Below are 71,063 nucleotides of genomic sequence, written 5' to 3' on the forward strand. Positions count from 1 at the left end.
GAGAAATAAATCCTTATTTATTTTATTCTTAACTTAAATTCATAAGGATTTCCTCCTTAGCTTTATAGTATTAAAGAAATAACTAATTAATTACTTAATATAAAAAACTAAAAAATATAGACTATAAGGTCTAAATAAGGTATAGGGTAGGTAATAGAGATAGGAGGTAAATAAGTAGTAAAATTAGTCCTTATAAAAAGCTAATTAGCTAGGTAAGAAATTATAAAGTAATAAAAGTAAATTAAATAAATAATAAGGTTAAAATAAAATAAACTAGCTTTTTATTAGTATTTTTATTATTTAAATTAGTTAAAGATCTAAGGAGTTATCTTAAAGAGAGAATTTATAGCTTATATATCTAATTGCTCGGAATTTATTAGCCCGATTTAGATAAACGCCTATAATAACTATTCCGCTCTAAATTAGGCCTATTATAAAGCTAGTCTTATTAAAGTTATAAATATTACCTAGGGTAATATTATATTTCATGATTATATTCTCTATAAGCCTAAATTAATTATAAATAATAGCTAGATCTTTGCATTTAGCTCTCTAATAATTATATTTATAAAAAAAATATATCTTAAGCTCTTAGTATTACTTAATAAACTTAAAAGCTTAGCGCTTACTAATAAGTAGCGCATTATAATTAGCGAGTAATTAATTAATTATTTCTTTAATACTATATAATCGCTGGGGAAATCCTCGTAAATCTAGGTTAAGAATAAATTAAATAATAATTTATTCCTCTAGATTAGATAGTTTTTATAACTTTAATATAATATTATATAAAAAAAAATACCTTATTACTAGCGCTATAGCATTATAAGACTAACTTTATAGATCTTTGCGGTATATTAAAGAGATAATTTTAAGTTATTTTAAAGGGCTTAAAAAGTAAAAAGGATATTAGCTTTTTTATTTAATTATAATATACTAAGTAGTTAGGAATTAATTAATTAAATAAAGATAATATATATAATAAGTAAGCGCTATAAACAAGTAAGCGCCGCACTTTTCTTAACCCTCTTTAATAAAATTATAATAAAAATATAATAAATTAATTAATTAATTAAAACTACTTACTATACTCTTCCCTAGAGGTCTTAATTATTACTTAATATATTTTAGTATTATAACTAGGCTTATTATATACTCTATAGTACTAAACTCCTAGTCACACTAACCTTCCTTAATTACCACTTCTTAATAATTTAATTACTACCTATATATTAATATCTATTTAATTAATTACTTACCTTCTTTTTTTTATTATTATTACCCCTCTCTTTTATAGCTAGGTTCTTTTTACCCTCTAGCGCTAGCTTAATATCTTATTTGCCTATTAAAGATCCTATATCTTAGCCCTTAATAATATTATCTTATATATAATTACTTTTATTCCCTTAAAAAGATACTTTAATACCTTAAGAATTAACTCTAGGGAGCTACTTTAATATCTTCTAATTTATCTTTTAAGGTATTTAAACTAAGATTCAGCCTTAAGTACTATCCTTAGGGTCTTTAAAGCCTAAGGGGTTAAGGGCCTAGCCTCCTCTTTAACCAGCGTTAGAGTCTATAGCTATATATTAAGCTTTAAGACTATACTTTCCGGGTTAAGAGGGATAAGTCTAGCCCCTCTAAAAGCAGACCTAATATTTTATTTTATTATAGTAGCTTAATAAGCGGCATAAAAGGCTAGGAAGAACTTAGTCTTAGAAATATAAGTAATAAAGTATTTAATTAGATACTTTATTTCTTAATTATAAGCCTTTTTAAGTAGGCTAAAGTACTTAATATTAAGAGGCTAAAGTAAATAAAATAAATAAGGCAATATATAAAGCATAATAATCTTATTCTCTTTATAATATCTCTTAAAGTTAATAAAGTAATAACTTTTATAGCTATTAAGGACTAAAAGATAATAGCGATTATTTAATTACTTAATTATATACCGGTTAAAGTGCTTTAGCTACTTAAGACCGGTCTTGTTATTAGTCTAGCTATTTTAGGAGGTTATAATAGTCTAATCGCCCGGGAGGTTGCTTTCTTTATACTAGTTAGCGAGGTAATATTAGCCCGCACTTATAATAAACAGCTAAATCGCTTAGCCCTCCGCATTAATTGCCTAAATTACTATAATCTATTCCTAGCTTCTAGGCTATATTAATTTTAATTAACTACGCCTTTCTGCGCTAATAATAACTATTCTGCTTATAATTATACCTATAAGGAAGCTAATCTTATTAAAGTTTTAGATATTATTTAATTAAATGCTATACTTCGCGATTATATTCGCCACGAGCTAAAACTACTTCTAGATTTCCTTTAGATCTTTGCACTTAGCCCTCTAGTAGTTATATTTATAAAAAAAACATATCTTTAGCTTTTTTTATTACCTAATAAAGTTAAAAGCTTAGCGCTTATTAATAGGTAGCGCATCGCAGTCGGCAAGTAATTAATTAGCTATTACTTTAATAGCATATAGTCATAGGGGAAAACCTCGCGCATCTAGGTTAAGAATAAATTAAACTATGATTTATTCCTCTAGATTAGATAATTAATATAAATTTAAGATAGTATTATATCGGGATTAAATGCCCTACTAGCAGCGATGTAGCCGCCGCTTATTAATCTTATATATCTCTATAGCGCTTTAGATACTTAGTTTTAAGTTATTTTAAAGGGCTTAAAGGGCAAGAAGCATTCTAGCCTTAGTATTTAGGTCTAATATATTTAGTAGTTAATAATTAATTAATTAAATAAAAAGTTAGGTATAAGAGGGAAAAGTATAACGCTCGCTTATCTATAGCGCTCACTTATTATATATATTAATATAAGTTAAAGGATTTTTATTTTACTTATTTATTTATTTTACTTACTTATTATATATATTATAATATATTATTTTATATATTTTTTAGAAAAATCTTATAATACTTCTTATAAGGTAGTATAAAAAATATATTTATATTATAATATATATAATAAGTAAGTATATTAAATAAGTAAGTATATTAAAAATCTCTACCTTAAAAATAAAAATCACTATAAAAATACTATAAATTATTTAATTAATTAAAATTACTCATTATATTTTTCCTCTAATATCTTAATTACTACCTAATAGGTCCTTATATTATAGCTAGGCTTACCGTAGATACTATAACGCTAAATACCTAGTCGCGCTAACCTCCCTTAACCACTACTTCTCGATAATTCGGCCACTACCTACGCATTAATATCTATCTAATTAATTACTTACCTTCTTTCCTCTACTATTATTACCTCTCTTTTTTATAATTAGGTTCTTTTTGCCCTCTGGCGCTAGCTTAGTATCTTATTTGCCTCTCGAAGGTCTTTATTCTTAGCGGTTAATAAGGCTACCCGATGCATAATTGCCTTTATCCCCTTTATAAGAGACTATAGAGCTTCTAAAATTGACTCTAAGGAGCTACTTTAATGCCTTCTAATTTATCTTTTAAGGTATTTAGACTAAGATCTAGCCTTAAGCACGGTCTTTAGGGTCCTTAAGGCCCAAGGGGTTGACGGTTTAGTTGCCTCCTTAACCAGCGTTAGTATATATAGCTATATATTAAGCTTTAAGATTATATTTTCCGTATTAAGAGGAATAAGCCTAGCTCCTCTAAAAGCCCCCTTAATATTTTATTTTATTATAATAGCTTAAAATATAATATAAAAGGCTAAAAAGAACTTAGTCTTTAAAATATAAGTTATAAAGTATCTAATTAGATGCTTTATTTCTTAACTATAAGTACTCTTAAGCACGCTAAAGCACCTAACATTAAGGGGCTAAAGTAAATAAGAGGAATAAGGTAATATATAAAGCCTAATAATTTTATTCTCCTTATAATATCTCTTAAATTTAATAAAATAGTAACTTTCATAGCTATTAAGGATTAAGAGATAATAAATACTAATTAATTAATTAGTTATATACTAGTTAAAGTGCTTAAGCTACTTAAGACTAGTCTTATTATTAGTCTAGCTATTTTAAGTCATCGCAATAGCCTAATCGCCCGGGAGGTTACTTTCTCGGTACTAATTAGCGAGATAATATTAGCCCGCACTAATAATAAACGGCGGGATTAGCTAGCCTTCCGCATTAATCGCCTAAATAACTATAATCCATTCTTGGTTTCTAGGCTATACTGCTTTTAGCTTTTTACGCCTTTCTATGCCTATAATAACTATTCTGCTTATAATTATGCCTATAAGAAAGCTAGTCTTATTAACATTATAGATATTATCTAATTAAATACTATACTTCGCGATTATATTCGCTATAAGCTAAAACTAATCGCAGATAATAGTTAGATCTTTATATTTAGCTCTCTAGTAGTTATATTTATAAAAAAAATATATCTTAAGGTCTAGGTATTACTTAATAAAGTTTAAAGCCTAGCGCATATTAACTAGTAATATATCGCGGTTAATAAGTAATTAATTAGCTATTTCTTTTATATTATATAGCTAGGGGGGAAATCCTCGCGAATCTAAGTTAAGAATAAACTAAATAATAATCTATTCCTCTAGATTAGATAGTTTATATAATTTAGGAATCTAATCGCGTCGAGATTATATGCCTTTCTAGCGGCGACCTAGCTTTTTAGGGTAGATATTATAAATTAATATAGCGCGTCGGATATATAATTTTAGGTTATTTTAAAGCGCTTAAAGGGCAAGAAGTATATTACCCTCGCTATTAAATTTAGATATATTTAGTGGTTAAGAATTAATTAATTAAATAAAAGAGAGAGAGATTAAGGGATTTTTGGGATATATACTTGTCTGGGATATAAGCTTATTATATATGTTATATTTAATTATTTTTCTATAAAGGGCTTTTTTAAAAAATTTAAAAAAATTATTATAAGGATTCTTAAAAGATTAGGTTTATAAAAATACTTTTTTTAGGTTTCTAGCTATTTTATAGAAAAAGTTAAGAGGTCTAGGGTAAGTGGGATTTTAGTAATATAGTATATTATTATATATACTTGTTTGTCACGCAAGCTATGTATATATGTTATATTTTTTAATTTTAAAAAATAAATTATTATTTAATTTATTATTTAGTTAGATTTATAAGGGTTTTTTTTATAATTAAATAATTATTCTATGACTTTGTGCCACCCAGAATGGGGACTAAAGTATCGCAATTAATATCTTAATAATTTCAACAATAAAGGCTCTATACCCAAAGCCTAAGGTCTCAATGGGCTCAAATCAATAAGGTTTATCCACACAATCATCGATAGCTTGCATGACGCGCTGAAACCAGCTCTGTTCATAATGAACAGCTTGCATCTTGACCAGCTGAAGAGGTTAAAATCCCTTCACGGAGCAGCTCTCCCCTCCAACGTCAACCTTCCGATCATCCTTGCAATTCTCGACCACTTAAAGAGGCCAAAAAAACTTTAATTATAAGACTTTAAACTTGAGTCTTAGTCCTAGTCCTAAAGCTTAGGGGGAACTCTCAGTTCTTCTAATACCTGCCGGGAGCCTTAACACATCTAAAGGGATAATAAATAGCGAGGAGGCAAAGCTAAAGCTATGTACGCATCTTCCGATTCCAAAAGTGAAAATTTATTCCGAAAGGCGCTCTTATTGCGCTTTGAACCAAATAATCGAAGCCGGCTCATCGCATACAGCGTTAAACCATAAATATCTCTCCCATCGGGGATGAATCACTTCCCATGCTGTGTCTCGTGCAACCTTTTCAATGAGTTTGATATATGAGACTTGAAGCTTTGTGAACCTTGCGGCGATTCCGCCTATAACCATGGCCCAAGTTAAAAAATCAACGACACGGAGGTCTTCTATAGGGTCTTTTCGCTGTATAACTTGGATCAAGCATAAAACTCTGCTCGAGTGGCGTAACTTGGTTCCTGTATGTGGGGGAGTTGGAAGAAGGACCATATCGTGGTAGAGAAGGGTGCAAAGTCGGCATATCTCATGAAGGATAGTAGTAGTATCAATATCCGGCTGCTGATCTAGGTCGCTTCGAGACATGGCCAACGGAATGTAGGGAGGCAGAGACAGAATGGCATGTGATGCCCAATCGCAGTTATTAGCCAACACATCAAGGGAATCCGGTGCTCCAGGTCCGCGGCGGCAATAATGGTCAAGGGCCACGGTTACTTCTGCCATGACTTCGAGGAGCTTGACCATCTTGGGTTCCAGATAGGGAGCCGTGGGCAAAGATGCATCAGGGCTTGTCCGGAAGCACTCGCCTAAGGTCTTGAGCTTTTGATAAGCTTCCAAATCCGGGGCCCATAGACCTTCTTGAACCATTGGCTTCAGCTGGCGCAAACATGGGTACCTAGGTGGAGTGTCAAGCCGCGCATTATAAAGCATATCGAGGCTAACAAAATGGAGGTTAGCAGACAGCATTCCGCCGAGATGGGATTTTCGATGTACCGTAGGAATTCATGGACTTACATGGGCAAAACGAAGCCAAAGGCATGCTGGTCGATATTTGATATTCCACCTTTCTGGTCGACGATGTAATAAATGGCATTCATATGCTCCTTGCCAGGCTGCAACCGGCCGTAGACATGCATGTGGCGGTATGTAGCAAAGGGCGACAACGGGTGCGGCTCCGGTTCGTCTGAAAAATTGATGCTACCATGGATAGCAAGGACAAAGATGGCGAGAAGATCGCTATTCGTGAATTCTCTAGGAGAACCGGATTGGTGCTGCTCGATAAGAGATCGAACAGCTCTAATAGCCTGGATCTTCCACTTCAGTCCCATCGTAAGGATGCGATTTTGTATACTCGCAGTCGGGCAAAAAATGGTGTAATGTGTGGCAGACCCCATGAGCCCGGCATAAAATGCCGCAGGGGACTCCAGAGTACGCCATAACCACGATTGCGCGAAGTTACGCCTTCCGCTCTCAAATTCTCCAAATTGGGGCCAAGTCGTGGTGAACGCTTGAAGAATCTCGTCAGGGTGGCTGGTTTCAGTGCATGAATGACAAATTGCTGCGAATCAGACATGACTCACCGTAATAGAGCATCAGATGCTCGTCTCGTCCCATTCCAGACATTGTGAAAGAGTGGAATGGGTCCCAACCAGCAGGCCTGAGTGGACAGGATGACATGCGCCGACTCGCCGGATCAGTTACCGCACGATCTCTGTCGGCGTTGGTTGATGCTTGGTGCTCTTCGCCATAGGTATCGTTGGGCCTGGTGGAAGGACCAGAGCCATCACCATGACGCATTGTCTCCGGAGTGTAAGATACGAACTTGAGGTTTCTTGGCCGCGCGGACCTGTTCTTCAGAGCTTGCCGCGCTACATGAGCTCGTGCTGCAGCATTTAGCTGCCTATCGCCCGGTGGACTTCCAGTGGGGTTATGGTTCACAAAGAACAATGAGAATCCCTTGTTTGACGCCATTGTCACCCGTGAGGTTGGAAGAGACGTGAAAAATCGAGGAGGAGGTGGAGGGGAAAGGCGGGTCAAGGCACGCCAACCCCGCCTTGGAAGGTGGTCGTGCTCCATTTTGAGTAAGATAACGGCAATGTTAGGCCGAATGACCCCTTGTCATTACGCTCGGCCCTTCGAGTTATTTCTCAACTGCCGCCATAACACCAGCCCATCCTGGAGCTTCTGCAAGGGGCACCTGCTTCTTCCCACCATCATCTTGAGGACCGAGGTGATTGCGGTGCGTTCTGACCTTTTCTCTGGTGAATGCATTGCCGCATTGATATGTTCATGCCGTTGCTAACAGTCACCCGAATCCCAAATGCCACCCGATTCACCCACAGACCCTCCGTAAGCTTACGTGGCTCAAGAGAACTGCCTCCGGACATGCAGTGTTGCGAATAATATAAACAATAACGTACTTCATCAGTGAGTGCAATATATCAGCGAGTGCAATATATTGATTTTTACCTTAAATCGCGATTTTTAGAAAATTCTTGGGAATATTTGAGGACAGGTGGGTGGATCGGCCAAACTGGACCCAAATTGCAAAGTCCCTTGTAGAGGGCTATACCTGTCGCATTACGAGCCACAGATTGTTTCCCAGGATCGAGAACGCGGCGAGCCAGTCACAAAGAAGCGGCGAATGTATCAGAATCACTTCGACGAGTACCGCGAAGAATCCCGTCAGGCCCCGGCGTTATCACAGCCGCCCTCATCACCATGTGCCTTGTTACAAGCCAACAACGATATGGCTAACAGAGTGGCACTCATTGTTGGCCACGAATATAACGATTGGCTTCATGATGTCCATAAGTCGGATTAAAAAGTCCTAGATCCTATTAGCTACCGGCATGAAAGACGGGAGGAGTACCCACGGTTATCACAGATGGCTCTCGATCTGCTTTCTATCCTCCCAATGTCTGCTGACGTTGAGAGACTCGTCTCAGCGGCCGGCAGAATGGTCCGAGACGATCGGGCTAATCTGGATGCGAGCACGATTCGAATGACGCAGACGGTGAGGTCGTGGCTTCTTGGGGATATATCAGGAGCACAGAGACGCTACCAGTACTTGAAGAGGTCGAGCTGTCAGGCACAGACGCGTTGGCTGAATTGAGCTTTGCGGAAGCCCGGGAAGCTACGGGTGGGAGGATAACAAGTACTGGCCCTCTATAGCTTCCACGCATCCATTTCCACTTCCATCCGTTCCACGCGGCCCCTCTATCCGTCCATTCCATCCATTCCACTCAAGGCCGACCGAAATGGACGTCCATCCATTCTACCTAGAAGCCGCTACATGGATGGAAATGGAATGGATCGCCAGCCTGGACAAGGCAAAGCCTCTCATCCGTCTTACGAGTAAATGAGCAGAGTTCTATTGAGGAGATGATTGCGAAAAGTTCCTTCTCGCCCTGAAGGATGCCTTGATTACTGCGCCCGTTCTCGTTCATTTCAATGAGAATAGAGAAGCGAGGGTGGACGCCGATTCCTCAGGATATGCCATAGGAGGAGTCTTGTTACAGCTGGATGATCAGAACAGATCATGACCTGTTGCCTTCTTTTCCCAGAAGCATTCTCCAGTCGAAATGAACTACAAGATTTACGACAAGGAGCTGTTAGCGATCGTGCGATGTCTCAAAGCCTGGAGAGCGGAGCTGATAATGACCAAGTTCAAGGTCATGGCGGATCATAGAAACAAACCTCTGGTACTTGAATAAAGAACTAGAGCTGTCTGAACGGCAAATCCGATGGGCAGAGTTCTTGTCGCAATTCAATTTCACTCTCTAATGGAGGCCTGGCAAGGAACCAGAACTTCCCGACCAATTATCCAGAAGAGCACAACACATACCTAAGGAGGGAGGTGACGAACGTCTGAAGGCACGCTTCCGAAAGCTATTCCAAAATGAGAACATGCGGAGCGTAAACATTGCAATTGGAAAGACCGAAGGAGTAGAGATCGTCGACGTGGCAGCCAAGGAGAGTGATCCACTGGATTTCGAGCACGAGGTACCTACGTTCGAAGATTCAGAGATGCAGAAAGCATGGACTAATGGGAGAAAAATGGATGAAACCTACAAGGAAATTTCTCGAGCAGTGGCAGCAGGAAACAGCAGCCTGCCAGCAAAGGTTGCTGCGAACACCCCCGTGAGCATATCGGAATGCTCGCTCGACGAAAGAGGACTCTAGCACGTCAGAAATCGGCTTTGGATTCTGAGCAGTGAACCTCTGTGGACAGGTATCATACAGGAAACACACGATTCTCACCTAACGGGGCATCCGGGGAGAGACCTGACATATGCGCTAGTCGCAAGACAGTTTTTCCGGCCTGGTATCACAAACGAAGTATGGAAGTTTCTGAACAATTGCGACACGTGCAAGAGGACCACCATTTGGAGGCAGTCGAAGCAAGGCCTTCTCAAGCCCCTGCCGATACCTGAAAGAATCTAGTAGGAGACCCACATCGATTTCACCATTGAGCTCCCACCCATAGGACGGGACAATGCTACTAACCTCCATTGTGTTTAAAGATGATGTGTATTAGCCAAGGTTTGGCAATTCGCCGATATGTTGCATTCAAGCTCTAACTAATATATTTCTTCCCGTACTCCTCCTAATAGGTTAACTCACCCTAATAGCCATAACCTAAACCTTTCTATCTTTATAACTAAAACCTTCTTCCTTCTTAATAGGTTGAGTTACTTTTGTGACTTAATAACTTAAAAACTTTAATCCCCTCCCCCTAACTTTCCCGTTTTATCCACGTAGGTTTTCAGCTTCTTGCTGCTCTCGCAGCTGCTCGACTACCTCTAGTAGGCTATTGACCTAGCCGATATTCGATATAGACGCCCGGCTCGATGATTTGCTCCTTAGTAGGCTTTGACGTATTGATATCACGAAACGAGGATAATTATATGTTGCGTAGGAGGTGGTATCTCTTACGGAAGGGAGAAGTGAGAGGGTATTAGTTCTTATACTAGGCGGCGGCGGCGATATTATATGACCTAGTAACTTTGATTGGTTGATTGATTATAGTTCTAGGTATTATATTAAGAGACTGCGGTCTTAAGAAGGTAGAAAATTCACTTTTATTTCTTATACGGAGGTTAGAGTAATTAAATATACTAGAAGAGGTTTAACCTTTTATAATAATATAGCTAGGTATAACTCTTTTATTATAAGTAGTAGAAGGTTAAAAAAAAAAGCTACTATATTAGCATTAGGTTATAATGCTATGATATATTAATAATATGTTCTTTGTTATAGTTAAAGCCTAGCCCTTGATGGGTTAACTGAGCCAGAAGATCGCTACTAACCTCATGGGAATTACCGAACATCTGACGAAAGGAGGAATCTTAGAATTTATGGACTACATCTCAGTAGAAGTAGTGGCGCGAAGACTCTTCTTGTGTTGTTTCCCTTACCATGATACCCCAACAGCAATCACCAGCGATCAAGAGCCACAGTTCGTAGGCGACGTATGGACACACCTCTGCACGCGGATTGGAGTCAAACGGCGCTTATCAACGGCGTACCATTCTCAGACGGACGGGGGGCAAGAGTGGATGAATTAGGAAATTGAAAAGATGCTGAGGGTTTAGGTGACCTATGCCCAAGCCAACTAGGGAGACCTTCTGCTAGTCATCACGACCAGACTTGCCTATCCTGATATGCTATCCTGATATCATCTCTGCTATCCTGCTATATCCGATATGATATATATCGGATATCGGATAAATCTGGGCTGCCTTATCCTGATATCGGGATAATTTATCATATCGGATATGATATAAGGATAGGCAAGTCCGAGTCGCGGCCCCCTAATTCTACTTAGTGATTTAATAGACTCTATACCACAAAATAGACAAGTGGTCTATATTTCGTAATTGATATACTCATTAAAACATCAGGAGGCTTGGACTGCCGCTATTCTCGACCAAAGTCAACCTGCTTGATTATTAGACCGAAATCACAGACGATCGCTTGGACATAGGCGATTATTTAGTGCCTACCGATATATATACTCCTTTGTACCTATTCTCACTATTAAGGAGTTTACTAAATCTCTATCAAAGGCTCTCTTCAGTCCTTAACCACTCGTTAATCAAAAGTTACAATACATTCGCAAACTATACATCTCTCCAAGAATAATAATGCTGACCTGGGAATCCTGACATCCCAATATCACTTCTCTAGCCTAATATCCCTCTTCTTTTGCCCAAGCCATCAACCAGGAGGCCTTAGACCTTGAGATGGATGTAATTAAACTTGCTCTTGTGGACCTTCCGCGTCCCATAAGCCCTGTGATTGTTCCAGTTGTACTCCTCAACAGTAACCATATCCCCATCGACAGCAGAAACCCAAGCAACATGTCCGAATTGCCCGGCATTAGTCTGAGCAATACAGCCCGGCACAGGCTTATTATCAACCCTCACACCACTCGCCCTGGCAGCCTCATCCCACTGATTTCCATTTCCCCACGCCTTCCCCTTGTACTTGTTGTGGAACTTGATGCCCAGGCGCTCATTCACGCGCCATGCCACGAAGCTGGTGCATTGGCACTTGAAGTAGAGCCACTTGTCCGCTGGGCCGCAGGTGTTCTTGTAGGGATAGTCGTTGACTCTGGGACCTGGGATTTTGTTGTTCTTGGGTGGTTTGGGGACGTTGGTGCATTTGCCCTTGACGTAGCCGTCCTTTCCGGTCTTGACGTATTTATCGGCAACGTAGCAGCCGTCAGAGGTCTTATCCCAGATGGAATTTCCCTCGATGTTGTCACCCTCAGTCTGGCAGGTGATAGTGACATCCTGGCCTTTTTTGTAGGATTTCTTAATAGCGAAGGCCGTGCCTGGACCAGAGCGGCAGTTGAGGTTGTCGCTGGTCACGGGATAGGAGTGAACTCCAGTAGAAAAGAATGCGAGCGCATAGGCGCAGAAAGTTGTCAACTTCATTTTGAGAGGTATTTAAGGAGTTATCTTGACTGCTGGTGATATTGAACATGAAAGAGAACTTGATGGTTGCTTCACTTTATAGAAATTGGAACCAACACCTATCACCCCTTCAGCTGAGGCAGAGCATAACGACAAACTACTGACAATCGAAATCAAAATGAAGACGGACAGATTGAAGAGTCTCAGTCTGTCAGACGGAGGAATCCATTGTTCCATTTGATTAACGGTCATCGGAACTTTTCTGGCAGCCTGCATATTAAGATTGAAGGACCTTCTCCAAAGGGTTCCGGAACACGACGGCATCCCCGGTATTCCCCCAATCGACAGTGCTCTGGGCCTCAGAAACGGCCCTTGCTGACTCTATATTAGCTCTTCATTCAGCTCCTACGGACTTATCTCAAAAGGGTATCGGACCACTTTCCTCTTTAGTTGTTTCACGCGGAGGATCATCGCGGCATTTCATTCCAGCTGATAAAACTAAAAACAGGGGTCATGATCGTTTGCATAACCTTATCCATATTGGGAAGGGCGTCTATTAGTTAATCTGCATGTGACTAATTACCATTGGGAAGGATGTCTATTGATTGATCGGCATGTGATTAATGAGCACTGACAAGAATTGTGGTGTTCTCCAGTCAAGGGATGTCCTCGAGCATGTGGGTGATCTATTCGAAACTGTTGATACTGTCGGTGGCAAATCTTGAAGTCAATCAGTTGTCATCATTCATCCGAATTCCCCGACAGACAATGTTCTGACGATTGTGTAATCTATCCAAGCATGTATAGTTTCATATATCAATGTGACGAAAAACATCTGTTGCTCCCGATGGTTTTCGCTAAGTGAGAAGTGAAATCACATCCTCATGGCAAACACAATGTTCAGTTTCAACGGCACCCTCAGAGCTCTGCTCTTGGTGCTGCTCACGGCTTGCACTGTCTTTGCCAACGTCAATGACCCAGCCAAGAATCAAACACCCTACCACAAAGGCTTCGCCCTATTCCGCAGCTCCAACATGGGCAACGCAGACAAGCTTCCAAACGGCGTTGGTTTCCATTCATTCAGAATCCCCGCTGTAGTTACTACAACTACCGGCCGCATCCTCGCATTCGCCGAAGGTCGGCGGCACAACAATCGAGACTACGGGGACGTCAATCTTGTCTGCAAGCGCACCAAGACCACCAACAGCCACGGTGAGAGCCCCGGCGACTGGGATGCCCTCCGAGAGGTGGTCGGAAAGGGAGATGGCACTTGGGGAAATCCCACGCCTGTGGTTGACGGAAGCACGATCTACCTGTTCCTAAGCTGGAACCACGGCGCCTACAGCCAAAACGGCGGTGATACCCTCCCCAGCGGAAAGAAGACAAAGAAGATCAACAATTCTTGGGAGGGAAGGCGTCATATCTTCCTCACCCAGAGCGCCGACGACGGCAAGACTTGGTCTGAACCTGTAGATATGACGAAGCAGCTCACGCCTGACGGATGGTCATGGGATGCTGTCGGCCCCGGAATCGGCATCGCCCTCTCCTCTGGTGAGCTCGTCATTCCCGCTCAAGGAAGAAACATCATCGGCTGTGGCAAGCCCGGCAAGCGCACATGGTCCTACCAATCCCTCAAAGGTGCCGGCTCTGAAGGCACAGTCGCCCAAACCCCTGACGGAAAACTCTACCGAAACGACCGTGCCTCTGCCGATGATGAATACCGTAAAGTCGCCCGAGGCTCTCTGTCTACATTCAGCCCCTTCGTCCTCGACAAGGGTCTCCCAGACCCAGCCTGCGAAGCGTCCACTCTCCTCTACAACAAAAAGGACGCCAACGGCCCAGCGCGCACGCTCTTCATGAACTCTGCGCACAAAAGCAGCCGGAGGCACATGCGCGTACGGGTCAGCTACGACGGTGATGCGAACAAGTTCAACTACGGAAGGAAGCTCTCTGATGCTCCCATTTCAGGTGTTGGGTTTGAGGGCGGCTACTCGAGTTTGACCAAAACAGCGGATCGAAAGGTTGGTGCCTTGGTTGAGACAGACTTTTACCAGGCTGAAGGGGCGGAGAAGGATCATAGAGCGATAGTGTGGAGGAGATTCAATCTGAGTTGGATTTTGAAAGGTCCAAATAATTAGAATACGTTAGACGTAGCTGTGATGGGAAAGGATCCTTATGGGTTGAACCGCTAGGGGGATGTTTGGCTCAGCATCGACTCTTGTTCATCTCTTCTGCTGTGTATTCCAATTATCTTCTTTGGACCTAAGATTGAGCTCCTTCAGGATAGTATTACTATGTCTCGTTTATGCGCAACCTTCCGCCTGAGAGCTTTATATTCACCCCTGTCCCGGCGCTGAACAACCACATTAGCCGCAACATGCCTTGATCAATCATACCTTTAAAATTCAACTACCTGGCTTAATGTAGCATTCAGAAAGCAATTAAGAGGGTCAAACTCAAGGATCAGCCCCTTCATCATGTCATAGTACTCAGTATCGCTTGCAGATAAAAACCCCAATCAATGAATCTCTCCACGCCCACAGCCCGTCGTTTCATGTCAGACGGAAATTTCCGCAAACAACGAATGTACACGCCGTTTCGAATAGCGAACTGATCTACATTCAGGTTCGGCCCGTCGCACAGAAACAAAGTTCCCCGTCTTTCCTGCAGAATCGGGGCTAATCTCCTGGATGTTTCACCAGTCCCCACATCCACCGCGATCCCATTCAAGCAATTGAGTAGCTTCCCAATCCGGTGTATAATCGGCATTCTAGTTTCCCCGTCTTATTGTGCAAGAAGGAGTCTAGAATGCCGGCAGTTGTGTTCTTCAGCTGCTCAAAGGGGAAGGCGTCTTGAGGAGGGATGACAGATTGTTTCTCAGGGTCCAGATGGAAATGAGGGCCGAAGTTTCTTGTCCGCCTTTTGATATTGTACAGTATTGAGACTTGAGTACATAAAGGGTTTACCCTGGCCTCTTGAGTTTGAACTGATACCCATCAACCTCCTTCAACCCTCTTCAACTTCCCCTTTGCAGAACATTGCTCACCAAGAAGTTCACTCTCTTTGCCCTCTCTACCCTCACGGCCTCCCTCGCGGCCGCATACCCCATCACCGGCGACGACGTCAAGTGCCGCTCTGGTCCAGGCACCAGCTATGCGGTCAAGAAGGTATTGAAGAAGGGCACCGACGTCACAATCACCTGCCAAACCGAGGGCACCAATATCAGCGGGAATACCATCTGGGATAAGATCTCGGATGGCTGCTACGTCTCGGACTACTACGTCAAGACGGGCTCCAATGGATACGTCAAGCCCAAGTGCGGCGGAGGTTGCTCTGCGCCGTCGTCTAACCAGGCTACCGTGGACCTGATTGGCGAGTTTGAGGGTTTCGTTCCTCATATCTGTCAGTGATGTCTTGCTCTTGGGACCGTCAGGCGTACTAACCAGTTGCGATAGACAAGGACGCTGCTGGCTATCCTACCGTAGGCTACGGTCATCTCTGCTCGAACTCTAAGTGCACTGATGTTAAATACCCAATCCCCCTATCAAAGGCCAACGGCAAGAAGCTTCTCGCGGATGACATGAGAGTAAGTCCATCTTTAAGCCCGTCTTCACATCTCAAACCACCGGTTCTGATATCATGATAGAAATTCGAGAAATGCATCGCCAAAATGGTCAGCAGCAAAGTCACCCTCAACAAGAACCAATTCGGTGCCCTGGTCAGTTGGTCCTTCAACGTCGGCTGCGGTGCCGCCGAGGGATCGCAGCTCATCAAGCGTCTCAACAAGGGCGAGAAGCCCAACACTGTGATTTCTGGGGAGCTGCCTAAGTGGGTTTACGCGGGCAAGAGGAAGCTCCCAGGCCTCGTCCGTCGGCGCAATGCTGAGATTGCCTTGGCTAAGAAGGCGACGAGCGAGAAGGCTCTTCCTGTGAAGTGCTAGATGGTTTCTTACCCCGTCTGCTGCACAGTTTAAGTTTGTCAGGGACGGCACTTCTATATTTGGTAACCATGAGGAAACAGTAAGCTTTGCAACTAAGCATTCGGCCCATGCTTAGCTAGTAAAGGCTTTTTATTTAATTCAGTGTCATTCTATAAGTATATATATCCCTACTACTACTGTACTAATATTTATCTAAATCGCGCCATATTATCTACTTTTCGTCTATGAAATTCCTTAGTAGTTTCTTAAAAGAAATACCTTTAGATTTTATAATCTTCTAGCTTAATTAACCTATTAAGGGCTAGGCTTTAACTATAATAATAAATCTATTATTAATATTATATAATATTATAACTTAATATTAATATAATAATATATATAATAAGCTTATATCCTAGATAAGTATATATCCTAAAAATCTTTGCCCTTTATAATAGAAATTACTATAAAAACATAATAAACTATTTAATTAATTAAAACTACTTACTATACTCTTCCCTAGATATCTTAATTACTACCTAATAGGTCCTTATATTATATCTGGGCTTACCGTAGATACTATAATGCCGAACTCCCGGTCGCGCTGACCTTCCTTAACCACTACTTCTTAACGATTCGGCCACTACCTGCGCATTAATATCTATTTGATTAATTACTTGCCTTCCTTCCTCTATTATTATTACCCCTCTTTTCTATAGTTGGGTCCTTTTTGCCCTCTGGCGCTGACTTAGTATCTTATTTGCCTATTTAAGGTCTTTGACCCTAGCCTTAAGTAAGGCAAGCTTATATATAATTATCTTTATTCCCTTAGAAGAAGACTATATAGCTTCTAGAATTAACTCTAGAGAGCTACTTTTGTGCCTTATAACTCATATCTTAAGGTATTTAGACTAAGATTAAGTCTTAAGTATAGTCTTTAGGGTCTTTAAGACCTAAGGGGTCAAGGGTTTAGCTACCTCCTTAGCTAGTATTAAAGTCTATAGCTATATATTAAGCTTTGAGACTATACTTTCTAGGTCTAGAGGAATAAGCCTAGCTCCTCTAAAGGCTATTTTAATATTTTTTTCTATTATTATAACTTAAAATATAATATAAAAGGCTAAGAAAAACTTAGTCTTTAAAATATAAGTTATAAAGTATTTAATTAGATATTTTATTTCTTAACTATAGGTATTTTTAAGTATGCTAAAGTACTTAATATTAAGGGGCTAAAATAAATAAAATAAATAAGGTAGTATATAAAGCCTAATAATCTTATTCTCCTCGTTGTCACGGCCATGACATGGGCCAGGCGGGGAAGCATGGCAGAAAACACTCTGACTAAGCAGGACCGAGGAAACCGAACGTCGCTCCCATGGGTCCCAGGACCGAACGTTGAAAACGTCGGCCCTACCAATGGACCGAACCCAGAGAACGTCGGTCCAAGGATTGATCCCAAGTATATAGAACACGCTCATTGTACTTTCTTATGTACTAGCTACCTCAGCTATCAATACAACTTGGTTACACTCAATACCATTGAGCATATTACCAGACGTGACTTACAACCTATTGCTCAGACTACGCCCAGCACTCTCTGCCAACATAAACCCTGCACGACCGGTTTATCCCTTGGGAAACACACGATCGTCACACGTTGATAGCTCTTGTTCAGTAGTGTACTGCATACTCTGAGCAATACTGTTACCATGGCACCCAACACTGGATCTCCTTCTACCCCTCGCAGCAAGCTGCCTGTCACCCCCAACAGGGACAGCCCGCGACCAAACCAGAGGAACCTAACATCCCGATGGACACTGATGACGATGGCGAAGAACACATCGTCCCGGCCTCACACGAAGATGAAGTCCGCAAACTCAGAAATAAGTACAACCACCTGAGCATCCAGCATAACAACCTCCTGGACGGCGCACGCAACAACGCCAGGATCACTCAGGAACGATTGGCCAGCATGGAGGCATCCATGAACGACATGCAGGAACGCTTCCGCCAAGCCATGGAACAGCAACAGCAGCAATACCAGCAAACAATCAACGAACAACAGAACCGGATCGACCGACTCACCACGCTCCAAGCCCAGCAAAATGACCTGGCACAACAGCAGGTTCACGATCTCGGCAACCTGACGTTCGAGCACACCGCCGCTGGTACTACCCACAAAGACATCGGCGAGATCATCAAACCCAAGGACCCAGAACCATTCAACGGACAGGCCACCCACGTCAGGACGTTTCTTACGTCCCTCAGAGCATACCAACGGTACTTTCCCACCAGGATGGCCAGTGCCGAAAGCAAGGTCCTACACGCCAGCAGATGCCTCACGGGTAACGCACTCACTTGGTTTGAACCCAAGCTGCGCGACTTTCTCGGGAATGAACCCACCGAGGAAACACAACTCCTTTTCGCCGAATACGAAAACTTTGAAGAAGCGATCAGACGCAACTTCGGAACCATCGATGAAGAACAACAGGCCACGCAGAAACTCAAGAACCTGCGACAGACAAAGGCCGCCTCGACCTACGCAGCCGAGTTCACACAAATCACCTCATTTCTCAATTGGGGAACAAGTGCCCTTCAGATTGCTTTCTACGAAGGACTCAAGGATGAGGTGAAGGACGAACTCTGCAAAACGGAAAAACCCGACAATCTCCAGGACTACATCGACATGACTATCAAGATCGACAACCGACAGTTTGAACGACGCATGGAAAAATCCAACAAAGGACGAATTTGGGGCAATAAGAACAACGCCAACCAATCTCGAAGGCGAGAACAGACCAGGGGCAACACCTCCTACGGGACCCACGCAGGACCTATGGAACTTGGAGCAGCCCAGAAGGACAGCAAGGACATTGAATGTTACTACTGCCACAAGAAGGGACACAAGGCAAATGAATGCCGAAAGAAGCAGCGGGATACGGAGGAGGGACGCTATCAACCAAGGCCACGACAACCCCTCCCAGAAGGTAAGAAACAGGTAAGATCCACCTGGGCAGATACCGAACCCCAGACGGCCATCCGCACCGTTAGAACACTCGGAATGGCTCGACAAGGATACGACAAAACCGGCATCCAACCAGATGAGCTGGACATGCCACACAGCCAAGTATACCTCTCAGAAAAACAGGCGGAAGGCAACTATATGATCAACAACATTACGAAGGAACGACTCCACGAACCAGTCAAACCTCAAAAGAACAACCGCTCGCACATTACAGAACACGTGGGATGGAAACCACTCCCAGAGCCCAACAAGGGAAGACAGCAACCAGGCAACTTGATGTCACAACGTACCATCGCCGTGACCAGACGCGCCGAACCCAAAATCGAAGAACCCACGACACCCCCTTCAGCACAACAACCATCGAACGAACAAGCCGACTTCCAAGAAGCCGCCGCAGAAGGATTTGACCACAAGAAATGGATTGTGGGATACGAAGAGAAGGAACAACTTTTGGTGCCCGCCACAGTCCACCGAAGGGACTGCCGACAAGATGACCCCACACGGTGCAACCATACCCTATGCCCTCGACACCAGATTGAGGCATCACGGGAATACGATGAAATCTGCGAACGACAAAAAACAGACCAACACAGCAGACTGCCACGCAATGATTGGATTGCCAAGACAAGCAGTAGCAACATCAATCGAACCAAGTTCGAGCACAAGGCTCGACAACTACAGAGAGAACTACGCCAGGAGCGCTCTAGGAAGCCCCGGAAAAGCGACAAAGAACTATGGGAGGAGGAAGACTACCCCCAACTGTACGACGAAAACAATAACAGGTACTGGAACAGCCTAAGGGAAAGGTACATCCAGACCGCACGAGAACATGTGGAAACGTCAGATGAGCAAGAAATTTGCATTCGAGCCTACCATCGGGAATTGGCCGAAAACCCTCGACATCCGGAAGCACCTTTCAATCCACGAGACGACGTAAGGACATACCCGACACACCAGGAGCATGCTAGCATCTCTTGGATGTCGTGCCAACACCATTGGTGCGAAACCCACCGAGAGGAGAAGCAAGAGCAAGATTGCTTCCCCGTCCCACTACCACATCAACCAAACCATAAACCCTACCTATGGTACGAAACGGAAGGGTACAAAGTGGTACACTGGTATGAATCCATCGGCGTCGCGAACGCGCGATATTCTTCAAAACTCTACCACGCCACTCAGGAGAAGAAACGGATCACTCACAAGATCGAGGACTGGCAAAAGACGATCAGCCAGGAAAACGAAGAAGACCCCGGAGCCGAACAAGAACGGCAGTACCAGGACTGGCTGCACAAAAGGACGACACGCACGACTACGACGCCTGCGCAAACAGCGAGTGTGAATTTGATCACACAAACTACGCTCTGGCAATGTCAAAAAACTAGACACCCCATCCGACACAGGGCGACGGGTGGATGAACAAGGGAATACATTACCCCAGAAGGCCCTCTACTCCACCACCGGAGTACACAGGCGACGATGCCTAGAACTGAAAGTACGAGTCAGAGGAGAATGGTTGAACGCTTTAGTGGACAGCGGAGCTGAGCAGAACTACTTCGACCCGACAACGGCGAATAGGCTCAGGCTACCATGGAGGTACAAACAGACGCCTTACTCGGTTGTCAACCTAGAAGGAACCCCTTTCGACTACAACAACGGTATCATCGACAGCGAGATTGATCACCTCAAAGTTTTCGTTGAAGGAAAGAACCAGGGCATTTCATTCGACGTTGTACCGAACAAGCAACATGATCTTGTACTCGGGTACCCATGGTTACAACGATTCAACCCACATTTTGACTGGAAGACTGGCCAAGTGCTCTCTTTCAACGATGAGACACCTTCCACAGCAAATGACGACTCAGAATACGACACGAGATCTCAAACTTCTACCGAAGGAACCGGAGAAGCCAGGCAGAGGCCAACACGAGACACCTCTCCACCCACAGGACAAGACACAAACATCAAAAAGGACGAAAACGACAGCGACAAAGGATGATCGCACGAGTCATGCAACAGTTTCATGAACTCGAAAAGGACCTAGCTCCACAAAAGAAACCACAGGATAACCCGGAAGAAGAAGAGCGACTCAAGAACATTCCATGGCAGTATCGCATCTACAAGAAACTCTTCGCGGAAGAACTCGAAACAGGCCTACCTGAGCATACACACTACGACCTAGAAATTGAGTTCATCGATGGGAAGCAACCCGGCTTCAGCAAACTCTACCCACTCAACGAAGCACAACTACCAGTGTTGAAGGAATACATCGAAGACATGATACGGAAAGGATATATCAGGGAAAGCAAGTCATCTGTCGGATACCCCGTCATGTTCGTTCCGAAGAAAAACGGAAAGCTCCGGCTTTGTGTCGACTTCCAGGATGCTCAACGCCATTACGGTCAAGGATCGCACACCGCTACCTCTCATCAGCGAATTGAAGGATCGGCTTTTTGGCATGAAGTATTTCACAGCACTCGACCTCAAAGGAGCCTACAACCTTATTCGGATCAAAGAAGGACACGAATGGAAAACCGCTTTTCGTACTAAGTACGGACTATTCGAGTACCTCGTTATGCCCTTTGGACTCACCAATGCACCTGCTGCATTCCAACGAATGATCAACAACGTGCTACGAGAACATCTGGACATATTCGTTGTATGTTACCTGGATGACATCCTCATCTTCTCCAAAACGGAGGAAGAACACACGGAACACGTCCACAAGGTACTGCAAACACTACAAGACGCCAAGTTGTTAGTGGAACCCGAGAAAAGCAAATTCCACGCCCCGGAAGTGGAATTCCTCGGACACATCATCTCTCACAACGAGATACGAATGGACCCCAAGAAGGTCTCAGCGGTCAAGGAATGGGAAGAACCAACGAACGTCAAGGAAGTACAAGCCTTCCTTGGATTCGCCAATTACTACCGCAAGTTCCTCAAAGCCTTCGGACGGATAGCTGCACCATTGACGGAACTTACGAAGAAGGACAAGACCTTCGTATTTGGGAACAAAGCCAAGGACGCCTTCGACAAAATCAAGGAACTCATCCTGAGCGAACCAGTGCTCAAGATGTTCGACCCATCTCAACCAATCGAACTCGAAACCGACGCCTCGGACTTCGCCCTAGGCGCACAGATTGGACAACGAGACGACAAAGGACTCCTACACCCAATCGCATTCTACTCCCACAAGCTACATGGAGCGGAACTAAACTACCCCATCTACGACAAAGAATTCCTCGCAATCGTCAACGCCTTCAAAGAATTCAGGCACTATCTCCTAGGAAGCCAACACCAGATCAAGGTATATACGGACCACAAGAACATCACCCACTTCGCGAAAACACAAGAACTCAGCGGACGCCAACTCCGGTACGCCGAATACCTCTCAGAATTCGACTACGTCATCATCCACGTCAAAGGAACGGAGAACGGCAGAGCCGATGCCATCAGCCGACGCCCTGACCTAGACACGGGAAGAACCAAGACAAAGGAACAACTCTTGCAGTTCACGCAGGAAGGACACCTCACACAACGAATCATTGCAACAACCTACACAGTGGAACAGGGCAATCCACTACTCACGAGAATCCTAGAATACAACCAACACCTCCCAGACAATGAGAAAACAGACAAACAACAAGTACCACAGGAACTACAACACGACCTCGTACGCGAAATACACAAACACCTGCTACACGGACACCAAGGAATCAATAAAACCCTAGAACGAGTCAAAACGACGTTTACTTTTCCTAATATGAAGAAAATTGTTTCAACCATCGCCAACCAATGCGACCTCTGCGCGAAAACCAAGGCACGACGCCACAAACCATACGGAAAACTACAACCACTCCCAGTTGCACAACAACCATGGGACTCAATCACTATGGATTTCATCACCAAACTACCCCTATCAGAAGAACCAGCCACTGGAAACTTCTACGATAGCATTCTCGTCATCGTGGACAGACTCACGAAATTCCTCCTATTTCATACCTTATAGAGAAGCAACAACGGCCGAAGAATTCGCCTATCTCTTCTATTTCCACATTGCCAAAACACATGGACTACCACTGAGATCATCACAGATCGAGGACCACCATTTGCATCAAAATTCTGGCAGAGCCTCACAGGATACTTGGGAATCAATCACAAACTCTCCACTGCATACCACAAGGAGACAGACGGACAAACGGAACGCATGAATCAAACACTGGAACAATACCTCCGATGCTATATCAACTACGAGCAAAACAACTGGGTTGAAAAGCTACCAGCTGCCCAGCTAGCCTACAACACAGCAACCAACGAAAGCACCAAGGTCACACCAGCATACGCCAATTTCGGGTTCACACCAGACATTTACCGACAATCCCGAGACGCCATCATCAACCCCAAGGCGATCCTCACCAGCGACCAATTACGAAACCTACATGAAGAAATGAAAACAGAACTCGAATTCGTCAGAAACAAAATGACGGCATACGCCAATAAGAAAAGAATCGAGGGACCGATCCTCTCGGAGGGAGACATGGTCTACCTCGCAACAAAAAACATCGAAACAAAACGACAAAACAAAAACTCGACTACAAATACATCGGACCATACAAGATTAAGCAGAAAATTTCGAAACATAACTACGAACTGGACTTACCACCCAAGGTCAAGCTCCATCCAATCTTTCACATTTCATTACTCGAGCCAGCACAAGACACCATCCAGGTGAAAACAAATAAAGAACCAGACACAGAAATCGACGGACCAGAAGAATACATCGTAGAAGCCATCCTCGACATGAACAAAATCAATGGCAAAACAATGTATTTCATCAAATGGAAGGACTACCCCGACTCAGAAAACACATGGGAACCCCCAGAACACCTCACTGGTGCACAACGCCTTCTGAAGGACTTCCACCAACAACGCCAAGCACAGGCTCGTCAAGACCAACAGCGTTCCAATCAATCAAGTCAATGGCCCCAAAAGAATGCGCCTCCACAACAGCGGACGACTCCTCACGGAGCTCGCCCGATTCCTCCAAGGCACGTAAGCCGCGCTCAAAAGCCTCGTCACCACGCGCTTTGAGCAACCTCTTCTGCTTCCGAATGCGGGCAAGCTTAGCCATCGCCTCCTCCAAAGCAGCCTCTGCTTCAGCCTCCTCACCTTCCAGGCGTTTGCGCTCCCGGATATTTTTCGCAACTACAAGAAATCAGCCAAACCGCCGTGAAAAAGCACTGACACCCACTCACGGAAGGAAGCCACGCCGGCCCCATCGCACACAACCTTCGCATCAACACAATTGGAGCAACGGTTGGAACGATCGGAAACCACCTTACAGGACAGACCCTGGCGGAAACAACGAGTACAAGGCATGATTTCGGAACCAAAAGCCTCAATATAAGCAGAAAGACCCTGCGCTTCGGAAAGCTTTCGCAAAGAAGTACGCTTGGAAACCCGGCCTGACATCACGTCAGCAAAAGGAAATTTTTACAAGTCAGAGTTACCCACCGACAACACTTGGCCGCTGAAACTGGTCTTGAGGACAAGACCAACGGGGAGGGAACCTCGTGTCACGGCCATGACATGGGCCAGGCGGGGAAGCATGGCAGAAAACACTCTGACTAAGCAGGACCGAGGAAACCGAACGTCGCTCCCATGGGTCCCAGGACCGAACGTTGAAAACGTCGGCCCTACCAATGGACCGAACCCAGAGAACGTCGGTCCAAGGATTGATCCCAAGTATATAGAACACGCTCATTGTACTTTCTTATGTACTAGCTACCTCAGCTATCAATACAACTTGGTTACACTCAATACCATTGAGCATATTACCAGACGTGACTTACAACCTATTGCTCAGACTACGCCCAGCACTCTCTGCCAACATAAACCCTGCACGACCGGTTTATCCCTTGGGAAACACACGATCGTCACATATTTTATAATAGTTTTAAGAAATTTAAGGTTAGCTATTTTTAAGTGCACAGTATTGGTGTCCGGTTCGCTTGCTGTCCGGCTCGCTATACATGTACGTTATTTAATATTATAGGGTAACGTATATGTATAGCGAGTGCACCGGACTGTGACGATCGTATGTTCCCAAGGGATAAACCGGTCGTACTAGGTTTATGTTGGCAGAGGGTTATTGGCGTTGTCTTGAACAAAGGTGTAGGTCACGTCTGGTAATGTGCTCAAAGGTATTGAGTGTAACCAAGTTGTATTGATAGCTGAGGTAGCTACTACATGAGAAAGTGCTAATGAGCGTGTGCTATATACTTCGGGGCGTCCTAGGTGATCACCGTGTTTGGTGGTGCAGTCATCGTGATCATAGACGCGATCACTTGTGATCGCGAGGTGATCACTGTGATCACTCATGGTGTCGTAGGTGATCACTACTTGATTGGTGGGTTTAGTGGGTATTCTCCTTGCTCACGTGATGAGTGCTTTGTCAGGCCGTGACACGGACAAGCGAGTGCACAACTTGAATTTCTACCTTAAAAGACGATTTTAGATAAATTCTAAAGAATCTAAATTATACCTAAATTACCTAGATTTAAAAAGTTAGGTTTATTATATAATATAAAAGCTATAGTAATTTTCTTATATTTTTTTAAAAATCTTATTTAAGATAATATAAAAAAAAATCTATTTATACTAATATATATAATAAGCTTATATCTTAGATAAATATATATCTTAAAAATCTTTGCCCTTTATAATAGAAATCGCTATAAAAATATAATAAACTATTTAATTAATTAAAACTGCTCACTATACTCTTCCCTAGATATCTTAATTACTACCTAATAGGTCCTTGCATTATATCCGGGCTTGCCGCAGACACCACAATGCCGAACTCCTGGTCGCGCTGACCTTCCTTGACCACCACTTCTCGACGATTCGGCCACTACCTACGCATTAATATCTATTTAATTAATTACTTGCCTTCCTTCCTCTACTATTATTACCCCTCTTTTCTATAGTCGGGTCCTTTTTGCCCTCTGGCGCTGACTTAGTATCTTGTAACAGGCTGAGCCCGTGGGGGTCTCGGCTTGCACTCTCGACCAAGACCCACATAAGCTCAACAGCTAAAAGGGGCTCTTTTCACTTCTCCTTTTTTACTTTCTTTTCCTTTCTTCCTTAGCTTTAGGATACTCATTAGAGTCGTTCAGCTAGTTGTTAATATACTTAGCTGGACCGTTACATATCTCATTCGCCTATTCAAGGTCTTTGACCCTAGCCTCGAGTAAGGCAAGCTTATACATAACTATCTTTATTCCCTTAGAAGAAGACTATATAGCTTTTAGAATTAACTCTAGAGAGCTACTTTTATGCCTTATAACTCATATCTTAAGGTATTTAGACTGAGATTGGGCCTTAAGCATGGTCTTTAGGGTCTTTGAGACCTAAGGGGTCAAGGGTTTAGCTACCTCCTTAGCCGGCGTTAGAGTCCATAGCTACATATTAAGCTTTGAGACTATACTTTCTAAGTCTAGAGGAATAAGCCTAGCTCCTTTAAAGGCTACTTTAATATTCTTTTCTATTATTATAGCTTAAAATATAATATAAAAGGCTAGAAAGAACTTAGTCTTTAAAATATAAGTTATAAAGTATCTAATTAGATGCTTTATTTCTTAACCATAGGTATTCTTAAGCACGCTAAAGTACTTAATATCAAGGGGCTAAAGTAGATGAGATAAATAAGGCGGCATATAAAGCCTAATGATCTTATTCTCCTCGTAATATCTCTCGAATTTAATAGAGTGGTGACTTTTATAGCTATCGAGGATTAAAAGATAATAGCGACTATTTAATTACTTAGCTATATACTAATCAAAGTGCTTTAGCCACTTGAGCCCGGTCTCGTTATCGGTCTAGCCATTTTAGGTCATCGCAATAGCCTAATCGCCCAGGAGGTTACTTTCTCGGTACTAGTTAGCAAGGTGATATTAGCCCGCACTAATAATAAATAGCGGGATTACTTAGCTATCCATATTAATTGCTTAAATAACTATAATTTATTCTTAGTTTCTAGGCTATACTAATTTTAGCTTTTTATACTTATCTATACTTATAATAATTATTTTATTTTAAATTATACTTATTATAAAGCTAGTCTTATTAATATTATAGATATTATTTAATTAAATATTATACTTTGTGATTATATTTATTATAAGTATAAACTAGTTATAAATAATAATTAGATCTTTATACTTAGCTCTCTAGTAGTTATATTTTTAAAAAAAATATATCTTAAGGTCTAGGTGCTACTTAATAAAGTTAGAAGCCTAGCGCTTGCTAATAAGTAGTGAGTTATGGTTAGCGAGTAAACTATTAGCTATTTCTTTAATATCGCGTAGTTATAGGGGAAATCCTTATAAATCTAGGTTAAGGATAAACTAAATAATAATTTATTCCTCTAGATTAGATAGTTTATGTGATTTAGGAATTTAATCGCGTTGAGATTATATACCTTTCTAGCGGCGACTTAGCTTTTTAGGGCAGATATTATAGATTAATATAGTATATTAGATATGTAATTTTAGGTTATTTTAAAGCGCTTAAAGGGCAAGAAGTATATTACCCTCGCTATTAAATTTAGATATGTTTAGTAGTTAAGAATTAATTAAATAAATAAAAGAGAGAGAGATTAAGAGATTTTTAAGACATATACTTATCTGGGATATAAGCTTATTATATATATTACTCTTCTTTAGATATTACTATAACTATCTAATATGTTTTTATATTATACCCGCTCTTTCTATCTCCTCTATAGCGCCTTTCCATTAGTTGCGCTAACCCTTCTTAACTATTACTTCTCGATGATTCGCCCTTTACCTGCCTATTTATATTTATCTAATTAATTACTTACCTTCTATCCCCTACTATTATTACCTCTCCTTTCTATAGTCTTATCTGCTTTGCCCTCCGCTGCCGGCTTAGTATCTTATTTGCCTATTAAAGGTCACAGACCTTAGCCCTTAATAAGGCATTCTTATGCATTATTGCCTTTATTCTCTTAGAAAGAGACTTTAATGCCTCTAGAATTAACTCTGGCAAGCTACTTTTATGCCTTTTAATTCGTCTATCAAGGTATTTAAATTAAGATTAAGCCTTAAGCACTATCTTTAGCGTCTTTAAAACCCAAGGGGTAGAGAGGGCAACCTCCTCCTTAACCGGTATTAGAGTCCATAGTGAGTTGGGGGAAAAAGGTGCTAAGCCATTTTGGGCCATTGGGCAATTTCCTATACGTAGAAAAAGGTCAGAGACCAGTTGCCTTCGGCCATCAGCATCATCATCACTGTCGTCATGGTCAACGAGAAAGGAGCAGCTTTTAGGCTCTTTCTCTGACTAAATTTTTATTATTATTAATTAATTAATTGCCCTTACTATTTTATATTATCTTTACCTCACTAAGAAGCATATAAGATCCCTATTTTAAAAATCCCCTGAAAAAGGTCACGAAGCGTTTAACCTCGCTGTGGTTAGTGTGTTCTGTTTCTCTAATAAACTACTAGTCCCTATCGTTTTCTAATCCTCGATAGGTATAAAAGTCACTACTCTATTGACTTTGAGAGATATTATTAGGATAATAATATTATCACACTATATATGCCGCCTCATTTGTCTCATCTGCTTCAGCCCCTTGACATCGGGTATTTTAGCCTACTTAAGAAGGCATATGGCCGAGAAATAAAGCATCTGATCTAATACTCTATAACCCATGTATCCAAGACCGAGTTCTTTCCCGCCTTTTACGCCGCTTTTTAGGCCACTATAGCAGAAAAAAATATTAAAATAGCCTTTAGAGGAGCTAGACTTATTCCTCTTAATACGGAAAGTATAGTCTTAAAGCTTAATATATAGCTATTTTATTAGAGAAACAAAACATACTAACCACAGCGAGGTTAAACGCTTTATAACCTTCTTTATAGGATTTTTAAAATAGGGATCTCATATGCTTCTTAGTGAGGTAAAGATAATATAAAATAGTAAGGGTAATTAATTAATTAATAATAATAAAAATTTAGTCAGAGAAAGAGCCTAAAAGCTGCTCCTTTCTCGTTGACTATGATGATAGTGATAATAATGCTAATGGCCGAAGGCAACTAGTCTCTGACCTTTTTCTATATATAGGAAATTGCCCAATAGCCCAAAATGGCTTAGCACCTTTTTCCCCCAACTCAGTAGATTAATTAGTTATATACCAGTTAAAGTGCTTTAGCCACTTAAGACCTATCTCGTTATTAGTCTAGCTATTTGGAGATATTATAATGGCCTAATCATCTAGGAGGTTGCTATCTTAGTACTAGTTAGCGAGGTAATATTAGCCTGCACTAATAATAAATAGCGGGACCGCTTGGCCTTCTATATTGATCGCCTAGATAATAGTAATCCATTCCTAGTTTCTAGGCTATACTGATTTCGGTCTTGCATATCTTTCTGAGCCTGTAATAACTATTCCGCTTGAAATCACGCCTATTAGAAAGCCAACCTTATTAAAGTTATAGATATTAGCTAAGGTGATATTATATTTCGCAATTATATTTTCTATAAGCCTAAACTAATTACGGATAATAATTAGATCTTCGTATTTAGCTCTCTAGTAGTTATATTTATAAAAATAATGCGTCTTAAGCTCTTTATATTACTTAACGAAGTTAGAAGCCTAGCGCTTGCCGATAGGTGGCGCGTCGCGGTTAGCAAGCAGTCGGTTAGCTATTTCTTCTATACTATATAGTTGCGGGGGAAATCCTCGCGAATCTAGGTTAAGAATGAACTAAACTATGATCTATTCCTCTAGATTAGATAGTTTGCGTGATTTAGGAATTTAATTGCGTTGAGATTATATGCCTTTCTAGCAGCGACCTAGCTTTTTAGGGCAGACTTTATAAATTAATATAATACGTTAAATGCGTAATTTTAGGTTATTTTAAAGGGCTTAGAGGGCAAGAAGAATACTAGCTTTATTATTAAATTAAGATATATTTAGTTATTAAGAATTAGTTAATTAAATAGAAATGCTATAGGTTAAGGGACTTTTAGGACACATACTTGTTTAGGACATATGCTTATTATATATGTTAGTTAAATAGCTAAGAATATTTTTTTTTATATTTTTAATAATTAAATAACTAACATATATAATAAGCGAGTACACTAGATAAGCAAGTATATTAAAAATCCCTTATCTAATATTATTACTATTTAATTAATTAATTCCTTATAACTAGAGATATCTTAATTAAATAAAGAAGCTAGATTACTTCTTGCACTTTAGGCCCTTTAAAATAACCCAGATTTAAAACTACGATAAACTATAAGGCTCTACCAGGTTGACTACTATGCCTTATGTTATTGGCATAATAGCATATAATCTCAACGCGATACTATCCCGAAATCACGCAAACTATCAGATCTAGAGGAATAGATTATTATTTAGTTTATTCTTAACCTAGATTTACGAGGATTTCCCCCCCGGCTACGTGGTATAAAAGAAATAGCTAATTAATTACTTACCGACCGCGATATATTACTAGTTAGCGTGCGCTAGGCTTTAAACTTTATTAAGTAATACCTAGACCTTAAGATGCGTTTTTTTCGCAAATACGACTACTAGAGAGCTAAGTGCGAAGATCTAACCATTATCTGCGATTGGTTTTGGCTTATGGCGAATATAATCGCGAAGTATGGCATCTAATTAGATAATATTTATAATATTAACGAGACTAGCTTTCTTATGGGCATAATTATAAGCGAAATAGTCATCATAGGCATAGAAAGGCATAAAAAGCTAAAAGCAGTGCAGCCTGGAAACCGAGAATGGATTATGGTCATTTAGGCGATCAATGCGAAAGGCTAGCTGATCCCGCCGTTTATTATCGGTGCGGGCTAATATTATCTCGCTAACTAGTACCGAGAAAGCAACCTCCCGGGCGATTGGGCTATTGCGATGACCCAAAATGGCTAGACTGATAATAAGACCGGTCTCGAGTGGCTTAAGCACTTTAACCGGTGCATAACCAATTAATCAATTAGTATCTATCGTCTCTTAATCCTTAATAGCTATGAAAGTTACCACTCTATTAAATTTAAGAGATATTATAAGGAGAATAAGATTATTAGGCTTTATATGCCACCTTATTCCTCTTATCTACTTTAGCCCCTTAATATTAGGTACTTTAGCATACTTAAGAGTACTTATGGTTAAGAAATAAAGCGTCTAATTAGATGCTCTATAACCCACGTTTCAAAGACTAAGTTCTTTCTGGCCTTCTACGCCGCATTTTAAGCCACTATAATAGAATGAAATATTAAGGGGGCTTTTAGAGGAGCTAGGCTTGTTCCTCTTAATGCGGAAAATGTGATCTCAAAGCTTAATATGCAGCTATGTACGCTAACGCCGGTTAAGGAGGCAGCTAAACCGTCGACCCCTTGGGCCTTAAGGACCCCAAAGACCGTGCTTAAGGCTAGATCTTAGTCTAAATACCTCGAAAGACGAATTAGAAGGCATTAAAGTAGCTCCCTAGAGTTAATTTTAGAAGCTCTATAGTCTCTTGCAAAGGGGATAAAGGTAGTTATGCATCGGGTAGCCTTATTGACCGCTGAGAATAAAGACCTTCGAGAGGTAAATGAGATACTAAGCCAGCGCTGGAGGGCAAAAAGAACCTGACTATAGAAAAGAGGGGTAATAACGGTAAAGGAAGGAAGGCAAGTAATTAATCAAATGGATATTGATGCGTAGGTAGTGGCCGAATCGTCGAGAAGTAGTGGTTAAGGGAGGTCGGCGCGACTAGGTGTTTAGCGTTGTGGTATCTGCGGCAAGCCCGGCTATAATGCAAGGACCTATTAGGTAGTAATTAAGATATTAGGGGAAGAGTATAGCGAGTAGTTTTAATTAATTAAATAGTTTATAGTGTTTTTATAGCGATTTCTATCTTTAAGGTAGAGATTTTTAGTGCACTTACTTGTCTAGTGCACTCGCTTATTATATATATTAGTTTTAGAAATTTAAGATTTAGCTATTTTTAGTTATACAGTATGCTAGTGCACTCGCTTGTCCGGTGCACTCGCTATACATATACGTTAGGTCTTATATATTACAAAGCTAATTCTTTAAAGTAAGGAACATTTCAATAAGACCCGCGGCCGCACTTGCACATAGGTGCTAACCCGAGCCCGAAGCGCACCACTAATATTGTTCTTATAGTCTGCAACCGTTAGATAATGGAATTTTTAATATTATTAAAGGTGCGTATTAGAAAGAACTCTAAAAGCCAGCTAGTTTAACCAATTCTACACCAATCAATAAAGTTAACTTTATTTAGATATACGCGAAAGCCAGAGAGGCAGGCATAAGGAAGGAGATTATCTTATCTAGCTAGAGATTTACTAGAAATTAGCTAATAAATTATCGCAAAGCCCTAATACATCCAGAAATTCAACCGGATAAAGAAAAGGTGCCGGAATGTTTTAAGACGCCTAGCCCTCCTCCACTGCACTAAGATAATACGCCGAAAACGAGCCGCCAGGTAAGAGATTTAGCTAAACACAAAAGTCATCCAACCAGGCAGAAGTACAATAAGATCGCAAAGGGTCTAGAAGCTTTAGAGATAAAGGTGGCCGTTTAAAATACGCGGATTACTAGCCTTAAAGAGCAGGTATCCTAGCTGCAGCAAGGGGAAAAAAAAAAGGCAGTACCAAACCCAAACCGACGATTCATAGCTCTAGCGGAGGCTTTGGCGGCTAGGGAAGCTCTTCTTAACTCAAAGGAGGCAAAAATAGAGGTAGATATAGATAAGGAGGTTAAGTCGGTGATTAAGGTAGGTGTTAGGTCAGAGGACAAAAGTAAGGACTTCATAGTTATAACAAAGCACTACCAGCGCACACGCAGCGGTCAAGAGGTCAAAAAACCACGCAGAGAGTAAAAATTAATTAATTTTCTAGAGCCTCTCTCCAAAGCTTTGCTTTTTAATTAATGACCTAGTGTTTTATGCACGCATCAAAATTTGGATTTTGTGTGGGCGGAGCGAAATTTTGGTCATCCATTAGGTTGGGTTATCCATTAGGTGGTCCTGGATGGTATGTGCTGGTAATTCCACAGGACGAGTAACTCCAGAAAGCTCGGAAAATATAGGATTGTTCACTTGAGTCGGTGTTGCCTTGTCTTTAAAACGGCCAGGGGAAGAACCAAACTCCGCTGCTAATGTCCTTTTTGACTTTTTTCTCCACAGGACAAAACATCCCACAAGGGCGCCAAGTAAGATCCCGCCAATTCCCACGCCGACGCCGATACCAATCTTCGCTCCCGTTGACAGCCCAGCGTTGCTCTTAGATATAGAATCAGGGGCGGAACTAGAGGATATTGACGGAGTGGATGCTAGAGTAGTAGTCGTGATATCGGTCGATTGAAATTTAAGCTGAAACATGGGCGCATAAAGCGTTATGGTAGGTTCTGGTTTGGTAGGTTTTGGTTCTACCGTCGCGGTGACGGTGACTGTGTTCCCGTTATTCGTATCCGTATTGCCAGATGTAGGTTCTTCGACAAACACAGTCGTGAATAGGAAAGTGTGTTCAGTGCCTGTACACCGAAAATTGTAAAGGACGTTTGTGGATATGGAAGTGGCCAGGCAGGTCTGGGCCCATGTGAAGCCACCAGCCCAGTCGATTTCGATGACAGAGCACGAGAATCCCCTAGCATCCAATAGTCAGTTTCGGCAACGCTCGTCCCTAGTGATCTGGTAGGGTTGACATACTTCGGACAGCAGCCCACAGCGGTTTCCCTGGGCCCGGGTTCGAATTGTACCTGCCACTGTTGGCCACCAGAAATGGCCGTACAAGCGCTTGTGTATCCAATCGGACATTCGAGACCTGGGGAGTAAAATCCCCAGCCGTAAAGTGGGAGGCCATGATCTTTAACTCCTCTCATTCGTGGCGGCCAACAGTCGGGATCCTCCTCAGTATCTCCAAAACCATCCCGATCGACGTTTACACAACGCTGACCAGATAACGAATCATCAGAATCTGAATTAGCTGCGTAGAAGATGGAGCAGCTCGCTGGCTGAGACCAGGCCGTGGTGAGGGGGCCGAGAAGGGTACCGTGTTCAGGCATCTAGGAACCAACGCGTCCAAGAAGCCTGATTGGAATAGGAAAGTAGTTGCTCGAGATGGGACTGATAAAGAGGTTCCTAAGCGCTGTGATCTGAATGCTTCAACCGATCAAATGGAGCAGGAAAATAATAAAGGCAAGACAAAAGAGCGGGTTCAAATTGGTGATAATAACAATTCCTCGTTGGAACTCATCCCTCGAAGCCTTCAAGGCTTCCACGCTCCTGTATATATAGAGGTTAAGCTTTTGCCGGGCGCGCCGGTCTGACCAATTACCCAAATGTTTGGAATTTTTCCAGCGAATTCTCTTACAACTCACTCCACACCAACCTGCAAAACAGTGATTAATTATGACATCTGGATGGCGCTCCAAGAGCTGTGGAGGGTGGCAGAGGGCCCTGAGAAGACAGGTTAGGCTGAACACTAGAATATGCTTATTGGTAAGTCTGGCATTTGCCGGCGGGATAATTTGATGGTGGGAATGCATAGCCACACAACACCCACGGTCCAGTGATCTTGTTAGATTGGACAGGACTGGATTTAGGGCTCGGATCCAGTCCAGTCCAGTTCAAAGGGTGTCATGTCGTCCGAGAATAATTTTTCCATAAATTAGTGTGTGTATTATTCATGTGTGTATCCGTCAACTCCTGTGCATCTATCCGTGGGTCTAGATTGCAAGAGACCCACTCTCATAGAGTGGGCGGTAAATCCTGTGACAGGTGCGAAATTCTAGGACACCCGATTACCACCAACATGGCTGCAACCACTGGGGATTCTCGCATTTAACGGTTAGAATGTGTCCGGATCTCTAAAAATTTCCATGCAGTGTAATTTATGCGTAATGATGCTATATCCAAGAGCTATCCCTACTACTACTACTATACACAGTCGTGCTAGTAACAGAAGACCAGTCCCCTACGGGGTCCGCTAATACCTTTTTAGAATAAGCCGAGCCCTTGAGAAGCTGTCTATGTTGTGGTTATAGGGATTAGGCTCGCTGTCCGTCTTTGGGTCAAACTCGTAACAGGAGGGTAGCTGGGTGGCCAGTTTGGTCTGGACGATTGCGCTCTGTGTGAAGCACAGACGTGGGCAAACCCCGAGCGGAAGTATGTAGATGGGATAAAGACCTTTGTGTTCCTGCCAGCGGGTGGCACATATGTCGCCTGGCTTTACCGTCATGATGTTGGTGGTGTTTCGTACCGCGGGTGGTCTGAACCAACTTTTGCGGGCTCCATTGTTTGGTCGCCTGCTTCCACCAGGCATCTCAGCATCTTTGACTAAGGCTCGGTCGAAAAGAGAGTTGTTTTTGGCGGCTAGTGCTTCATTGCAACCCAGCACGCGGATCCCGAGTTCCCGGATTACCTGCTTATGACCTCTCCCCATATTGTCATGGGCGTCAGAGTCCAAGTGCTTTGCAGCACCATGAATAGGGTTCTTAGGAAAATGTTTCTCGTGCTCCTTGCATTCTAAAATATACCAGGCGCCGCCTTATGACGGGTACCGGGCAAGTCTGTACTTGGTTTAAGCCTTGCCACCCCGAAACACTTGATCAAACTCAATGGTTCGGTCGCCGGCTAGTGAGCCCTGGACGCTGTTGTGACGGGGTCGTTTCCGCTGTCTGGGCCTGTCGGTTGACTTGGTGATCCTCCTCTTGCGCGCGGCGGTGCGTTTATCCAAGTGAATGTTCGGGTGTGGGGTGAGAGGCGTGGGATCCTCGACGTCGTCTGGAACATCCCACTCATCAGCGCCATGTAGGTCACCGGCTTCATCGTTCTCAGGAGAAGGGGTGGACGCGTTGCTGGCCATGGATTGCGGTGTCGCCATGTCTGTTGCGGCGGTGCGGCCGTTCAGGCCATAGAACTCCATTGTCTACCCTCGGCCGCGGTCTCCAAAGACTCTCAATAGGGCAAAGAAGTATTGTTTCTCTTCCTCTCGACATTTTGCCTGGTACTGGGTCTCCTCGTGTTCGACACTCTTTAGATCAGGACCCATCTCTACCAGTTTCTTGAGCTTCTGTATCGCAAGAACCCGGTCCGTTAGCCAATCAGGCCTGGCGTCCTCTGGTATGCCGCCTGGTAATTTGCCCCCCAAACCGACTTCCCTAAACTCCAAGTCCAGGTCCTTGAGTTTGGCTTGGTCACGTTTTAATTGTTCATCTTGCTCCTTGAATGGCGACTTCTTGAAGCGAAGGTTACGATCGTGTCGTGCTGTGAATTTATTAATTTTTCCCAATCTCGTCATGGCCATGACGTAGTCGCTGGTATCAGCAGTCTCGACGGAACTCTCACGAGAATCCGTCGTAAAACCGTCAAAAGACATTGAAAAGGTGTTTTGGGGGGGGGTAAAAGGATAAGGTCAAATGCAAGCTGTCGATGAGTATGTTGAAAGGCGAGAGTTGTTGAAACTTAGGAGGCGGGAGGGGCCTGGGAAGAGGAGATCTTTAGGTATCCCATCCCCCAGCAGAATTTTTCTTGCACATTTACCACCCAGTAATATTTACGCGGCCCAGAGCGTCACTGAGAATCAGGCCTGAAGAATTAGGCGCTGCCGTGTAACATAAGAGTTGAGAAGTGATATTGATGAGCCAATGAGGAGGCGGAGCCGAGATCAAACAAAACTAGGGCATGCATCGTGGCTTGCAACAGAGCACACAGATCTTCTCTTTCCCTGGCTATTTTGCCTGTTTTCTCGGCGTTTGATAGGTAGTACTGCTGATCCTTGTTGGGGCTAGTTCCAAATGTTGACTGTGAACTGAGCCTGCGCTCGAGGTTGTTAGGCTCTTCGATGATGGGGTGTCAAGTAGGATGCTCCCTACCCCTAGCGAAGTCTGACCAGTGATCCATCCTTTTAAAGGCTTGGGAATAATGGAACAAATCAATCTTGGCCAGTGGGAAACGAGAGAAAGCTGTGTTGCCGTCTTCACCGTAATATTCAACAGCCCTGCCAAGACTTCTGTGTCCTCACACTGTTTGTTTCCGCGTCGGCCAGCTTACGCACATCTGGATGCATCTATCAGCCCCGCTCACATCCATGCCTAGTCGTGTCACACACATGCCAGCCTCTCAATAAAGCACTCTCCCGTCTGCATCCAATAGTATCCTCCCTGACGCCTGGACAACGAGGCTTTGACTGAAAATGCATTGGAAGCTCAATCTATGACGCGGGAGTTGCCAAGTGAAAACCACTCTATCCAAAACACAAACACTATAAAACGAAGTTGTAACCATGCGCAGCCCGTCTGGCAGTCTTCATTGCGGGATGGCATATTGCCACCCGACGTTACCGAGTGGTAATTCCGTTGCCCTAACAAAATCCAAAACCCTTGCTTTCCTAATGTGAGGCGACGTGACAAACCGCGCAACAAACCTGGCAACAAAGTTGTTTGAGAGAACAAACCGACTGAGAAAGTAATACAGCCCACTCGCCCACGTCTGCAACCTTGTAACCAACGCCGACTGTTTGTAGTCCTTCTCAGCAGCCTCTGTTCTGTCGTTCTGGTACTTTTCAAACACCTTCGTAAGACTGGCGGTGTCAGTCTTCCCGTCTGCAACGGCTTGGTGCAGCCCATTACACAACACGACGACATCCTGGATCCCGTTGTTGAGGCCCAAGCCGGCGTTGGGCGTAAACTTGTGACAGGCATCTCCCGTGAGGACGATGCGTCGGTAGCTCCAGTGTTTTAGGATGCCTTCGCCGAGATCCGACATGCCCCATGTGAATCGCTCTTTGACGACGTCCTTGACTTTGAGGGTCTCGGTGACTGGGAACTCGGCTAGCTTGGCTGCCACCTCCTCGACTTCCTTCTCTGAATATGATCGCAGGGCAGTTGTTGGTTCAGACTTGTCATAAAGTAGAATCCAGCCCCTTTCGCGGCCAGTGAGGTACATTGCCGATTGGTCCTTGCTTGTTGTCTCAAAGTTGGCTCCCGGCTCTGAAGGACGCGGGAAGCTGGCCCACAGACACTTGTATACGGATGTGAACGGCTCCTTTGGGTCCCAGTCACGATGGGGCTTTTCAGAAAGAGCAATATCTCTCATGAAATTGCGAGTGATGCTGTGCACGCCGTCGGCGCCCAGGACGATGGAGCCCTCGTAGATGCTGCCATCGTCGGAAATTACGCGCACACCCTCGCCGCTTGAGTCGATGGCGATGATCTTCTTGTTGAGGAAATACTTTGACTTGGCTTCCTCTGGCAGATTGTCGTATAGAACTTGGACGAGTTGGGCACGGTGAAATGCGACCAGCCCAACACCATGACTGCGAAAGTTAGCGCGGTTCGCCGAGATGGACATCTGAATGACATACTTTTGCTTCAGAAGCTGTAGTTCGGTACCCGTTTTGAACTGATACCCATTCAAGAGAAAGCCCTTCGTGTTGAGCAGCTCTTCACCAATTTCCATCAGTTTCTCATAGAGGCCAAGTTGGTGCATCACCCTCATGTTATGCGGTGCAAGGACCAGGGCTGCTCCAAGATCAAGGACAACATTCTCACGACGCTCCAGGACAACAAAGTCGATACCAGCCTTGTAGAGAACATGAGCTGCCACCAAACCAACTGGACCGCCCCCTACGATGACGACCTTGAAGTTCGAGACAGCCATTAAGAAAATTGACGTTTCGTGAGTGCGGGATCCCGGCGAATGACAAACTTGTTAGAGACGCGATGATGTGATTGAGGGCCAAGATAGCGTCACACACTAACGGTCGACATTTTCACTGAGCGTCCTCCATCACCTTTTTATCTCCGAATCTTGTCCGGAAAAAGTCGCTATCTCTAAGAAAAAATCATCCGATTTGGACGATAATTATCGTGTTGTACAGATGTCGTCAGAAGCGTTATTACAGGGAACCCTTTGCCTTTGCATCGCCTCCATCCAAGCACCAGACACATTGAAGGGCCATGAGTGGCTCCACTGCCAAGAAATCAGGCGCTGCATCACTGGCTGTAAATTATACAGAATGCTGAAAAAACGGCGGAGATCAGGCCCTGCTTTCTCTGTCGTGGCACGCCCGTTAATTGACAACTTTACGCAGAGTGAGCCAACTACCCACACTCAACGTGAACCATGGCAAATGCGATGGGTGCTGATCTTCACTCGGCAATTGAGCTCCACTCAACGCCTTTGATCTCCAGAGACGTGGTATGGCTGGGGATGGATGCGGAAAAGGCTTGTATGCCTGTATGTTTTGGTCGAGAGGCCATGTGGCCCGTGGAGCCCCTAACGGAAAGCCGAACTTGGACAAGAGAAAGTGCTGGCTTGGAGGCTCGCGGCAACTTCCATGTTGCACACATACTACACTTGGGCGAATTGGAGGATAGTCTCCGGGACGGTGACATGCCCAGTTTGTGGATCCGGGCCGGATCCGGTCTGGTCAACGCCACCCCCGGGACAGGAACGCAGAGGCTATTTAGACCAACGTCTGGATTAACCTTCATACCGACCGGAATGGCTGACTCAAATGGGGGGCTTGGTATGGCGATCGACGCCATTGAGACTGTGAGTAGGGGTCCTCTTGCCAAGGTTGGGAATTCTTCCGTCAAGCATTGCCCCTTGAGAGCCGCTTCCTTGAACACTTGAGATCTTGCTTAGAGGTTATGTTGACTGCTATACACTTTTTTTTCCAGATGTTACTAGTCAAAAGGTTGTTTCAGACAAAAGAGTCACGCAAAAGATGCACATGACACAGGACGCTTAACTAGAGTACTAGAGGTGGCTGCTTGCAGCTGTAAGCTATCATGTTAGTCCCGCAAAGTGTAGATTTAAGCATCTTTGGGAGGAAATAGACTTCCTCCATCATTCTATCGATCTGGAGAGTCGACATGAGCTAGGAACTGCACTAACCCCCGCGATATTTCCCCTTGGAACGCCCAGTGACAGCGAGTTTAGTTCTAGAAAGAAATCGAATGATCATGCGCAGGACGAATGGAGGAGAGGATAGTTGACATACTCATCACACTGAACTGTTCAGTGAGCTCAGAATGCCCATTACTAGAATCATGGGAGGTTGATGGAGAAGTCTAATCCAGGGACTAAGTCAAGCGAACCCTTGGATGGGAGGCTTCTGTGTTATTTCTCCCCGTCTTGTTCGAAAAGACCTGCTCCTTTGAGAGCCGCGGAAACTGCCGATGCTGTTGCACTCCGCGGTAATCTCGAGAACTGTGGCACAGGATAGCGCCAAGAGCATGCCTGGAAGTGACAGACCCTGGACTGTGACAGCTGGATTTGATCGTACGATTCTGGTGGCAGTGCAGCCTCAACACAGATGCAGAGGGCTGCGGGATCACCCGTCTGCTTTTAGGTCGAGTGCTAGAAGCCTCAAGCGAATAGCGTTGAGGGAGGATGAGTTTCAGCATTACAATACCTGAATTTCGGACTTGACAAGTCACATTTCGATAGTCTGGCACTAGCATTAAGTCCAAGGCGAAAGATGTGCCGGGCGCCTGGACCATGGACGAGCGTTCCAAGGCGGACGAGGCGGTTGAGTTCTCGAACCGTCCAGGCCGTGCTGTCTTTGAATCACTGGACAACTCATATATATTAAACGTCAAGTTCCTATCGTTTGAGTCAATCCCAGCTCAAGCAATCAATACATCGCTACAAACCAACCAATCTTCACAACAACTGCACTACACACCTTCTGCAATGACCCTTACTTTTATTACCATCTTTTGGTTCACCGTCCGCCTTGCTCAAGCTGGCCTGCTCAAGCGAGACCCCGTCGTCAATTGGGCTTCTGTCGCCAGCTCTCGCGGTGACAAATTGCCCGACTTTAGCTACTGCGGCTATCGTAACTCGGACTCCGCCCTTCCGACTATCGGTAACGGGAACATCGTCCTTGCCCTTCCGACGAAGGCGACCGATGATATTGGCCCATCTCTTCAGCAGGCCATCAATCAAGCATGGCAAAACGGTGGAGGCACTGTTCGCATCCCAGCAGGCAAGTTCTACATGACGGCCGGCATCCAGTTGTACAGCAATGTCATCGTCAGGGGCACCGGCGAGAAAGACACAACTATCGTTCTCAAGAGAAAACCTACCAAGCCCGTGTTCACGCTTGGCAGGTTCGGCATCGCCCCTAAGGCCGATTTTGGATACAGGTCCAGGATCACCAACAGTTACGTACCGATCAAGGCCTCCACGGTGACGGTCAAGGATGCCTCTGGGTTCGTGGTCGGCCAGACTGTTTACATCGCTCGAGCTGTGACGGAGTCTTGGGTCAGGACGAATGGAATGAGCGACTTGGTGAAGAACGGTAACTACCAAGAATGGATAGCGGTAAGGTCTTTGTACCTAAAGACAAGCCAATGCTAACTAGAAAACAGGTAGGAACACAAATCATGGCGCCAAACATCATAAAGACCATTAGCGGCAACACGATCACGTTCAAGATCCCCCTAACGGACAACCTCAACTCGGTGTACATGAAAGCCGAAGTCCGGGCTTACACACCCCCGGAGCCAACTTCAGAGATGGGGATTGCGAACCTTCAGATAGAAGCTGGAGCCGACACCTGCTCTGGAATGCGCCTCGATTACACAACATGCAACTACGCTGCAGTCAGGTTTGCGTCTTGGACAGTTGACAGTTGGGCCAGTGGATTGAACCTAACTGGCTTCAATAAGTTCTTTGAGATTCAGAGAGACGCAGCTAGGATCACCATCCAGGACACCATCATGAATCGGAACAAGGACATTGAGGGAACATCTCTGCCTTCTGACATTGTGCTCAGGGGCAGCCAGGTTCTCATCCAAGACCTTACCCAAGCTGGGCTCGACACGGCCAGATCCTATACGGTCTCCACTGATGCTTTCACCCCGGGACCAAATGCCGTCACCCGCTACGAGACAGATTCTGGTGACCAGAAGTTCGAGCCATTTGAGCGCTGGTCCACCGGGTTGCTGGCCGAAGACTCTTCGGCGCCAACCAACTTCGGGAACAGAAGTACCACAGGCCGCGGCTGGGCCGTCAACGCCGGTGTCGGCTGGAACTTGCGAAGCGACGTGAACTTTGAGTCTCCTCCACTGGGAATTAACTGGTGTGTCGGCTGCGGAAGCCCTGGTGACTCGAATGGGAACGCAACTTTGATCCAGTCGGGTCATCAGGTGAAGCCGCGCAGCCTGTTTGCGGCTCAGCTTCAAGCCCGGGGCGTGAATTGGTATGATAGGGGAGGTGATTGATGAGGGGGAGGACTTAATGCTACACTTTTCCGTAGTAACTATGATCCCGAATCCAAGATACTTGGCAGAGACTGCACCCGTGACAGCACTTTGGCACCCCTTGTCTGCTTGAGGCATCTAGGCCTTCTCTGGCTGTGTCGCCTCCAGGTCACTTCCATCGCCCTGAGCTTTAACAACTCTAACCTGCGCGGCTTCTCCGCCTGGAGACGCCCTAATGACCCTTCTGTGATTAGGATTCAGCCCCATCATAATCCGCGGCTCGTCAAAGAACATCTGGTCAACCTCCTCCAGAGTCCGCCCCGAGGTTTCCACACCAAAGACGTAGGCAACTGGCACAAACAAGGCACAGATGATGGCCCAGATCCAAAAGAAGTTGCCTCCAATGTTGTTGATTCCGATAGGCGTCACCATGACAACGACGAAATTACTGATCTGCGAATTGTTAGCCTCTAACATGCTCCGTTGAAGTGGCGAGGCGCTTACCCAGTGGCTGAAGACTCCAATAGCGGTCGCCTTGTTACGAACACGGAGAGGTTGAATCTCAGCAGAATACGACCACGAAACGGGGAGGAAGCCTAGAACGTAGCAGTCCAGGTACAAGAAGATGAATGCGACCGCAGCGGCAGCGTCAGCGGAGCGTTGGTGTTGGAGAGAACCTGAGATGATGAACAGGCAGACGGCGCAGGCACTTGATGAGAGCATGATTGTGTTTCGGCGGCCGATCTTGTCAATGAAGAAATAGGGCGGTGTTGAGAAGATGGCGCATTGGGTGAAGGCGACGCCGGCGAGGACAAGCGACACGACTTGACTGTATCCGAGGAATGTCTGCAGGATATAGCCCAGGTAGCTGTGATTGTTAGACCAGTTCTTTTAGAACAACCAATGCGTTCTGTTCACTTACTAGCTGAGAGAGTTGATTCCACTCCACTGATTCATCAAGTACGGCCCCATGCCCAACAAGACGCGCTGAAGATTTCGCGACTTGGTGTTGTTGCGGAATATCTCATGCCAAGCAGCCTCTCCAGCTTCCTCCTCAAGCGCAAGGAACTTGAGAATCTCTGAGAGCTGGCTTTCGACTTCTTCACTGTCGAGTGGTTTGTCGAGAACTCGGGAGATGAGATTACGGGCTTCCTCGACATTGCCGGTCTTAGCCATCCACCGAGGGCTCTCGGGGAGCCATAGACAAAGAACGAGTACCACGAAGGAGAATAGAATCTGACAAGCGATCTAGATGCAGGTTAGAAAAGAAGTCATTCTACATCACATGGCTGTCGTACTGGAAATCGCCACTGCATTGAGCTTTCGGCGTACAGAGTACCCAGGCAGACCCAACTTGCGACGGAGATGCCAACCACAATCAGGGCAGACTGAACTACAAGTAATGATCCGCGATTGTGTGCTGGAAGGGTTTCTGACTGCAAGATGGGAACAGCAACGGTACTAAGGCCGATGCCAATACCAGCGATAATCCGAGCAACGAACCTAGCCCAGTCAGCATTGGACAGGCCATACACGCGCCCAACTCACATTTGGGCATATGAGTAAGAAGCGGCCTGAATTATTGCGCCGATGATGACTGCGAATATGAGTATTGAGCTGACAACGTTCACTCCATGTCTTACCGATGATGTTGGCATAGATGATGGATCGCTTTCGACCGATTCGTTCACCAAACAAAAAGGCACTAACAGCACCAAATGCACATCCGACATCGTAGATGGCAGTGACCAAACCGCTCATTGTGGAGTTTGCTATCTTTGTTCAGTGCCAGCACGTGCAAGCGATGAGACGTTCCTCACGATTTCCAAGCATGTTCTGGAACCGAGTTCCGGCCAGGATGCCACCAAACAAACCTTTGTATTGTCAATAAAAGTCTACCAGAGAATTTAGTATAATACCTTGATCATACTACGAAACAGTTAGTGTCGGCTCATCTCATAAATTTTCAAGGCCTCTTACTCCGAAAAGCAAAAAGTCAACACCCGACGTCAACAGGATGACGGTCACAAGGGCGCGACCTCTAAGTTCAGCAACCATTGCGATACAATATTCGTCTAATTGTGCTTGATTCTGTCAAAAATCAGAAATATTCATTCAAGTAATCTCAAGAAGATCTTCGTCTTTAATACAGCCCGTTCATGCAACCCCACCACATCTGCAGCAACCTTGCTCTGAAGGATTCAGCCTTCGTTTGCGTCATTCGTGTGACAAAGCACGATGTCATGGAACATGTCCGTAGCCGAGATATCTGTAAAACAGGACAGGCGTCGCCATAGGCCGTCTGCAAGACCGGTGGAGCTTATCGCGGTTCGCGAATCTAAAGCTTGACAGCACGCCATGTCAACGTTTTGGCTTCCACCTGGGTTTAACCGCGTACTCGGGACAGACAGCTCTAAGAATGGCTAGGTGGCTGGCGGATGTGGTGTTGTGATCGACTGATATTGGTTGGGCTTGACATCTTGCGGAGCCGCAGTGAGTCAAGGCTTGAGAAACGGCTGGGTTGCATGACTCTTGGGAGGGAGCATATCAGGAGAGCTGATAAAGCGAAGGATTTCTCGTCAGACACTATTTGCTTGGCTCCCAAGTTGTGGTACTCGCGTATAGATAAGTGGGTATAACCGTTAATGAGCTCTCTACGTGACAATGAACTCGCATGAGTCGTGTATTGTCAAAGTATATGTCATAAAAATCAAGGCATCATTAGGGCCCGTCGAGTGGCTGCTGGTCAAAAATTAAACGGCACGTTTAGCATTGCAGTTATGCAGAAGCCGAGTTAAAAAAAAGTAAATGCCAAGATTGGGGTTCGAACCCAAGAATCTCTCGATACTGTGGACCCATGTTACTGGGAGTAAGCTTAGCTTTCTTAAGCACAGCGCCTTAGACCACTCGGCCACCTTGGCTATTTGGTCGCGAGCAACGTCGTATCCTGCTCCAATACCCGCTGCCCCTCAAGATCCCTTAGTTGCACGGGTAGTGTGCAGACTTGCCCTTGCCATTGAGGTTGTTCTCCCAGTTGCTGTGGGCCTCGTCACCGCCGCAGATGGGCAGCCAGACAAGTCCAGGGGCACGGATCTCCATGTCGATGATGTCTGAGAGCATGTCGTTGGCGTTGATGTCGGTCTCCTCGTCAGGGCGGGGATTGTTGGTCTGTTCGTTCTTGTACCACCAAGTGTTGAAGGCGCTAAAAAGTCAGTGTTCGAACCGCTGGTATATGGATAAGTGGATGTTACTCACGCAGTAGTAATGTCTTCCTCAGTAACACCACCCCACTTAAATCCGTCAAGCTCCTTGATACCGGGGAGTCTAGTGAAGTCGCGGCACTTGAAGCCAGTGAAGAGATCCTCGTTGACGCAGTTATCCTTTCCTTGGGCGCCCAAAAGATAGAAAACCTCGTCGAAGCCATTGTCGTCAGAGAACCACCAGCTGGGGGCGTCCCCAGGAACATGGTCGGGCCGACCTCCATCGCTGCACTTCTTGCCAGATCGCAGCAAGCTAAACCTCAAGTTAGAATGGTGCCATCGCCGCTAGCAGTAAGGGTACTCACAATGGTGAAGACTCTGATGTTCCCACAGCCCAAGCGTATGGGATAAGCTGGCCATAGATGGCACGTCTCGCCTGCTGGTCGATCTCCTCGGCAGTCAACAGATCCAAGCTTGCGTCAGCAAACTTGCCGTCAGCAATCGTTTTCTTAAGCAAATCCAGGTTATCGTTGAGGCCGAGGGGATCGCCGCTGAAGAAGTGTTGGTTGAGGGAGTCAGTCGCCGCGTACCACGCCCTGATCATGTTGCCGACGCGCTCCTCAAGGGTGTTTTGGGACGTGAGCTGTGTTCCGCTATTGATACCACCTATTAGCCACGTTCAACTGCAATGATAAGTCGTGAAGGGGTCTCTTACGCCCTGGTTGCGTCCTTGGTGATAGTAACACCCTGACCGATGAGATCCTTAGTCAGACCCTCAACAACAGCAAAGTTGTCGCCATCCTTGATCACGTTCATCTTCTTGAAGACTTATTTCATTGTGAGAAAACTGCCACTCAGAGTACCGAAGGGGGGTTCTTACCAGTCTTCCACATGGGAGCACCAATGGCAACATAGCCAAAGCTAATCATGTCCAGAATTAGAGTAAGCCCCATTCCTTCGTTGGGGACGGGGGCAAAAGTTTTGGAGAAATCGCCCATAGAGCTTTGGACGTAGCCAGCGGTGCGGCCGAGCTGGTCATACCAGTTCCAGATGACCTAGTTGGGCGTCAGTCACAGGTCGTATCGTAGGGAGTGGAGGGTGCTCACATTGTTTAGAGACACGAAAGAGTTGAGCACGAGGTTGGCTCCAGGGCCGTCACTCTCGTTCTCACAGTCGGAGTAGTTGTCACATCCATTGCGATCGACAAGCTCTCGGCACCTCATGCCAGTTGGACCACCTAGCGCAGCAGAGATCTACACGAGTCGTAAGCTTAAACCTCTGCATCTTGAGAGGGGGACTTACAAATCCCGGAAAGTCAAGACGAGTACCATCCTTTTCTTCGCCAAAGAACCGCTCAAGACCATCTTCAGTCGCATCCAGCCACTTGTTGATGGCCTCATCAAAAGCAAAGCCAGCCTCTGCTTCTCTCCATCGATTAGCACCGGGCTTCTCCTCGTCATTGGCGATGTCGCACGAGTGGCTCTTCCAATTGACCTCCTTACAGGGACCACTGGTGCAACCTGCACCGCAAAATTCGTCGGTCAGGCCACAGAAGCCTCCTGCACCACAGCAGCTGCGCTTCCATTAGCTTTACAGTTCGCTGATGCGTTCAGGGTGGAAAAGCATACCTTCCATCAGAGCAAGGCCCATCTAGACACATGGGGCCCAAGACATTGCGTGCTACTCCCATGCTGGGAAGGATGGCAAGAAGATAAACGAGTCTGTTCTTGAAAGGAGACATTGTTGGTAGCTGGATGGTTGTGGCCTAGCTCGAATCCTCTAAACTCATCGGCAATCTGGTGAGCGTGCCCGCTGTTTAAATATCCGGTAATCTCGGACTCCATAGGAAAACTCTCGGACTCTACTGGTTATGCCCCCTGAAAAGATTGCTAACTTATCGCCCCGTTCATGTGTCGAAGATCAAGAGAAACGCTCGGTATTCGCACTTCCCCATCGGACATGCTCAGAAGTGTGAATTGCAACTCTTTGGTAGCGTGATAAAGCCTCCATCAGAACCCTTCAACTTATTTGTTAATTAAGCAACTGCCCACGATGAAGCACGGGACGAGAATGCAGCTCGTCATAGGCTGACGTGCCAATGTCTTGCAGGGATGTATGCTTACCCCCAGCGAACACTGCCGGAAACAATTCTGGGGCCAAAACAGCTGGGCTGACAGAATGTTCTATGTGATACAAATTCTCTCCTATTAAGGGATCTACGATTTCTGTTTCGGGCTACCGAGTGGTCTAAGCCAATGGGACGAAGGATTCATCCCATGAAACTGGGCTCATGCGAACCACAAGTCAAGCTTGAATTATAAAAGGATCGTTGAGGTCCACTCCTAGGGCGAGATTTCCCTAGAAGGATGTGAAACCCTGTGAGGAGAACGGATGCCGCGCTTGTCATGATGGAAGTAAATTCAAGGGTGTCAGTCTTCATGTTTGCTGGGTTGGAGGCGACTTGGATATTCCTGTGAGGTTATTTGCATAAGCGTTGTCATTGCAATATACTGGCGACAGAAATCTGAGGTGAAGTGTGATCGTGCTCATCTAGACTACAAAGATCGGTGAATTCTGCCGGGGAATAGACAATGTCCGAAAATGCCGACTACAGTCAAACGACATGTCATAGACTGATGGCGAGGGCTGGCTACGATGCAGCCCATGAAGTAACACGGTCATTTTCACATAACGAGTGCTTGCATTTCTCCTCTCCAGGGTCCGGTGATTCCGGTTGGTCAAGTTCGTGCAAGATCGGCCTTTGTCTTTTTCTTCATGGTCCGTCTCATCAAGCAGATCATTATATCTCGATAGCACGACGTGGTCTCATGATGGATGAGGATTTTACGATTAACTTTTCGGGTCAAGCAACGAATACGAAAAAAAGAGAAATACGACATGCAGCGTCAACTCATTTGCATGTTGAAACGCATTAGGTTTTACTTCGCCTTCATGTAAGAGCAGCCATGAAAAGTTTAACAGGACCTGCCTGTCTATAAGATGCCAGCTTCCCTCTCCCTCACAGAATCCGACATCTCCCTATTTTTTTCGGCTCATGCCATTGAAAACATTCTCCTCCTCTCTTGCTCCATCTCCATGATCGCGCCGAAGCCCGCAACCACATCCAGTCTGCCGGGACCCGATTCGCTCACCCCATCGAAAAGATGGGGCTTTGCCGTCTATCGATGCGACTACTCCGATGATGACCAGTGGAAGAGTTATATGTATCACTTCAAGCATGCGGTAAAAGATGAGCTGAAAGACGTCGGTGCTCACTGGAGCATCTGGGGTCGACTACGTTGGACGATTATCGAGGACCGCCAAAGGCTCCATAGCGCTTCTAAAGAGGACATACAGGAGCGGTTCATCTCCTTGAACGAACAAGGTCTGACCATCAAGATGCCGGCCCCTCATAACGATGGATGGCGACTCAAACATGAATACAACTCTTGTATTTATGTCGATAAGTGGTGTCTCGACACACTCGATCTACACGAAGCGTGGCTCGATAGAGGGGCACCCGGTCCATTTCAACCCGTCATCTGCGCCGTCATTCACAATAAGCACACCCCGGATAATGACGTGAGACTCGAGAGACAACCGATAGACGGCAGCCAGAAGCCTTACACGGGGTGGGTCTACACACATGTTGGCTGCCTTTCCCAGTTGTGTCCCAGTATGATTCAACGTCAAACCCTTACGCCCCAACTACCGCCGGCGATGGGCAATATGCCCAGTCAACATGGTCTTTGACTGCTGTGAGTCAATGTATCACTTCTTTTGGACCTGCTTGCCCAGAACCAGTCTGGGCTGTGCCAGATATTAGGTAGGGCCCTCCCTTCTTCCAGAAATGTTCGGGTGATGGAACTATGCGAAGTCGGGTTTGATGCGTATGAGGATGCTAAACGACGGTGTTTGCCCACAACTTCAGACTCTCAGGGAGAAGTTACTATCCCGTGAGTTTGTTAGGTACGGGTGCCAAGGAGCATTACCAGGTCTAAAAGAAAGTCGAGAAAAAAAAGAAAAAGAAAAGGAATAAACAAGATATGATTTGTTTCTGCTTGTACGGGTACCCTTACGGACTTTACTTCTCTGCAGCGTCAACAGCAGTTACGATTCAGGACTCGTGGACTGAATGAGTGGTATTAATATATTTTTTATATCAATACATAGTCATAGTAATCAACTATGTTTCCATCTCCAAGGTATAACATCTTATATTTGTTCGAAGTGGAACAGGGTCGTGTTGACATCCACGTTGGTGTTTGGTGACTTCCAACCAAAAACTTGTTCCTCCAGAGCCAACTTCCACCCTCGCGGGACTCCAAAGTCTCTCACTTCTTGAACGTGGTTAATGCTCGTCATCACATTGTTCGGAGGTGGGAGCTTCTTGATGGCTTCGTTGTACGCCTCAGGGATCTCGTCGACACCAATCGTCACCGACTTGTTTGCCAATTGGAAGCATCTAGATAGCACCAGAGAAACCTCGAAGGCACTCACAAAGCGAATGGCTTGGTAGCACATGATATGTTGCTCTGCTCGGATCAGACGGCCAAAGAGACCAGTGCCACAGGCAATGTCCAGAAGACTACCGTCAAAGTTGAACTTGGACAAGAGGCGGCCGAAGACTTCTTCTGCAGAGCTTTGTGGGTTGTACTGGGCGTCATATTGGAGTGCAACTCGGTTGTACACCTTGCCAATCAAATCCTGGCGGACATTATCATAGGTCTCTGACCGCATCATGTACGATGCCATCATGATGTTCAGCAAGGCGCGATATTCTCCAGGCGAACTGTTCCAAATCACAGTCTCTTCGTATCCAAAGTCTAGAGGGAGAAAAACTGCAGGCATGGGGTTGACCTCGATGACGACGGGTTTGCCATCGGGCTTGATGCGGATGTCGACATTTCCCCAAGAGCCGCCGGCCATGTCGTTGGCTTGGAAAGCTTCTACGGCTAGCCTTTGAAGCGTGTCGAAGAGTTCGGGGTCATCGTCACGATTGACGAGACTTTCAGATAGCTCAGGGTGAAACTTGATGTCAAAGTGAGAAAGCGGTACTTGTTGCTGGCATCCTCGCTAGAAGGATAGTTGTAGATGGTAGGGTTCAAGGTAATGGGTGTTTTTCCAAATTCAATGACCACGACCGAGTAATCGATTCCCGGGATGAATTCTTGCACGATGATGTCGTCAGGAAGATCATAGACCGTGGCTGGCTTCATCTCCAGAGGCGGAGTTGGGGGCTTGCTCTTGTCAGTTGGGGGATAACCAAGGCTCTCAACCGGCCAGGTTGAAGCGGCCGATCAATGTTGGCGATGGCCGCATCACGTTCCTCTGCTGTAAAGCAGATGGATTTGTCAGACAGGAACTGGCTTGCACAGCTCCGGGCAGCCTTTACAATGACAGGAACTACATCGGGGTCTGCCGAGGGTACTGGAGGGCTCCCCTTCTTGCGAGCCGCGTCGTAAAGATCAGCTTTCGACTTGCGTAGAATACGACCCCGAAGGCCAATGAACGGCACGTTGAGGCTTTCGAAGTACTCTGTAGTCTCGACGCCTGCGACTTCATCCTCGGGCTGTCCCCACATGAAATTGATGTAAGAGTCAAGCTTTTCGGCCACGGCAGCATCGATCTGCTGCCGATAGTTGGCTTTGTCGATGAAGCGGTGGTGGAAGTTGTGCTGCTTCACATAGCGGCCTGGATCGGCGTACTCATCGTGCTCATGGAGGATATGGCCGTCTGGGCAAGTGGCTTGAAGCACGCAGATTTGCATACTGGAGGCTCAATGGAAGAGGATAGGACTTGCATGTAATGAAAAGAGGAAGATAGAATTGCGGAGATAGGGGTTGTCGATGGGAAGCTACTTTTTTCCTCATAGAATATGCGCCCAACAAAAAGGGGGTTAAATAGTTCAAGGAGGTCCTAAGTTTACTCACTCAGCTGCTCAGAACTCGAATGATTCCGCAATTTGTGAGTTCCGCGCCCATTGTGCAATTGCCGGCAGTTGAACTGAGACATGCAGCGTTGTCAAGGATCTCTTCTTTCCCGTTCCGTCTAGCCGAATTGCCTCAAGATAGTTTAACGCCGGGATCATCCACACGCTAACGAGTCGGTTATTCCAACCCCCCGTCTGGTGACAAGGAAGTGCTTTGCTGATCAAAGAGATATATGATGAGAATCCCTGTTGACAGGACGTCAATTCCGCATATCAGCTGAAATGACCCTTGATACAGCTCGCCACTCGCAAAGCCTTCTAGCCTTGTACAACCGCACAGAGCTGTCAAGGTGATTCAGCTCCTGCTCGAATGGGTTCATACTGACAGATCTATGCTTGGGAGAGCTGTGATTGGAAATTGATTGAGGGCCTCAAATGTCATTATTGGGGGCGCCTTGAACAGAACGGGGATCCCCGGCGCCATCCGAGAGTTCACGGAGCCGCTACGTACCTGCGGCATTGTGGTATCCGCTCCGGTACTTGATATGCAAATGCAGACCGGCTCGCCGTGTCAGCTGCCCAGTGTCCCCATCATTATCTCAATAAATGACGTCTTTGATGGAGTCTGCTTCCTTTAGGGTTAGATCAATGGGGTCCCGAGGCCTTGGTCTCTCGCACTCAGCAGATCATACTAATCTAAGGCATATAGGGCTTCATCCCTACCTGCTATGATAGGTGCTAGAGAGTGCCATACTGCTCCCGGCGCCTTGTCTCATTCTTGCTGGCACTTTTGAAGATACCCAGGTCCAGGTCAAAAGCCACCCTGAGCTCAAGACCACTCAAAGAAGCGGGGACTAAAGCTGTGACATGCTCTGCCCTATCATTACCCCTGATTAGTCGCACGACTTGCGGTGTCACGGAGTGATTGGTCATTTCCACTTGGCTTTTCCTTTCTCGTTCATTCTTCAGGAAAATATGGCCAAACTTTAGGGGAAGATTGCCTCAACTGGTAGGGTGGGTTAGGTGGAGATGAACCAAGACCCTGCCTAACGCGCCTTTGGCGTTTGCGACACGTCTAGAGAATCATTCAAGGCGCTCAGGTTTCATCCAAAAACTGTTTTAATGCTACTTTATCTTCAAGGCATCTGCGATTAGATTCTGCAACTGGACTCTTCCCGATTAACGTAGATACCTAAGTCGGTTGTGTTACCCCGAGTGATTGACGGGAAGATAGCCAATGCATAAGTCTTTTTATAAGCCCTGAATTCGGACATATAATTATGGAGAGCCGGGACGAACTAGATAAACTGTAGCTTGATGAAAATACTCATGTCTTGGTGGAAATTCAGGTAGGTAGATGTATCTGAAGCTCGACCAGGATAGTATTTTACTAAGACCTCAATAATGAAAAAGATATCACAGGGACTACGACAAGGCAAAACTATTTTCAAAGATTAAATGAAAACGAAAAAAAAAAATAAAAAAAAATTAAATCACTCCTAATTTTCATTTTACGGCCAGATGCCTCGTAGCTACTTCTCTGAAGCCGTGCGACCTCGATGGTGTAGGTTAGGCATTGTGAACGTGAGGGCCTCACCAAACACGATCCTCGCCAACATCGCATCAATTTTTCTTGCAAATCTCTTAGACATCATTCAAATCACTATAATTAGCGCCGAGCGGAACCGCCTGTGTGGGTTCCATCTCGTCCAAAACCATTCATGAAACCACAAAGATGCTATTCCCACCAGTCCCATCCTCTCAGATAAGGCTGGTGGAGAAGCACGCTAGAGGCTCTGACGTCTGAGTATCGGCCAAGCAGAAACTCAAAGAAGCCAGCCTAGAACCAAGTGAGACAAACATCCGCCAATAACCATGTGGAATTAACCATCCGAGGTTGCAACCCATTGTTTACCTTGACTCGCGCAGCCGGACATGTGGCTGTTTATCGATTCAAAACCACCCTTTCAAGCTTAGGCTTAAAACTCGCCAAAGAAATGCGATAGGCGCCAGGCGAGCCCCTTGAAACGACCACGTTTCTCGTCAAGCTGGTCTCAAACGCGAGCTGCCACTAAGCGACGCGAGATTCTCCACCGCGATTGAAACCCAGGGGACGGGCTTTAAAACGCGTTCGGGAGGTGTTTTTGGTTTCGTAGTTTAGGAGTGTAGGAGATCTCGGGTTAATCATGGGTGGTAGCATCGTTCGATTCATGGCCGGGAATAGCGGATGAACGGAGATAGACGCACGACGACATTACAGCCCATTTTTTGTAGAGGATTTACGATCTATGGGCCATAGCGGACTTGGAGATTGCAATTGGCATGTACCTGGCCTGTTAAAGAATCCTAGTCCATCTTTCCGGTGATATACCTCCTCACCTACTTACAATCTTCCCATCCCCTGCCTCGGCGCCTACCGAAGCATCTTGGCACTTGTGTCATCTCTCAGACGCTAGAACCCACTTGAAAGTCTCTGGCAAACGGATCCGCTCATTGGCCCCGTAACATCGCGACCGTCAAGGACCCCTTCACACAATGCCTCCCTCGACGGTGAGACAGACGCTGTAACAGGTACTCTACGAGATTAGCAGCGCTGGTAAGTGGTGTGATTTCTATATAGCCTCATCTTCTTCCCTCTCTTTCTGTCGCTCATCACCTTCAGTGTCAGCTCAACTCTTCGATTCTCTTCTTTCGAGGTCCTGGTGACCTGTTCTTTCTAACCGTCTTTACTTTCTAACTTTGCTTCTTTGTGCTGGCACACTCCTCTTTTACATACCTCTCTCACTTTAGTCAAGATGCATTCTCTTTTGTCTTTCTTTGTCTCTTCTTCTCTACTGGCACTGGCCCACGGCCATGCTGTCATTCTCAACGCTCAGGGCGAGGATGGTTCTCCTGCCAGTGTGGGTTTTCAAGGTCAGACCTCAGCAACTATAACCATTGGTTCTCAAATACTCATTGGACTCTAGTGGACCCCGAGATCGCCCGCAACTGCACAACCATCAACCCTTGCCAGCAAGACGCGACCCTGATTCGCGACGCCGAGATTCAAGCCAATGTCGTCAACCAGTGCGGTCGAACCGAGCTGTCCGGTAACATTGATGTTGGCGAGAACACGGAGAATGCTCTCTCTGCTGGAGCTGTTACCCAGGTCCGAGCCGGTAGTGAGATTACTGTGACCATCCACCAGGTCAACGCGGACGGTGCTGGCCCTTACGTCTGTGATCTGGATGAGAGCAGCAACGCCAACCAGATCTCTCAAGTAAGTCAAGCGCCCCGTTGTTCTAACCATTACACTCACTAACGCTAAACCTAGAACTTGACGGTTCTGAACAATGTCCCTGGTTCCAATGGTCTGTCGCAAGCCAAGGAACAGCAATTCAACATCACTGTCGTGATGCCTGATGACCTGAACTGCTTCGGAGGTATGTTTCCCATGAAGACCGCCACATCTTCAACCATCTAACTTGAGACAGCCTCGACTGGCAACATCTGCACCGTCCGCTGCCGCAACAATGCCCTTGCTGGTCCATTCGGCGGTTGCTTCGCCGTCCAACAAATCGACACCGAGGAAAAGACCAACAGCCCGCAAAAAATCACCACCGCAAAGACCCTGAAGGAGGTCACGGACCAGGTTGCACAGAACCAGGCCGACTTCCCTGATGCCGTTAAGGCGAACCAGAACGCAGGTTCCGACGATGCGGAGCAGAACCGCGCGGCTGTCGATGCTCTCCTAGGCAACACAATTGTGACTTCGGCTTTCCCTCAGGAGACGCCCACTGTTTCTCTTGGACGTCAGCCAGATGCCACGCAAACCCCTGACGCTGGCAATGGTGGCAACAACAACGGCAACAACAATAATGGTAACAACAACGGAAACAATGGCAATGGCAATGACAACAACAACGGCAATGATAACGGAACTGGCAACAACGGAAACAACAATGGTAACAATAACGGGAACGGGAACAACAACGGTGACAACGCCACTGGCAACGATGGAAATGCCAATAACGGCAACACCGGCAACGACGCCGCCAACGGGGGAAACAACGGCGGTACCGACAACAACAACGGCGGCGGTAACAACGGCGGCAACGGAAACCGCGCCGGGGGCAACCGAGGCGGTCGATTTGGCGGCGGTGGTTTCGGCGGCTTTGGAAAGCGAGCGTTTTCTCAGATGCGATGGGCTAAGCGCAACTACCTTTCCGGAGATGAACATTAGAAGGTTCATGGAAAAAGATGCGAGTGAGGGTGATGCGAGAGGGAAAAGGGGAGTGATGGGGGTGAAAGGGAGCGAGTTAGATAAAAAATATTATAAAAAGCCCTCATCACTGGGTTATCGTTCTGAATAAACTTTAGCGTGATTTGGGAAATCGCGGGATTCTCGTGAGAGTTGTGGCTTCATATTATTTTCTATGTTCTTTCCAGTACCTAAGATAAGCTCATAGCAAACCAAACACACAGTCTGGTTTGTCCTGCTCCGAGACAATCACTTCAAACTCATTAATCCAACACTCGCCGATGAGCTCACACCCCAGATACATCTCCTCGTCGTTCAAAAACGGGAGGGTCCCAGAAGGAATCAAATTCCTTATCTCGGCTACCCGAAGCGGGGAATACATGTTGGGGCGAACTAGGAAGGGAACCTTGGCCCCGGGGAAGTATGCAATCAAGTCGCCGAATCTGGCAGAACTTGGAAGAAGCACGGGATGTGACCTTGGGACTTCTGGTGTGTATGCTGTCCCACGTAGGTAATGGGTCGTGTCTCGTGCCGTATAGACCCCGATGGCCCGTTGATCGATGATGGACTCTGGGCCGTTGATTCTTTTGAAGGTTGGCTGGGATTCATCCGACCATTCGGCTGTTTTGCGTGCTCGAGAGACGAGGTGGGCCTCGATTGATCCGACTTTGGGTGGGCAGGTCTTCAAGTCTAGAAAGTTTGAGAAAGAGGATGTACTCGATGACTTTCTCAGGCTTCCTGGTGGATGATTGAGTATGTCGCCCACATCATAGTCTTCCCTTCTCCGGAGCTCCGGAGACTGGTGTACCATGTTGATCCGAACACCACGAGGGACGTGAAGCCTTTTTACAGCCGTCAGATCAAGCATGTGGGCCCACAGTGTCAGTATTTGAGCCTCCAGAGGATGCTTTTGATAGACTGAGCTTCGTCGCCACCTTCGCTTGAGCTCCTCAAAGGCCAGTTCATCGTTGCCCAAGACCGAAGCCGGTGATATAGCCTCGTGTAGCTCTCCAATGACACGACCATGAACCGCAAACGCGCTTGTTGATAGTAAGGCGCGATAATCATTAGCCTCGACTGAGGAAGATGACTGCTTTTCAACAACCTCAATGATGGCTCGAGGCTCGAACGTTGACATGTGGATACAATGCCAAGTCGGGACCCAGGATGGCAGATGAACTGTCTTGTGGTCCCTGTATTTGTAGCATTCAGGCGACAAGCGCCTCCCTTGGATTCGACATTCTTCAAGCACTGTAATTTCCAAGGCAGGGTTTCTTTCGAGCAGCTCCCCTTCTTGCATGCTAAACGGCTTCTGGCCGGATATAATCTGTTGCCAGTAATCATTTTCGGCAAGCCAGAGACGTTGCAGTTCAATGAGGTAATCGACCGTAGATGACCTGTTGAGATAACTTAGGGGTCGATAATCCTTTCTGGTGGTCATCACGTCCATGGCAAATTTCGCGTAGACGCTACTGGTGGGGTTTGCGTAATCAATTGTGTCGAGCTCTTTCCAACCAAAGCCCGTGCTGATGCCTAGCAGGGCAAAGATCTTGTCCCTTGGGTCTGATGCCATGAGGTGGCGAGCTCGGACGAGCATGTCGAGTATGTCGGTTGTGGCATCATTCGAGCTGAGTGTCAGCATGTACCAATCCGGCAGGCAGTGCTCCTGGCCCTTTGTAAGATGGAAAGCTACTCGAGCCTGCCAGATACGGCGTAAGTTGTCCGATAAGTCCTGTTGTTGAAGGCTCAGGCCGTAGCGGTCGTGTGCTCGCTTCTCTAGAATCACCAGCTTGCAAAAGTCATCCCACGCAACCCCACGAGGGCCGCATTGAATCATGACCTTTTCGGAGACGACAACCTCTTGGAAAACCCACACTCTGCTGAACCAGTCGCGGGTCAAGACGTCGAGGTACACATCGTGAAGTTCACCGCGGAAGTCAACTTGATCCTCGATTTCTCCTGGGAGGGTGTAGTCCTTCTCCCCATATCGATTGAGGGCCCAGGTGCTATTGCGTTCCAGAAAGTTCCAGGCCGAGTAGCCAGTATTGCCACCTGTTTGGCCACCGAGATAGACCACTGTTTGCGTCGCAGATTCGTAGATCTGGCGCATCTGTTGTACTTGATGGTTCCGCTCCTCGGTATGTGCTTGGTCAATGCATAATGCATCCACCCAGAGCCATACTGGCTGATCTCGCCGTCTAAGATGACGAAGCGCGTCCTCGAGATTGGCGGTGATCGGCAAATAGTCGTCGCCGATGTAAATCGCGCATGGGTTGCTTTCATCGCCCCAAACGTAGGAGAGAGCGGTATATTCGGTGACCTCGGAGAGCTCAAAGTGTAGGAGAGCGCATTCCAGGTCATCGTCGTCCTCGTCAGCTTCAAGGAGGAAGAGGAGGCGGATCGACCCTGTCTCAAGAGGCTCATGCTCGTAAAGCTTGGCAGTTGATTGGACTTCTTCGGGCGGTGGCGTCTCTGAAACGGCTGCAGGAGCCTCAGGTTCCCCCGAGGAAGAAGTATCACTGATGTCGAGGTCAGCCAAGTTTACTTCCATTGTGAAGTCGTCAAGAGTCCAAGGGAGGTAGATCCTGTTCTGTTTTGAGGTGATCTGATAGAATGTGGGGGGAGACGGCAGCCTACAGACTAGGCTGCTGTCTTACAGAGGCAGGATTTGATGAATACATGTGGTAATTACATGCTTACTATTGATACTTGCATAACTGACCTGTGAGATGGGAATTAAATACTCCGTTATTTTTTCATAAATTCCTATCTAATAGGTGAACTCTTACTATAAGATTTCCTAGGTTTCCAACTGTCGAGCAATAATTAGGAGAGGGTGAAGCCGGTGCTCGTCTTCACACGCCCTGCTCGGCAGATTTGATCTCTCTAGAGATTAAATTAATTGTCCTCGACTGCCAAAAGCTGCATCACCCTTGGTGCTGTCTTCTCGGCCCGACCAAACAATGGCAAGTAATTCACGCCTTGTGTTACGACCCAACAGGCCTCACGTCACGTGGGAAGAGGTGTACCCACAAAATTGCATTCCCTTGACCTATCAGAACATCACTCACGGTTCTAAACATGAGTCTTATGATCTCAGACGTAAGCCTTATTACCCTAAGAGTAAGCCACTAGGATATACTAATATATATATATAATACTTGTTACACCTTAGATAGATACTTAGCCCTTAAGCTATTAATATATATACTTTAGTTACCTTTAAGGCTTTCTTAACCTATTATTAAGATATAACCCCTTTCTTTTATATAGCAATACTAAGACTCTCTATTAATAATAAACCTAATATACCTAATTTATTCCCTTAGAAAATACTAAATATTATATATTAATAGCTTCTTATTTAATATATTTCTGCGTTATATTATATAATATCTCTATTATTAAAATAATATATTTTTTAATAAATAAAATATTTTATTTATTAGATTATTTACTAAAGTATTACTTACTTATAATAAAGTACCTCTAAGTAATACTAAGATAGCTACTAAGATCTAATAACTATATAACCTTATAACATAGATGCGGGCTTAACTTTAAACCTAGGCTACTCTAATTATTACTCCTATTACTACTAGCTATAATAAGGATCTAGGAGAAATTATTAAACTAGCTATACTTAAACTATTTATAAGATAAGCCTATAATATTATACCTTTTCTTACTAAGATAAAAGAGTATTTTAGGCTTTTTCTTTAATATATTAATACTAACATACATGATAAGCATGCGTCGCATGCAAGCATGCGTCGCACTTTTCCCTCCTATACCTAACTTTTCATTTAATTAATTGCTTCTTTAACTATTAAATATATCAGACTTAAATACTAAGGCTAAAACTCTTCTTGCTCTTCAAGCACTTCAGAATAACCCAAAACTAAGCATCCGACGCGCTATAAACCTCTATAGGATCTCCGAGCATAGGCTACGTCGCCGGCAGAATGGCATTTAATCGCGACACGATTAGATCCCCTAATCGCGTCGACTATCTGATCTTAAGGAACAGATCATTATTCACTTCATTCTCGACCTAGACTTACGAGGATTTCCCCCTTAACTGCGTGGTATAAAAGAAATAGCTAATTAATTGCTTGCCGACCGCGACGCGCCACTAGTCGGCACGTATTAGGCTTATAACTTTATTAGATAATACCTAGAGCTTAAGACGTATTTTTTTTAGAAATATAATTATTAGAGAGCTAAGTATAAAGATCTAGCTATTATCCGTAACTAGTTTATATTTATAGTAAATATAATCGCGAAGTATAGCATCTAATTAAATAATCTCTATAATATTAACGAGACTAGCTTTATAATAGGTATAATTCAGAGCGGAATAGTTATTATAGGCATAGAAAGGCATAGAAAGCTAAAATCAGTGTAGCTTAGAAACCGAGAATGGATTATAGTTATCTAGGCGATTAATGCGGATAGCTAAGCGATCCCACCGTTTATTATCGGTGTAGGCTAATATTACCTCGCTAACTGGTACTGAGAAAGTAACCTCCCGGGCGATTAGGCTATTGCGACGACCTAAAATGGCTAGACCGATAACGAGACCGGTCTCGAGTGGCTTAAGCACTTTGATCGGTGCATAGCTAAGCGATTAAATAGTCGCTATTATCTTTTAATCCTCAATAGCCATAAAAGTCACTACTCTATTAAATTCAAGAGATATTACGAGGAGAATAAGATCATTAGGCTTTATATGCCACCTCATTCGTCTTATCTACTTTAGCTACTTAATATTAGGTGCTTTAGCATGCTTAAGAATGCTTATGGTTAAGAAATAAAGCTTCTAATTAAATGCTCTATAACCCACGTTTTAAAGACTAAGTTCTTTCTAGCCTTCTATGCCGCATTTTAGGCCACTATAATAAAAAAAAATATCAAGTTAGCCTTTAGAGGAGCCAGGCTTATTCCTCTTAACCCGGAAAGTATAGTCTTAAAGCTTAATATGTAGCTATGGACTTTAACGCCGCCTAAGGAGGTGGCTAAACCGTCGACCCCTTAGGTCTCAAAGACCCCAAAGACCGTGCTTAAGGCTTAATCTTAGTTAGATTACCTCGAGAGGTAAGTAAAAAGGCATAAAAGTAGCTCCCTAGAGTTAATTCTAGAAGCTATATGGTCTTCTTCTAAGGGAACAAAGATAATTATGCATAAGGTTGCCTTACTCGAGGCTAGGGTTAAAGAACTTAAATAGGCAAATGAGATACTAAGCCGGCGCCGGAGGGCAAAAAGGACCTAACTATAGAAAAGAGGGGTAATGATAATAGAGGAAGGAAGGCAAGCAATTGATCAAATGGATATTAATGCGTAGGTAATAGCTGAATCGTCGAGGAGTAGTGGTTAAGGGAGGTCGGCGCGACCGGGAGTTTGGCATTATAGTATCTGCGGTAAGCCTAGTTATAATGTAAGAATATATTAGGTAGTGATTAAGATATCTAGGGAAGAGTATAGCGAGTAATTTTAATTAATGAAATAGTTTATAGTGTTTTTATTATAATTTCTATCTTAAAGGTATAAGAAAAGTGCGATATATACTTGTATGTGATGTATGCTTATTATATATGTTAGTATAAAGAAAATACTTTTTATTATACCTCTTTTTTATAAAACTACTAAAGCATAATTTAAATTAATCTAGAGAGACTTCTTAGAAAATAAAAATAAATCTAACTAAGACTAAGAGACTACTAATATCTTCTCTAACTAAGATAATTTTAAAGTAGTAATTAAAGAAGCCTTTAAAATTATTAATAAGGAATAATAAATTACCGCTAAACTTTATAGCTTAGTCTAAAATAAATTATATATTATATATTCTACTACTTTTTAATAACTCTTATCTAAGGTTAAATAGGATAATAAAGCTTTTATAGAAGTCTATTATTAAGGACTTAAGGAAGAAGTTAAAAATAAACTCTATAAAGTAAATAAACCTAATAGCCTTAACTAGTATATCGCAATAGCTATTAAGATTAATAAATAATAATATAAACGACGCTAGGAGAAAGTAGCCTAGAGGAATAAAGACTGCGCCTCTTAGTTTAATCTCTACTACCCCGATAAAAATAATAAACGGAACTAAGGATAAAGGAATAATAATAATAGGAATAAAAGAAATACCTCATATAGTACCTAGTTAAGACCTATAGATATTAGTAATATCTAGCGAGATAAATCCTATATTACCTATTATAACTATGGAAAGAAAGGATACTATAGGAATAGCTGCCTATCCCCTATCGTGGCTAAAGGAGAATAAAGACCTCGCTAGGATTAATAAGTTAATAGGGTTACTTAGCAGGATAATAAGGATGAATTCACCCCTATACCATCCTATAATTAACTATAAAACCACGAAGGTAAATAAACTATCGCTATAATAAGATACATTAGAGGAATAATTAAACTAAATATACCTATAGATCTTTACCCTAAGAGCGATAAAGATATTATATTTTATACTAATAACCTAGAACCCTAAATAATAGCTCAGTAAGAAGTATAATATTAACCCTTAATCTAGGAAGAAGAACCTATTAAATAAGCCTAGCGACTCCTAGATTAACTTCCTACCCAATATATATATTAATAGAATTGCCCTATGTAGTAATTTATATAATGGTATATATATAATTAAATACTCTTTATATCCCTTAACTAGACGTCACGAGAAGATACTAAATTAATTAATCTTAAATAAACCCTTATTTAAGAATACTTAAAGTATAATAAAGAAATTACTTAAATTCTTAGTAGTGAATTACTAAGCGAAGGATATATCTAATAAACCTTAAGCTAGCACGCTAGGATCTATAAGAATCTTAATCTTATACCTAAGTTTCTAGTAGTCTTAGTAGAGAGAGAGTAAGATATAATAAAGATATAATAAATACCCCCTTTTATAAATAATAACTGCGGATAAGTATAACTAGGATACCCTAAGCACTATAAGATATTATAGATTAATTATATTTACTATAACTACGAGGAATATCTCAAAGAAAAATAATAATATAATACCTTTCCCCGGCATATATACGGCAGATTAGTCTAGAACCCTTACTAGGCTCTTAATATAAAACCCTACCTATATATTAAAAAGGTAAAGTATTATATTATCTTATTATAATATATATATAACCTAGAAGAATACTATAATATATATCCCCGAGCAATTAAAGGATACCTATTGCTACTATATCTTAAGTATATATATAATAAGATTATTATATTATATGCATAGAGGAATAATAAGAATTTATAAATATAGGAAATTATATTATAAATCTTATAAGAAGTAAAAAGGAGTAATAATAAAGGTAGTGAATTATTAAAAAACTTTATATATTACCTATAGAAGAGCCATAGGCGAGCGAAGAGCTAGAGGTAACTAATTAACCTCCTAAAAGAGCTCTATATGCTATAAATAGCATAAATAAATAAAGCCTTATATTAAAAGTATAGATTAAAGGTAAATAGCTTACCGTATTAGTAGATTGCGGTATTAAAGGTAATTATATAGACCCTGAAATAGTTAATAGCCTCTAGTTACCTTAGAAATATAAAGATTAACCCTACTAAGTATAAAATCTTTCTAAAATACTCTTTAAGTATAACGAAGGATAAATTAGACGAGAGATTAATTACCTTAAAGTCTTAGTATATAGAAGGAACTAAGGGATTAATTTTAATATTATTCCTATTTAAGGTTATAACCTAGTATTAGGCTTTCCTTAGTTAAAATGCTATAACCTTGCTATTAATTAGAGAACTAGCTAGGTATATCTTAATAATAATAACTCTTTAATAATAGATAATAATAAAGAGAATTCTTAAACTTTAACTAAATAGTAAAATAACAAAGTATAATATAATATATAGCTATTATTACCTCTAAAGGGAATATAATATTTATATATATAAGGCTATATATAATAATAATAATAAATAATAGGTTACCTAAGATATTAATTATAATAACTTAATAAGGACCTATAGAATATAAAGAACTACTAAGATAAGGAACTTAATAAATAACTTAAGAATATACCTAAGAAGTATAGAGTTTATAAGAAGCTATTTTAAGAAGAACTTAATACTAAGCTATTATAATATATAAACTGGGATCTTAAGATTATCTTAAAAGATAAATGCTTACCTAAGTTCTTTTCTATTTATAACCTAGCATAAACTAAGCTTAATACGCTTAAGGAATAGTTATAAGATATATTATAGAAAAGATATATTTAAACTTTGAAATCCTTAGCTAGATACCTTATTATATTTATTCCTAAACTAAACTTAAATAAGTTATAACTAGTTATAAATTATAGATAACTTAATATAATTATATTAAAGGATTAAATATTATTACCGCTTATTATAGAAATAAAGGATTGCCTCTTTAGAAAATGTTTCTTTACTATACTTAACCTAAAGGCTATATATAACCTTATATGCATTAAGAAAGGAAATAAGTAAAAGACTATATTTTAAACTAAATATAGACTTTTTAAATACCTAGTAATGCCCTTTAGACTTATTAATGCCCTTGCTATATTTTAATAGATAATTACTAATATATTAAAAGAGTAACATACTTAATAAGCATACGGATCAGACAAGCATGCAGATCAAAAATCCCTCATCCTATAACATTTCCATTTAATTAATTAATTCTTAACCACCTAATATGCCATAGTCAAATAGAGAGGCTAATATCCTTCTTGCGCTCTAGGCCTATTAAAATGACCTAAAATTAAGTCTCCGACGCGCCGCAAAGGTCTATAAAATCTCTTATATTACTCTCTATCGCTAATAGCATAGCATATCTATGCATTGCGATTAGATCCCTAAATCACGCAAACTATCTAATCTAGAGGAATAGATTATTATCTAATTTATTCTCGACCTAGATTTACGAGGATTTCCCCCGCGACTATATAGTATTAAAGAAATAGCTAACTAATTACTCGCCGACCGCAACGCGCTACCTATTAGCAAGCGCTAAGCTAGAAACTTTATTAAGCGATACTTAGAGCTTAAGATGCGTTTTTTTCGTAAATATAATTATTAGAGGGCTAAATGCAAAGATCTAATTATTATTTATAATTAATTTAGGCTTATTAAGAATATAATCGCGAAATATAGCATCCGATTAGAAGATATCTATAACTTTAATGAGACTGGCTTTATGATAGGCCTGATTTAGAGCGGGATAGTCATCATAGGCGTAGAAAGGCATAGAAGACTGAAATTAGTGCAGCCTAGAGACCGGGAATGGGTTATAGTCATTCAGGCGATCAATGCGGAAGGCCGGGCTATCTAGCCATTCATCGTGGTTATGGGCTAATATCACCTCGCTAATTAGTACTAAGAAAGTAACCTCCCGGGCGATTAGGCTATTGCGACGTCTCAAAATGGCTGGACCGATAACGAGATAGGTCTCGAGTGGCTAAAGCACTTCAATCAGCATATAACCAACCGATTAACTGGTCCCTATCGTCTTTTGATCCTCGATGGCCACGAAAGTCACCACTCGGCCGACTTTGAGATATATTACGAGGAGAATAATATTATCACGCTCTATATGCCGCCTCATTTATCTCATCTACTCTAGCCCCTTGACGTTAGTTGCTTTGGGCTACTTAAGAAGGCTTATAGTTAAGAAATAGAGCATTTAATCAAATGCTTTATAACCTATGTTTTAAAGACTAAATTCTTCCTAGCCTTCTACGCCGCATTTTAAGCTACTATGATAAAGAAAAATATTAAGGTAGTCTTTAAAGGGGCTAGGCTTGTTTCTTTTGACCTAGAAAGTATGGTCTTGAAGCTTAATATGTAGCTATGGACTTTAATGCCTGCCGAGGAGGAGGCTAGCCCCTCTAACCCTTAGGTCTTAAAGACCCTAAAGACTATCCTTAAGGCCTAATCTTAGTCTAAATACCTTAAAAGAAGAATTAGAAGGCATAAAAGTAGCTCTCCTAAATTAATTCTAGAAGCATTAAAGTCTCTTTCTAAGGGAATAAAGGCGGTTATATATGAGATGGCATTAATAAGGGCTAAGATCTAAGACCTTTAATAGGCAAATAAGGCATTAAGCCGGCGGCGGAGGGCAAAAAGGACCCGCCTATAGAAAAGAGGGAAGATAACTCTAGATAAAGGAAGGTAAGTAATTAATTAGATAGATATTAATGCGTAGGTAATGGCTAAATCGTTGAGAAGTAGTAGTTAAGAAAGGTTAGCGCGACCGGGGGTTTAGCGCTATAGTATATATAGTAAGCCTAATTATAATATAAAAATATATTAGGTAATAATTAAGATATCTAAGGAAGAATATAGTAAGTAATTTTAATTAATTAAATAATTTATTATGTTTTTATTATAATTTATATCTTAGAGGTTAAGATTTTTAATTTATATACTTATTTAATCTATATATTTATTAAGTATATTACCTTAATATTTTTATTATTTATTACTTAGATAATATCTTTATTTTTTTTAATATAAAAAAATTAATATATAAAATATATCTATAAGGTCTTATAAGTATTCTAAGACGCTAATATATTAATTAAGCCTATAAAAAGCTATTTTTATTAGAAATAAGTTATATTCCTTAGATATAAAATCTCTTAATATATATAATAAGCTTATATCCTAGATAAGTATATATCCCAAAAATCCCTTAATCTCTCTCTCTCTTTTATTTAATTAATTAATTCTTAACCACTAAATATATCTAAATTTAATAGCGAGGGTAATATACTTCTTGCCCTTTAAGCGCTTTAAAATAACCTAAAATTATATATCCGACGCGCTATATTAATCTATAATATCTGCCTTAAAAAGCTAGGTCGCCGCTAGAAAGGCATATAATCTTAATGCGATTAGATTCCTAAATCACATAAACTATCTAATCTAGAGAAACAGATCATTATTTAGTTCATTCTCGACCTAGATTCGCGAGGATTTCCCCCGCGACTATGTGGTATTAAAGAAATAGCCAACTGATTGCTCGCTGACCGCGACGCGCTACCTATCGGCAAGCGCTAGGCTTCTAACTTCATCAAGCGGCACCTAGACCTTAAGACGCGTTTTTTTCAGAAATACAACTACTAAAAAGCTAAGTATAAAGATCCAGCTATTATCTGTGATTGGTTTATGCTTATGGCGAACACGATCGCGAAGTATAGCATCTAATTAAAAGATATCTATAACTTTGATGAGACTAGCTTTATAATAGGCATAATTCAAAGCGGAATAGTCGTCATAGGCATAGATAGGCGTAGAAAGCTAAAATTAGTATAGCCTAGAAACCGGGAATGGATTATAGTTATCTAAGCGATTAATATAGAAGGCTAGGCGATCCCGCCGTTTATCATTGGTGCGGGCCAATATCACCTCGCTAATTAGTACCGAGAAAGTAACCTCCCGGGCGATTGGGCTATTGCGACGACCCAAAATGGCTAGATAGATAACGAGACTGGTCTAGAGTGGCTAAAGCACTTTAACCGGTATATAACTAATTAATTAATTAGTTCTTATTATCTCTTAATCCTTAATAGCTATGAAAGTTATTATTTTATTGATTTTAAGAGATATTACTAGGATAATAATATTATTATACTCTATATGCCGCCTTATTTATCTTATCTACTTTAGCCCCTTAACGTCGGGTGCTTTAGCGTGCTTAAGAGCGCTTATGGTTAAGAAATAGAGTATCTAATTAGATGCTCTATAACCCATGTTTCAAAGACTAAGTTCTTTCTGGCCTTCTACGCTATATTTTAGGCCACTATAACGGAAAAAAATATTAAGTCAGCCTTTAGAGGAGCTAGGCTTATTCCTCTTGACCTGGAAAGTATAGTCTCGAAGCTTAATATGCAGCTATAGACTCCAATGCCTGCCGAGGAGGTGGCTAAACCCTTAACCCCTTGGGTCTTAAAGACCCTAAAGACCATGCTTAAGGCTTAATCTTAGTTAAAATACCTCGAGATACGAGTTAAAAGGCATAAAAGTAGCTCCCTAGAGTTAATTCTAGAAGCTATATGGTTTTCTTCTAAGGGAATAAAGATAGTTATGCATAAGGTTGCCTTACTTAAGGCCAGGGTTAAAGATCTTAAATAGGCAAATAAGATATTAAGCCGGCGCTGGAGGGCAAAAAAGACTAAATTATAGAAAAGAGGGGTAATAATAGTAGAGGAAGGAAGGCAGGCAATTGATCAAATAGATATTAATGCGTAGGTAATAGCTAAATCGTCGCAGAGTAGTGGTCAAGGGAGGTCAGCGCGACCGGGGGTTTGGCATTATGGTATCTATGGTAAGCCTAGTTATAATATAAGAACCTATTAGGTAGTAATTAAGATGTCTTAGGAAGAGTATAGTAAGTAGTTTTAATTAATTAAATAGTTTATAGTATTTTTATAGTGATTTCTAATATAAAGGGTAAAGATTTTTAAGATATATATTTATCTAGGATATAAGCTTATTATATATATTATAATAAGATATAAATAGATAAGTATAAGATAATTATTATTAAGGATTAGTTAAAACTTATTAACCTTAAGGAAGTATAATTCTTCCTAGGATTTGCTAATTACTATTATAAGTTTATATAAAACTTTAATAAACTTATTATATTACTTACTAAGTTTACTAAGAAAGGTAAATTATTTAGATAGATAGAGTTAGTATAATAAGCCTTTAATAATATTAAAGAAGTGATTCTTAGTAAACCCGTCTTAGTTATATTTAACCTAAATAAAGAAATTAAACTTAAAATTAACTCCTTAAATTTCGCCTTAGGAGCTTAGATTAGATAATAAGATAAGAATAAAAACCTTTACTTAATCGCATTTTACTCCTATAAGCTATATAAAGTAGAACTTAATTACCTAATTTATAATAAAGAATTCTTAGCCATTATTAATGCCTTTAAGGAGTTTAAGCACTACTTAAGAGAAAGTAACTACTAGATTAAGGTATATATAGATTATAAGAATATTACTTATTTCGCTATAATATAATAACTTAACTAATAATAACTATACTATATTAAATTACTCTCTAAATATAACTTTATTATTTTTTATAAAAAAGGATTAAATAACAGTAGAGCTAATGCTATTAACTAATGACTAGATTATAATACTAAAATAATACTAGTAAAAGGATAATTACTTAAGTATAATAAGAATAATTACTTATAATTTATAATATAAAATAAGATAATTATATAAATTATATAAGTAGAAGATATAATATAACTAAAAGCACTTAGTAATTTCCTTCGCGAATTTTATTTATATCTCTTATATAGATATTAAAGAGTTATTTTATTAGAGGAATAAAACATACTAACCACAGCTAGTTTATATAGTTATATAACTTTTCTTAAAGACTTCTAAAAAAGGATCCCATATACTTCTCGGTAAGGCAAATATAATATAAAATAATAAGGGCAATTAATTAATTAATAATAACAGAGATTTAGTTAGAGAAAGAGCCTAAAAGCTACTCTTTTTTTATTAATTATAATAATAATAATAATAATACTAATAGCTAAAGGTAACTAGTCTCTGACCTTTTTCTATATATAGGAAATTACTTAATAGCCTAAAATAGCTTAGCACCTTTTTCCCCTAACTTATAGCTCCCCACGAGGCTTTAATGCCTATCCTCACAGCTCCTAAGAAGCCTCATAAAGAAAACCCTCCGGTCATACCCTATATCGCTTCTCACTTAGCTCCCCATCGTTCTCATAACTCCTACTTATCTCGAATTAATTAATTAACCGTCTCTGCTCTTCTATCGCTTCTTTATTCTTTTATCCTAGCCCTCCTTTGCTGCCGTAGCAGGCATCTATAGCTAGGCAGCAGTGGCTAAGATCTTATCTTATTGCGAGGGTCTCACTAGGCCGGCGGGAATATAAGTAGAGTAGTTACTAGTTAATAACCGTTGCGTTAGTCGGCCACGTACCTAGCCGAGCCAATCCTTTTCTCCTAGCTTAGCCGACATAATCTACATAGCTGGCCTAGTTAGCCTCCTTTTTGATACTAATTCCTTATCGCTCTTATAGTCTAAGTAGATAAAGTTCTTAGCCCCGCGGATGCTAGGTCCTTCTTTAATAATATAAGGCCGCCCGTCTCTAGCCTTGCCCTAGCTATATTTATCTATTATTTAATTAGACGCTTTTAATGACTCTTACTCCCTAGTTAGGTTATTCACGCCCTCTAAAGAGGAAGGGCTTTAGGACTATTAATATTTAGACCTATTATTTAATAAAGGCCGTGGTCGCTTTAGAGTTCCTAGGGATAACTTCTTAAGAGGCCCACTCGGGGTCTAAGGTTAACTTATCTTATTAGGGGGCGCCGAGGTAGAAGACTTAACCCCTTTAATTACTAGCTTTTTTTTCTTTTTACTAGAATTATTAGAGTTAGATGAGATAACTTCTTCCCCTTAGAAGATAGGCGTATTATTTTTAACTTTTACCCCTTGGTTATTATATTATTTAATTAATTAAGTAGGTAAGTTAAGGAAGGCTACCCTAGAGATTAGGACTATAAAAGGCCTAGGGCCTAAAGGGAGCCTTTTTTTATCGGCAAGGGTAATCCGAGGAACTAGAATTAGGCGGTGGGTTCTCTAATTACTAATATAGCTAATATCCCTTATATTTACTAATATATATTTACCCTAGTTAATATAAAGCTAGTCCTTAGGTATCTCTTAAGATATTTTAGTTAGCTTATAACTAATTATATCTATATAAAGGGACTAGTATTTTAAGATAAGCTTATTATTTTTACTCCTATGCTAAAAAAACCTATCTTTAATCCTAATCTTATCTATAATTATAGTTTAATAAATGCCTTAAACCCTATCTAGATTATTATTATATATAATATCTCTAGGCCTTCCTCCCTTAGTCTAAGAGTCTAGTAACTAGTCTTAAACTAATAGATTAAATAGTTCCAAGGGCGCCTCCTTATTCCTATTAATGCTTAAGGTTATTAGAGGGCAAATTATAGCAAGCTCGCTGCTAGTTACTCCTACTAGTC

At 43.0% G+C, this 71,063-nt stretch overlaps 13 protein-coding genes and 1 non-coding gene across 14 annotated transcripts; 5 read left to right on the top strand and 9 right to left on the bottom strand.

Moving 5' to 3' along the window:
• Nucleotides 1-5,625: 5,625 nt before the first annotated feature.
• On the bottom strand, nucleotides 5,626-7,419 carry LRP88_14659 (uncharacterized protein; the record flags this gene model as incomplete). The annotated part of the gene is made up of 3 exons (XM_083250997.1): nucleotides 5,626-6,385; nucleotides 6,463-6,955; nucleotides 7,029-7,419. The coding sequence occupies 3 exons, from the start codon at nucleotides 7,417-7,419 to the stop codon at nucleotides 5,626-5,628; spliced, it is 1,644 nt and encodes a 547-aa protein (XP_083093032.1).
• A 4,265-nt stretch (nucleotides 7,420-11,684) lies between these two features.
• LRP88_14660 (CHAP domain-containing protein) lies at nucleotides 11,685-12,392 on the bottom strand (the record flags this gene model as incomplete). The annotated part of the gene is made up of 1 exon (XM_083250998.1): nucleotides 11,685-12,392. The coding sequence occupies one exon, from the start codon at nucleotides 12,390-12,392 to the stop codon at nucleotides 11,685-11,687; it is 708 nt and encodes a 235-aa protein (XP_083093033.1).
• Nucleotides 12,393-13,267: 875 nt separating this feature from the next.
• LRP88_14661 (uncharacterized protein) lies at nucleotides 13,268-14,509 on the top strand (the record flags this gene model as incomplete). The annotated part of the gene is made up of 1 exon (XM_083250999.1): nucleotides 13,268-14,509. One exon carries the CDS (start codon nucleotides 13,268-13,270, stop codon nucleotides 14,507-14,509), a length of 1,242 nt encoding a protein of 413 aa, XP_083093034.1.
• Nucleotides 14,510-18,100: 3,591 nt separating this feature from the next.
• LRP88_14662 (uncharacterized protein) lies at nucleotides 18,101-20,731 on the top strand (the record flags this gene model as incomplete). Its single annotated transcript, XM_083251000.1, has 1 exon — nucleotides 18,101-20,731. One exon carries the CDS (start codon nucleotides 18,101-18,103, stop codon nucleotides 20,729-20,731), a length of 2,631 nt encoding a protein of 876 aa, XP_083093035.1.
• A 964-nt stretch (nucleotides 20,732-21,695) lies between these two features.
• LRP88_14663 (uncharacterized protein) lies at nucleotides 21,696-23,324 on the top strand (the record flags this gene model as incomplete). Its single annotated transcript, XM_083251001.1, has 1 exon — nucleotides 21,696-23,324. One exon carries the CDS (start codon nucleotides 21,696-21,698, stop codon nucleotides 23,322-23,324), a length of 1,629 nt encoding a protein of 542 aa, XP_083093036.1.
• A 12,632-nt stretch (nucleotides 23,325-35,956) lies between these two features.
• Nucleotides 35,957-36,301, bottom strand: LRP88_14664 (uncharacterized protein; the record flags this gene model as incomplete). The annotated part of the gene is made up of 1 exon (XM_083251002.1): nucleotides 35,957-36,301. One exon carries the CDS (start codon nucleotides 36,299-36,301, stop codon nucleotides 35,957-35,959), a length of 345 nt encoding a protein of 114 aa, XP_083093037.1.
• Nucleotides 36,302-37,683: 1,382 nt separating this feature from the next.
• On the bottom strand, nucleotides 37,684-39,036 carry LRP88_14665 (FAD-dependent oxidoreductase; the record flags this gene model as incomplete). Its single annotated transcript, XM_083251003.1, has 1 exon — nucleotides 37,684-39,036. One exon carries the CDS (start codon nucleotides 39,034-39,036, stop codon nucleotides 37,684-37,686), a length of 1,353 nt encoding a protein of 450 aa, XP_083093038.1.
• A 1,848-nt stretch (nucleotides 39,037-40,884) lies between these two features.
• Nucleotides 40,885-42,614, top strand: LRP88_14666 (uncharacterized protein; the record flags this gene model as incomplete). The annotated part of the gene is made up of 2 exons (XM_083251004.1): nucleotides 40,885-41,712; nucleotides 41,760-42,614. The coding sequence occupies 2 exons, from the start codon at nucleotides 40,885-40,887 to the stop codon at nucleotides 42,612-42,614; spliced, it is 1,683 nt and encodes a 560-aa protein (XP_083093039.1).
• A 117-nt stretch (nucleotides 42,615-42,731) lies between these two features.
• LRP88_14667 (uncharacterized protein) lies at nucleotides 42,732-44,354 on the bottom strand (the record flags this gene model as incomplete). The annotated part of the gene is made up of 6 exons (XM_083251005.1): nucleotides 42,732-43,046; nucleotides 43,098-43,461; nucleotides 43,516-43,841; nucleotides 43,892-44,096; nucleotides 44,192-44,210; nucleotides 44,237-44,354. 6 exons carry the CDS (start codon nucleotides 44,352-44,354, stop codon nucleotides 42,732-42,734), a joined length of 1,347 nt encoding a protein of 448 aa, XP_083093040.1.
• A 1,048-nt stretch (nucleotides 44,355-45,402) lies between these two features.
• Nucleotides 45,403-45,514, bottom strand: LRP88_14668. Its single transcript has one exon. It is a non-coding gene; the product is annotated as a tRNA-OTHER (tRNA).
• Nucleotides 45,515-45,572: 58 nt separating this feature from the next.
• Nucleotides 45,573-47,534, bottom strand: LRP88_14669 (uncharacterized protein; the record flags this gene model as incomplete). Its single annotated transcript, XM_083251006.1, has 8 exons — nucleotides 45,573-45,795; nucleotides 45,849-46,106; nucleotides 46,159-46,446; nucleotides 46,509-46,620; nucleotides 46,674-46,848; nucleotides 46,900-47,046; nucleotides 47,096-47,366; nucleotides 47,422-47,534. 8 exons carry the CDS (start codon nucleotides 47,532-47,534, stop codon nucleotides 45,573-45,575), a joined length of 1,587 nt encoding a protein of 528 aa, XP_083093041.1.
• A 2,474-nt stretch (nucleotides 47,535-50,008) lies between these two features.
• LRP88_14670 (uncharacterized protein) lies at nucleotides 50,009-51,563 on the bottom strand (the record flags this gene model as incomplete). Its single annotated transcript, XM_083251007.1, has 2 exons — nucleotides 50,009-50,739; nucleotides 51,287-51,563. The coding sequence occupies 2 exons, from the start codon at nucleotides 51,561-51,563 to the stop codon at nucleotides 50,009-50,011; spliced, it is 1,008 nt and encodes a 335-aa protein (XP_083093042.1).
• A 2,957-nt stretch (nucleotides 51,564-54,520) lies between these two features.
• Nucleotides 54,521-55,947, top strand: LRP88_14671 (DUF3129 domain-containing protein; the record flags this gene model as incomplete). Its single annotated transcript, XM_083251008.1, has 4 exons — nucleotides 54,521-54,638; nucleotides 54,692-54,984; nucleotides 55,039-55,147; nucleotides 55,199-55,947. 4 exons carry the CDS (start codon nucleotides 54,521-54,523, stop codon nucleotides 55,945-55,947), a joined length of 1,269 nt encoding a protein of 422 aa, XP_083093043.1.
• Nucleotides 55,948-56,167: 220 nt separating this feature from the next.
• On the bottom strand, nucleotides 56,168-58,516 carry LRP88_14672 (HET domain-containing protein; the record flags this gene model as incomplete). The annotated part of the gene is made up of 1 exon (XM_083251009.1): nucleotides 56,168-58,516. The coding sequence occupies one exon, from the start codon at nucleotides 58,514-58,516 to the stop codon at nucleotides 56,168-56,170; it is 2,349 nt and encodes a 782-aa protein (XP_083093044.1).
• Between the last annotated feature and the right edge of the window lie 12,547 nt (nucleotides 58,517-71,063).

Source organism: Fusarium phalaenopsidis (genome assembly GCF_050370095.1).
Source record: "Fusarium phalaenopsidis strain FUZ10S chromosome Unknown contig_32376, whole genome shotgun sequence".
NCBI classification, from domain to species: Eukaryota; Fungi; Ascomycota; class Sordariomycetes; order Hypocreales; family Nectriaceae; genus Fusarium; species Fusarium phalaenopsidis.